Genomic DNA, 72,089 nt, shown 5'->3' with positions numbered 1-72,089 from the left:
AACTCAAGTTATGATCAAAATACCATAACTGGTCACTTTGCCTCTAAGCTATCCAGAATTGACAATTCCTAGTCAATAAAATTTGACCAGTTATTTGATTATTTTATGGTCATTTTTAGATTTAGGTTCCTTCATACGATTTGTTCCTCTATGTCTTAGGGACTCCCAGGTATAATTTCATAATTTTTCAAGCTTGGTATAGTGAGTTATGGTCAATGTATTGACCTGGACTCTTAATCCTATAAAGGCAATTGGGCAGTATGTTTGACCCTCTTTTTAGGGTCTTTACACTTAGAATTTAGGAAAGATGTCTAAATCAATGTTGTAGCCCTAAGTATCATGTTTTCATATCATAATTGCACATTTCAAATGGAATTTGCTAATGGGAGTTATAGCCAAATGAACACACGGGTATCAAATGGCATTTTGGGTTCAACTTAACATTTTTCAAATTTCAATTCCTAAATTTGGCTAATATTTTCCCTATGATGCAATGGCTTTTGGAGCTTGGTCAAAATATAAAAATTGTTGAGCTATATCTTATAAAGCTTTTGGCACTAGTTTCACTTCATTTGCAACTTTGGAGACTAAGTTATGGCATTTTTACCAAAACTGGTCAAGCATACCAAAGGAACAGTATTTTGGTCAATTTATAGGTTGGCAGTTTTAGTGACCCAATTTATGTTAACAATTTGACTTGGTTAAAGGAAAAACTGAGTCAAGTGGTCTTCATGAAAAGTATAGCCCTATGTCTAAGCTTTCCATTAATGTAAATTTTAGGTCATTTGGACCAATATAGAGAGAGTTATGACCAAATGAACATGTACTGTTTATTTGGTCATTTTCTGAGTTACAGTGTTTGGTCATCCGGGTTTGGGCAGAGAATTAGTTATGATTTTGATAGAATTTGGGCAGGGTTTCTTCTTGAAAAATGAAGGTTTTGATGTCATAAAACACCTCTAATTGGCCTCATACCAATTGGGACAACACAAAGAGAGATATGGCAATAAAAAAATTACTGGATTCAACAGCAACACAACTTGCAAGCAAAAGCACTCCCAATTTCAATCTCCTCTTTCTTTAAAACTCCAAATAAGTATATATGGCACTTCTATAAACATCATTCACAACTCAATTAGGTCAATTTCAAAAATGTCACAAAATCCCCAAGCATTTACACAAACTCTAGTTTTCAAAGTTTCAAATTTACACAAACCCTACACAATCAAACTCTCAAACATTTTAACTCATCACATATTCTCATGGAACTATTTTTCATCACTTAAAAGCAACAAACCTTAAGTTCCATGGCTGCCAAAAATTAAGAGTTCTTTCCTTCAAATTTTCTTTTTAATTTCATGCAAATTTTCACTTGATATAGCATGATATTCATGCTTAAAGAAGAGATTAAGAGTTTAAAGCACTAACCTTTGTGGTGACCCAACTTCAAGCTTCCTAAACTTCAACTTTTCTCCTCTTTATGGGTATCTATAGCTTCCTTAGGATGTAGGCTAAATTTTTAATGAAGGGGACTATGGGTTTTGGTGTGTGGAGAATGGGAGATTCAAGCTTGAAGCTTGAATAAAATTGGTGGAGAGGGGGCACAAGGGTGGATGGTACAAGGAGAAAGAGAAGAAGAAGAAGAAGAAGTGAGTTGGTGGGGTTTTGTCTCTTATGCTATATGTATTTATATATTTATGTGTACTTAATTTGTTTTAGTTTTTATAAACCTTTTTCTTTTCTTTTCCTTTCTTTTCTTTTCTTTTCTTTTCTTTTCTTTTCTTTTCTTTTCTTCTCATTTCCGTAATTCAAATTCATAATTTTTAATTTGTGCTAATTATTTTATTCTCTAAATTTTTATTTTCACATTTAGGTCAAAATTCACCTTTGGGGGTGAAATGACCAAAATGCCATTCATAATGCATATCGGGTCATTTTTATTATTTTTTTGTACCAATTAATAAATTCTCTAAATTTTTCTTATATTTTCTTTATATTTATTTCTTCAATTTATGCCTCTTCACTATAGTTTAAGTGTAGTTCTAGACATTCTGGCTGTCCGAACAGACATTAGTCATCGGAGCAGTAGAATGTATGGACTACCTACGGTGAGGGCGTTATATGATTTAAATAAAATTTTTTTGAATATAATTAACTTTAATTATCTAAAGTAAAATGATAAAATATATTATTTTTATTTTTACTTATAATTAAGTAAAATTAAAAAATTATAATTTTAATTATAATTAAAGTAAATTAAAAATATAAAAACTATTATTTTTATATTCTCTTATAATAATTAAAATCAAAAAGTAAAAATATAAAAAAATAATTTTAAGTTAATTTTTATTAAGAACAAAATAAGTTTAATTCCAATTCTGTAGTTTATATATGCAAATCATGCACTTTGAAAAGGAATCTGACTCCGATTTCACAGTGAATCAAATATAAATGAAAATTTACTATTCCATTTCTGATACCACTTGATTCTAATTCCAAAACTAATTTTGATTCCAATATGTGAACCAAACATACCCTTATTGAATAATTAAAAGGATAAAAATTGTGTATTCTTTGGTTAATTTGGAAGGACAGGAACCTATTGGTGGTTCAGTAATTTATTTATTGTGTATATTTTCTAAAACTTACTTGAATAATTATCATAACACTGAAACTTAATTATTGTTAAGGCCAGTCAAAGTCTTTATTCCAAGTAGAAGAAGTGCTGAATTGGCAGACTTCAAATGCTAAAGTTCAAAATAATTTTATTGAGAAGATTGACTCAAAGATTAACTTGGTGGTTAGTCAAACTCAATAAAGTGGTGAATTTTGTACAATTTTCATTAATTTTTGTACAGTTATCGTTTGTACACTTATTTTTTCAGCATTTTTTATAGGAGAAAAATGTATCTAGACACTTGTGAAATAAAATCTTTCAGATAATTGACAATTTCAAGAAATTGTTAGATTAATTTATACATTTTTTTCTCTGGCATTTATTTGATTGTGGGTATGTGATTGATAATTTGAGGAATTTAATTGCAAAACCTGAGCGACAAGATATTACAGAATAGCAAAAAGGAAATACAAAAAATATACATAATGCATGGCAATCACAAGTCTTCCAGTCAAGAATTATTGATGGCTCTACCAACAAATTGCTTTTTTTTTTTTTTTTTTTCATTTATTGATAGCTCTGTTAACTTTTGCCTTCTTTCTTTAGAAAAAAAGAAAAAAAAAAATCTTTAGAATCATTGCCCAATAATATCATAAAGGATTAAAGTTAGGCCGTTAGTTGGACGTGATAAGGATTATAGTGGGATGTGGTTTGTTTGGATATCATTTCTATCGTTGAGGTTTTGGGTGGAGGTTCCCTTGTATACTGTGCTTATTTTGATCAATGAGAAAATAACAAACCAACTACTGAGGAAAAGAGAAAAGATGTATTCTCTCACTTAAAGGGGAGACAAAGCTTCCACTTGTTCATTGCGTTTCCACTCGATGAAATCACTTTATAATTTCTTGTGCTTATAATCTTTCGTGTGAGAAGGCTTCAAAGGGCTAATTGGGCTATTGTTTTAGAATTTTAATTTTTAATTGAGAATAAATTGAATGTAAATATATTTTTAATAAATTTTCATATTTTATTATTTAAAAAAAATTTAATAAAAATTCTAAATATTAAAATTTTTATCATTCAATTAAATAAGTTTAAATTTTGGAAATTTAATTTTTTATTCATTCAATTAAATAAAAAAATTAGTAGCTTATATCTTTTTAATTGTCTTTTTAAATAGTAAAAATTAAATTTTTTTAAAAACTTAAATTATAAATAAAACTAAAGGTGAGCACATAACGATTTTAACTAAAAAATCAAACTATGCCCATTTAATTCAACTTTTTAGTTAAATTATTTAGTAATTAAGTTCAATTTTGATTTTGATTTGTGCCTCAACTTGAATGTTGATTTATTTGAAATAATTAATTGTGATTTTGAGTTAGAATATATTAGCAAATTGAATTTTGATTGTGATTGTATTGTTGCGATAAGAAATGGGCAAGAAATTTTCTTTTACTTTTGATTTAGAGAAATGGACAATATATTTTTTAATCATTAATTAAATAAAATATTTCTAGACATATTACATCAATGTTAAAAAGTAGAGTGATATTATTACACTGCCTAGGCAGTAGTTAAAGTATATTACCTAGATAGTAGTTAAAGTATCATACTATATTATTTTTAAATAATAAAATAGCAAGATCAATGTTAAAAAGTACACTGATATTGTTACACTGCCTAGGCAGTAGTTAAAGTATCATATTATATTATTTAATGATTAATTTTGCTCATATTGAATCGATCTACTAGGGAATAAAATACTCTTAATGGACATCTTTTGGTAAATAACAAGATAATGTTGTAATCTTATATTATCAAAGTTCCCTTGTTCTTTTTTAACGTCTTACAGGTTGGGTTAATAGAAGGAAATAAAAATAGAATGGCTACGCTGGTGGAAAGCACAAGTCAAAGTCATGAATTATTGAGGGCTTTGAACAACTGCTCTTTTTTTCTTTTTCCCTGATAAGACAAAAGAAAAAAAAATCTCTTGAATCATTGCCCCATATATATATATATATATATATATATATATATATATATATTAGTGGGTAGTTTGATGATTTCTCTATCATAAGAGTGTGATTAATTTATGAAGAATTGAGGTTACTCTGTCGTTGGGTGTGACAGAAGTTATGATTCAATGTAATATTATCTAGATACTTAAATTTCAATTCAATCCTATTTTTATTGATAATGTTTAATTTAGAAATTTTTAATTTTTTATTTAAATTGGTTTAAAAATTAAAATTTAAACTCAGTCAAGAAATTTTATTTTTATCAATAATATTTAATTTTTGAATTAAATTGAATTTAAATTAAAATTTTTGTTTTAAATTAATAAAAAATTAAAAATAATTAAATTTAACTTTTCCAATAATGGGCCTTTAAGAAAAAAACCAATTGAACGTTGCCAGTTTCCAAATAATTTGGTCACTGATTATTGATTTAGCAAATGTTTTAAAAAATAATCATTATTAAAGAAATTTTTTTTTTTTTAAATGAAATCTGAATTTGACGGATGTCAAGTTGAAGAAAAATAGATCATCAGCCTCTTGTTATCCAAATTCTCTGCGTCACATGGGGACCTCAGACAGAAAATATTGAGTGCTAGGCCCCGTTTGTTTGTAAATAAATAAAAGTAGCAACAATTCACCTGACCCAAATTAAAGCTGATTTTGTGTGAGACCTACCAAGTATTAGCTGCTTCTATCACAGTATCCAAACGCTGCTTCTATTTAAACGCTCTCTTTGCTCCTGAAACCATCAACCAAATGAGACTGACTCTATCAGTCTCCATATCCAAACACTTACTCAAATTAAGCATTTCTCCTAGCTTTAATTGCTCATGATTTTCCTTCACTTCCTTTAGTTATCCATATGATTAATGTTTTTATATATATATATTTTCTCTGCAAATCCATTTAATCTTTGTTGTCAGCTTCCCATTCCTTCTATTCTTTTTTGGCCGGAAAAAGTTCTACTTCTGCCCAGACTATTTCAACTTCCAACCTTTTTTTGAATTGTGAGTTAAACAAAAACCATGTCAGAGAGAACCAGTGATGTCAACATAGACATTTCAGATCAATCGAATGGATCTTCAGGATCCAACGATGATGCCTACAAATTGAAAACGTTGATCTTTATTGAATCAACTGTATTTGTGTGCATTATGGGGCTGTTAATCACTACCTTGACGGCGGATAGATTGCAGAATTCCACGATTTGGGATTTTGAGATGTGGAAATGGTGTATCTTAATACTGGCTGTTCTCTGCGGTAGACTGATTGGTTACCTGTTAACACTGGCTCTGGTTAAGTTGATTTGGAAGAACTGTTCACGGAGGCAGTGGAATGAGAGAGAACTTTACTTCGCATATGGAGTAAAGAAGAACATCATTGTTTTTATATGGCTGGCTTTGGTTTTCCTAGCTTGGGCTCTGCTGTTTAACAATGGGGTTAAGCGAAGCAAAAATGTGAAAAAGATTGTAAATGATGTTACTAGAGGTCTTGCTGGTTGTCTCATTGGAGTTGCTATATGGGCAGTCAAAACTTGTTAGTTAAGCTTCTAGCTTCTTTCCATGTGCAGACTTTGTTTCACAGGGTTAAGGAAGCAAACTACAATCGTAAGATCCTTGAAGCTTTTTCGAAAAAGAAAAAGGTCCAGCAAGACACAAGGAAAGAGTCGTTGAATGCGTTCTGGGATAAAAAGCTGCCTTCTCTCTTCCGTGATTGCGACGTGAGTAAAGAGATCAACGTAGAAGACGAGGAGGGAGCAAAAAAAGCCGCTGATGAGATTTTCAAGAAACTCGCGACGAGTTCTGCTGATGAAAAGTAAGTAATTAATTAGAACAGATTTACGATATATTTAATTTTATATGCTAGTTTGTTTGAATCGGAACGGGAAAGCAACATTTTAAAATATATAGAAAATGAAAACATGAAAAAATACGTAAATATAAAAAATATAGAAATATATTTATAAATATATATATATATATATATATCTAAATTAATTAATATAAAATAATAAATTACTCTTAAATCTATTTTAATATAAAATAATTAATAATGTTGAAATTAATTATTTGATTAATTAATTAAATTATTTATATATTTATAATTATAAATAATTAAAATAATAAATATACAGAACAATTAATTAGATATATAGAATAAATTAAATTGATTTTTTTATTATTTTTCTAATATCAAACGGCTAAAGCAAAGCATATTTTGAAAAAGATGTAGTGTAAAATTAAATAAATAAAATTAATAATTTTTTTTAATTTAATAACTGTTTAAGTAGCATGGGTATCGGCATGGATATCACAACTGGATTGTTGGTATAGCATACAGAGCGCATGTGGAACAGAGGAAGGGAGGCAAGGCATGGTGGTGGAAGGGAGGCAGAGCATTGGCAACATACCTGACCTAAGCCCCCAGTCTTCGCTACCAGTCACCTCCAGTCTCCATCGCGAGTCGTCTCTGCCAACCACCTCCAGTTGCCGCCTCGCCAGCACCCGGTACTCCTCCTCTTGCTCTTCCTCTTCTTCTTCTTCTTCTGCTTGCGTATTTTAGAATTTTTTTTTTTAAGAAGCGCGTGTCTGATAAAGGAAACGCGTTTTCGATTTCTAGAAATTACGGAAACGGCCCAGAGACTTTTCCTATCCATGTACTCACGTTTCCGACAAGGAAACGTTTTTGAAACGGGAAACGCAGCCCCCATCCCGTTTCCGTGCATCCTTTTCTAGATATATATAAATAAAAGATCATCGCTCTCACCTCACTTTTTTCTCTTTGTGCAGAGGTAAGTACATGCCCTTGAAAGACCTACTGGACTGCATAGAAAAAGAAGCGTGTCCCGATTGTCAACTGGTAAAGAAAAAAATGTGCATCCATTGCCAAGTGATAAAGGAAACGCGTAAACATTTCCGGGAGTTGGCAGAAGATATATCCTTCAAGGATTGGGTTGAACAAATTTTAAAATATCATCGCGGTGTTGTAGCAGATGATAAAGTTGCAGAGGAAGATAAAAAACGGATAAAGAAATCTGTCTTCAGAAATTGGGTGGTTAGCTCTCTATCAAATTTGCTTTTCCTTATAAGCTCTATATATTTGACTTAACTTTCATAGTTTGGCCTTCCATGTTGTAGTTTGATTATGACTCTTGTAATGTGTTGTTGTTTACAGGTTAAAGTTTACAAGGACTATGAATCGGTGAATCGCGCCTTGAAGTATAGAAAAACAGCAGTTGACGAGTTGAACAAGCTTGCTTCTGTGGCGGTGCTTTTTGTAATCATTATTGTGTGGTTACTTTTCATGGAATATTTAAGCATCAAAATAGTTGTCTTCATCACTTCTCAACTTTTACTTTTGGCTTTCATGTTTGGTAACACTGCCAAGACTGTATTTGAAGCCATCATATTTGTGTTTGTGATGCACCCATTTGAAGTTGGCGATCGTTGTCTAATTGATGACAAACAGGCAAGCTCCAAATCCTTGAATATATACTTGTGTCTTCGTTTGTACAAAAACTTTAGATTTTTATTATTTTGATGCCTTGTTATCGATCTCGCAGATGATTGTTGATGATATGGAAATATTAACTACAGCCTTCTTGGGATCTGATAATGCAAGAATATGCTATCCGAATTCAGTTTTAGCTACCAAACCTATCAGCAACTTCTACAGAAACCCGCCGCCAATGTTAGATTCACTGACATTTGCTATTCCTCGTGACACGGAAATCGAACTGATTAAAAAGCTGCAATTTGTAATAAAAAAGTAATTAATGTCAACTCAAATCTTCATTTGCCTCCTATTTGATAATTAAAAAAAAAATAATAATGAGGATGGGTTCATTTTAAAACTGCAGGTACTTGGAGAGCAATCCTAGACGCTGGCGACCTGACCACAGCTTGCAATTCAAGGAGATTAAGGATGATAAAATGAAAGTGATTCTCTATTTCAATCACACCTTAAACTTCCATGATGCTTCAAAAAGAGACAAAAGAAGATCTGATCTGGTGTTAGATATGAACACAATTTTCGAAGTTCTTGGGATTAAAGATAAGGATCTTTCGCCTCTGCAGTTTGACCTTAACTCTATTGGGTCAATGGCCTCAGCATTTCCACCTCCTTTCATGCCCTCAGAATTTCCACCTCCCTTCATGGCCTCAGAATTTCCACCCCCTTTCATGCCCTCAGCATTTCCACCTCCTTTCATGAGGACTGCCTTCTTTTGAATTACCCTTCTGTCTCCTATGGCGTTAGAAGCCTTCAGTTACTCGTCGATTACTACCTTTTTTCTTTTTTTTTTAATTTTCCCTGTCGCTTTAAATGACTATGTTATGCCATAATGGTTTGGAATATTATGTTTTTTTTTTTTGAGAACAGGAATATTATGTTTATCTATAGAAAATTGCTAAAAATTTGAGTGTAAAGTTGAGCATGGAGTGAACTGGCAGCATTTTTGTCAAAGTTTTCACTACAATTAAGAGCTTCTTAATTGGTTCATCTTGTGGAAGTAATTGATAGTGAATTTGTTGACCAATACTGTCTTTGCATATTAAACAAACAGAGAAGTAGTTGATCCACACAGAAAAATTAAACACCCTTTTGCAAGTTGTAATTAATAATAAAATCATTGGTATGGAAACTGAAAGACAAATTTAGCCTTTCACACAATTATTCTTTTCTTAAAAGAAAGTGATATTATTATTATTATTATTATTATTATTATTATTATTATTATTATTATTGTTATTATATAAACAAATTTGATAAAAATAAATATTAAATCATTCATCCGCATGTGACACGCGGTATATTATTATTATTATTATTAAAAAACTTGCCTAAGGTAAAAATTTATTATTTCAAAATTTTAAAAATTAGTTCTTTTTCAAAACGTGCATTACACGATTTGTGTATCCGTTATATGTGCCCGTAAATTTAATATTTTTATATAAATTTTTATTATTTTATATGCAAGTACAATATTATTATGATACATTGATTATTATTATGATAATATAATACTTTTTTTATGTCATATATATTATATGTGTGTTTATAATTTTTAAATTAAATTAATAAAAACGAAAATATATTAATAAAAATAAAAAATTATAGATGTGAAATATACTAGGAAAAATTTATTACTATAATATAATTAATTTTTTATAAATATATAAATTTAACTATTTGTTTCATATATTTTTGTATTAAATTTTTTTAATAATAAAATATTTAGTTTATTAAGATTAATTAACTTTTAATATTCTCTAAATTTTATAAAACATACATAATTAGCTTGAAAAATTTAAACTTTTTCAATCTTATTTAAGAATTTATATATAATACTAAAATAAATTTAATTTAACATAATTTCATATAATATTGACATTTTTTATTTTTAATTATTTTTTTATTTAATTTTTAATTTTATTTATAAAAATTAGTTGTGAACACCCAAACCAATGGTCTCTCGCCTCTACAGTTTCACCTTAACTCTAATGGGTCAATGGCCTCAGCATTTCCACCTCCTTTCATGGCCTCAGAATTTCTACCTCCTTTTATGGCCTCGGCATTTCCACCTCCTTTCATGAGGACTGCCTTCTTTTAAATTACCCTTCTCTCTCTTCTGGTGTTAGAAGCCTTCAGCTCCTCTTTGATTACTATTTTTTTTTCTGTCGCTTTAAATGACTATGTCATGCCATGATGGTTTGGAATATTTGTTATAATAGAACATACAACTATTATGTGCTATTTTGAATAAATATTAATTTACTAAGCTGTTGATCCAAATTCATGTTTTGTAGTGTAAAATTTTAATTTTTTTTAAATATTTATTGTCAAGATATTGTTAAGTTAATTTACACGCACTAAGATTAAGCCTCCATTTTGGATGAACTTCAAAGCACATTTCTTTACATCAGACTGGTATATTTATAATTTTTGGATAATTTTAGAGAGTATTTTACGATGGAGTTGAATCCTAGTTAACGAAGAAGAGAACTCTCATCCTTACAATTGGACTAACTATAACACCCATCTCCCCTTTACAAATTTCTCTACAGAAAATTGCTAAAAATTTGAGTGTAAACGCATGGCTTAAGTGTATGAGTTGAGTGGAATGAACTGGCAGCATTTTTGTCAAAGTTTTTCACTACAATTAACAACTTCTTAATTGGTTCGTCTTGTGGAATTAGTTAATTAATAGCAAATTTGTTGACCAATAATGTCTTTGCACATTCGACAAACAGAGAAGTCGTTAATCCACACGGAATAATTAAACACGCTTTTCATGATGAAAATAATAATAAAATCATTGGTATCTAGGAAACTGGAAGAGAACATGCAAATCATGCGTTATTAATTAATTATTAACTATCTTTCGGATAAGTGTCTGCTAATATTAAATGGGAACGTTATCGACTAGTAGAGAAGTCACAAATGCAAAGTCAAATACTTAACTGAGAAACCACATGCACTATCACTTAACAATATTTCTTATAAGCTTCCCTGCGTTCATCTCATCACTCTGTAAATCCCTACTCCAAAAAAAAAATTCTACTGGAAACAAAAGAATGGCAGAGGGAAACGACGATTTCAGTATCCAAATCTCGGATGCTGCCGGAAATGCAGTTATCTTACTGAATTCCCAAATAGGATCTTCACTTCCTCAATCTACAGAGCCTGAGAATCTTGGAGACAGAGATCCATTGTTCTCAACTTCCAGTAAGCCCCCAGTGAATTCCCTGATTCTAAGGAAGTCACAAATCAGCTCTCCATCTTCAAAGCCCCTTAGAGCTACGCCGCCAGTGGATGATTCGGAGCCAACTTCCAAGAAAAGGGAGTTGCTTGTGTCACCAGGACCCAACAAGGAGGAGGAAACCCAAAAAAAAGGTATGAATTCATGGAAAAAGCTCATCATTTCTATGGAGACAACTGCATTCGTGTGCGTTATGGGTTTTTACATTGCCAGCATGACGACGGATAGAATGAAGAATTCTATGATTTGGGGTTTGGAAATATGGAAATGGTGTTTGCTAATATTGGCTATTCTCTGTGGTAGATTGACTGCTTACCTGATCACAAATGTTCTGATGTCCTTGATCTGGAAGTTATGGCTTGATGAGAGAGTTCTTTACTTTGTTCATGGAGTGAAGAAGAGTGTTCTATTCTTTATTTGGCTAGCATTGGTTACTCTAGCTTGGGGTTTGCTGTTTAATCATAGGGATAAGAGAAGGGTTACTAGAGGTCTTGCAGGTTGCCTCATTGGAGCTACATTATGGCTACTGAAAACTTTGTTAGTTAAGTTAATAGGTTCTGTCCATGCCACGAAATTGTTTTCCAAGATTAAAGAAGCAATACGTTATCGGAAGGTTTTAAGGGCTCTTTCAGAAATGGAGATGAAGAACACGAATTCTGAGATACAAAAACAAGAGAAGGTTTCTGCCAAGACCATGAGAGAATTAATGGATGCGATTCGGGGAAAGAGGCTTTTTCCTCTTTCCTATATCCGCTTTGATATTGGTAAGGGTGAACATATGGTTAAAAATATCACTGATGAGGCGGGAGCAAAGATAGCTTCCGATGACATTTTCACTAAACTTGCAGGCACAGATGGGTTAGTAAGGAGAAATTTAATCTGTGAGAAAGTATTGTTTTAGATCATCTCATATTTTTTTCATCCTTTTTAATGAACTAGCAGGTTCATGGACTTCAAAAAGCTATTGAAATTTGTGGATGATGAGAAAGTGATTCAGCATTTCGAAGGGGTAACAGAAGATAAACAGAACACCCCAGGAGTTGAACAGAACAATACAGAACAAGACAAACAGATCAAGAAATCGGTTTTCAGGAACTGGGTGGTTAGATTTTAATTAATTTGTTTTTCCTGTAGATTTTTATACTCAAGTAATATCTTTTGCTTTAGCTCTGTATATACAATTGACAATTACTACATTTTTATCAATTTCTTGTATACAGATTGACATTTACAACGACCACGACTCACTGAATAACACCTTACAACATAGCAAAACAGCTATTGACGAGTTGAACACGATTGCTTCTGTGATCGTACTGATGGTAGTTGCAGTTGTGTGGTTGCTTTTCATGGAAGTTCTATCCACAAAATTACTCCTCTTCATGTCTTCTCAACTGTTGCTAGTGGCTTTTATGTTCGGTAACACTGTCAAGAATGTTTTTGAAGCTGTAATATTTGTGTTTGTGGTTCATGCCTTCGATGTTGGTGATCGTTGTGTCATTGATGGCGTACAGGCAAGACCTTAACCTTAATTAGAATAGAGCAGCACTTAATACTACTAATTGGGAAATAAATTTCATGCATAATACTTTGATGCAAGTTGCAGATGGTCGTTGATGAGATGAAGATATTGACTACAACGTTTTTGAGATATGATGGCGAGAAGATATACTATCCAAATTCAATTTTAGCTTTGAAGCCCATCAGCAATCTCTACAGGAGCCCACCAATGAGTGAATGTGTAGAGTTTGCTATTAGTCTTCGTACCTCAATGGAGATTATCAACGATCTGCAAGATAATATAAAAAGGTAAAGTCATCAACAACCTAATAAATTATGTTTATATGAACTTAATTTGGTTTTGACAAAGAGATGTTAAAAAAATCTTGCAGGTATTTGGAGAGTAATCCAAGGAGGTGGCGTGCTGAACACTGTGTACAGTTCAAGGAGATTGAGGATGTGAATAAGATGAAGGTAGCTCTCTTTGTTAATCACACCATAAACTTTCATTATTTTGCAAAGAGGGCCAAGCGGAGATCAGAGCTAGTGCTACAGATGAAGCAAATTTTAGAAGAGCTTAAGATTGAATATAATCTTCTGCCCCAACAAGTTAACCTGAGCTATACTGGCTCTGCACCATCACCACCTCCAATTCCTGTGCGGCGATCTTAAGATTGGAGATCAAAATATTCACGTTACAGTGCTGAAAATGATTTCAATATCATTGAATTGCAGCTTCATATATATTTTGTTCTCTTGTTGCAGCACAATTATATATTGTCCTTCAGTTTTCAATGATTTTTGTCATCTGGCAGTTGGCTGTGCTTTACTATCATTTTTTTTTGTCAAATACTAGCATTTATTTGATTGACAGAGATAGCAAGAAGGTAATAAATAGAAAATGAATATTGGTACCGCAAGGCACCTTCTTCCAGCCAACAAGGTAATAAATAGATAATGAATATTGTCCTTCAGTTTTTTAACTTGAATTATTGATGGCTGGTCTGCAAAACAATTTGTTTTGTATATATATATATATATTGATGGCTGATCTCAGCATTTGCTTTTTTTCGTGATCCTCGTGCTTTTTTTCCCTTATCCTCTTATGAGAGATGGGATGGAATTTGAATCATTGCCAAACAGAGATAATTACAGGTACTCATACGAATTGTTATACTGGAACTTTAATTTAATCACATGAGTCGCATATCATGCATAAATAATTTATATAAATTAGTAAATTTTGATAAAATTATCATAATTTTATTAAAAATATATTTTATTTCTCAATCATTTATGTATTTATATACTTTTAGATAAAAAAAACTTTAATTTAATTAATATTTTTAATATTTAAATTTATTTTAAATTTAATTAATATTCTCAATAATTAAAATAATTTCAAATTAAATTATTAAATACTTCAATTTATTTAATTTTATATATTTTAATTAATAATTTACATAAAAAATTTTATTAAAAATTTATATTTTAAAATTTGATAATTTTATAAAATATTTAAATTTTATTTATTTAAAATATTATATATAAGAATTTATAAATATTATTATAAGAAATATATATTTTAGAAAAAGAGTTTGGGTAATGGATATGCAAGATCTTAACTCGTCATATATATTGCTTCTCAAATATAAACTCATTCTAAATTTGATTATATATTATCTAAACACATCCTATTAAGATTTGACAAGATTGTGTATTCACCATGTTGCCATCCTAAATTTAAGAATTAAAATGGAAATCAAACTCTTAATTCAATAATTTTTATGAGTCAAACTTTGATTTCAATTTCGATTTGATTTCAAGTAATTTGGTATAACCCTAATACGGTCTAGGTTTTAATTTTGATTTCAATTTTAGTTTTAATTTTAGTTTGAATCTCAATTTTTATGCATAAAATTACAGCATTTTTGTGTTTATTTTTAAAAAATAGTTTTAAATTTTCAATATCAGAAAAAAAAATAAAAGTACAAATATTAAAAAATAATATTAATACAATATATATATATATATAGCATTATTTTTTATATATTTTTTAATTATATAGTCTTTCACTAGAAAATACATATATAATTAAGAATTAAAAAATATATTACATTACTAACATATGATTTAGTTATATGATTAAGGATGATAAAATAATTTAATGTATTTATGATAAATTATTTAACAAAAATTAAAAATAAAAATAATATTAAATTATATATACTTATAATTAAAGATAAATTAAGTCATATATTATAATCTTAATTATAAATAAATATTTAAAATTTTATTAAAATTACAAAATATATCTAAAATATATAAAATATATATGCATAGAATCTGTATTTTGATTGGCTTTAGCTCGGTATGATTCGTGATGGTTTATGTGTGGTTTTGCTTCGGTTTTTATAAAGAATTAAAATCAAATTAAGATATAGTAAAAATAATTAGGTAAATTATAATTTAGTATTTAAAATTTAATAAAATTTGTAATTTAATTTTTATATTTTTAAAATAAGTAATTTAGTTCCTGAAATTTGATATAATTTAGTCCATACTATTAAAATTTCATTAAGTTATCTTTAATTTAATAAAAATAATCAAAATGTCCTTATCTTTTTTCTTAATATAAAAATAATTTAATCTCAAAATTTTTATTTTCTTAATAATATTTAGTCCATGAGATTTTGATTTATTAATAATTTAGTCTCTTTTTTTTTTAAATTATGTGTCCAATTAAATTAAAAAAATTTAAATTTAAATTATTAAAATATAGATAAATTACTTTAAGGTCCTTAAAAATTTTAGTTAATTAGAAAATCATCTATATATTTTACAAATTAATCCTTAAATATTATAACTATTAATAAGTAAGCCCTTATAATTTGTATATATAAATATATATATATATATATATATATATATATATATATATATATATAGTATTTTCATATATTATATTATATTATTACATATAAAAAATATAAATATAATGGAAATTATTATTAAAATAAAACTTTAAGAATTAAATTGTTTCTAAATTGAAAATAGAGTTAAAAGTATTTATAATTTTACTAAATTTAATAGGAAATTAACCATAATTCTAACGATATAGACTAACTTATAAGTTTATTAAAATGTTAAGGATTAAATTACTTGATTATAAAATTACAGGAATTAATTCATAGATTTAAATTTTATGGACTAAATTACTAATAAAATAAAATCTTAAAAACCAAATTGTTTTTATATTGAAAATAAAGTTAAGGATATTTTAATTATTTTTACTAAAATTAATGATAATTTAACTAAAATTTTAACTGTAATAATTAAGTTGTAGGTTTTATTAAATTTCAGGTACTAAATTACTTGATTTTAAAAATATAAAAATTAAATTACAAATTTTGTTAAATTTTATGGATTAAATTATAGTTTATCCCATATAATTTCAATTCAATTTTTACACCAATTTCTTTTTTTAATTCTCATATAATATAATATAACTAATCGTTTTGTTTGTATATTGCGTAAATTATTTTTTATTTTATTTTAATAATATAATTTAATATTTATTTTTATATTTTTAAAATCATACTAAAATTTTGTTAACATTTTGCATCAATATCATTAGCCCCGCTGCTGGGTGGCAATAACGTGAATGGAAATGGGCATTTCAATGGACAATTGTACTTTTATTACCTTATTTTTTGGATAAATGTATTTTTTTAATCTAATACCAATAATTATTAAAATAAAATTATTAAGTTAAATATTATTTAATATTAATAATTAAATTTATAATTAAAAAAGATGAGTTAAAAATGATACTTTAAACTAAATTAGGTCTTATCTAATAAAATTAATTTTACTTTTAAAATAAAATTTTAAATATGTCATGACCCGAATTCGGGCTGAATTGACACTAATACTTGAGTCAGCTTAAGGCTCCCAAAATCCATAGTAAGTCTAATTATTTTTAATCCATTCATAAAGCCCATTTAGGTAGCCTAATTTCAAGAAAATAAACGGACAGAGTTTGGCCATAAACTAGACTATTTAACGGAGAGCATTAACTCACCCAACCTGTAAATAAATTATAATCAATAATATGGGGAGCTCAACTCACTATCACAATCCTCCATAACAAATAAATCAACATTTGAGAGCTCAGCTTCCTCCATAAATAATAATAAACATTACATACATCTATGCAATCTTACATAATCAATCTTACAACTCCATAATTTAATTTATCACAAACCCAAATAGAAAAATACAACTATTGGTCTATGCGGAGTTCTAGAATTAAACAATAGACAATAAAAGTAAATTTAAAATTTTGCTAGCTAAACCTACAGGAAAAGAAAGTAGGTTAATCTCAATAAATCCACCTGTCATCTGAGGAAAAATAGTTGAACAGGGGTGAGCGTTTATAACACTCCTCACCCGTCTACAGTGCAGCCGAGCAAGGTGTGCTACATTCGGTGCCGGAGCACCCTAACTTATCTTACTTTATTTCTTTAAAAATTTTGATTTCGTTTAATTTAATATTAATTATTTTTCGACAGAGAAACTAACGAAGTACTAACGAAATTTCTCCTATTTTATTATCGTTTGACGTGTTTTACTATTCACATATTTGAAATTTCAACAATATTTTCAAATAAAAATCTCATCATTTCATGCATCATCTATATATTTCAATTCCGTATTCAAATCCATACAATTTCATTCATATCCATTTCCATACATTCCCATTCATACTCAACTCATATATGAAAATTTTCAATCTTCATTAATTTACATGATATACAATTTAATCACATATGAACTAGCCGATTTATTAATTTACATCACATACCTATTAATTACATTTTCATAATTTACATTACAATACTATAACTAAGCATTTTATACAACATATAAATTATGACCTATATGGGCTCTATCTACATGCATTGCTGAGGAGGTGACAACCTTGAACACTCTGCAGATCAGAACTCAAAAATCTCTGTTTAGTATTCGTTGGGCTTTACTGTCAATACCTGCGTGAGGAAATAAATCCATCGCGTTGAGCATTGCTGTTTAGTTGTGTAATAATATAACAAAGAAAATAATATATATAAAATAAAGAAGGAAATAAAACCTAATTTGCGTAATCAAGAATTATTTTCATTTCATATGGAATTCCTAATATTAATTATCTTTTGTCATATTATATTGTTCTTTGGAATCTCTTATTTCCTAAATTTACTGTAGTGATATACAAAATACGAAATATATTAGTATATTACATTTCTATTCATGTTATTTCAGAAGATGCAGTTGTAATTATTTATTTAAATGATATCTATTTTGCTAATCTTTTTATCCTTTCACTCAACATTTTCTAGGTGTTTGGATCATTTTATAGTAAATAAAATTTTAAAACTAATTCTAGTTTCTTTCTTATTCATTCATTTTATTCACATTATTCTTAACAAATTTAACTGCCCAAGTAACTTATTACAGGCTGACTAAATTGGATAATGGGTCGTTGGCACTGGACACCGTGCTGCCTCGGGCCGTCATAACATGGGACGCGGAACGTCAATCACGTATGCAGTCAGTATGGCTAAAAAGTCATGATAACATATAATCGGGCATAAAAGCCATAAGTGCAGGCATAAAGCCTTATGCAGTACTGCTAAAACAATACCCTATTAGTATGCCAATCTATCCAATCTGATACACGTGTCTAGGCTATACATGGGCACATAGTACCATTAAGTGTTCATAAGTTTCATTATTTCATTATAGGTTCTAATTATAATTTCTAGCATTTTAATCTTTTTCATAATAGAAAAATAAATCTCTAAGTCTAATATTTACATGACTTATGCATTCATCATAATTTATATATTCATTATGTTATCCATAATGATCACAATTCAAAACAATGGTTCTCATGCATCATTGTACTCAAAATATTTTTTCTTGTCCTTTCTCCAATAATGGGAACTGAAGTCTTATTTATACATTCATTTATTCATTGCCCTATTTATATAAATTATTATTCATATTTCAAGTAGTCAATGAATATTTTATAGATTTTAAATTTAGCTAAATTTTCCTTCAATCCTAGTGTCACTCAAATTCAAAAATTTAAATAAACTATTTACATTATCTATATCTTAACCATTACAATAACTTTCTAATTTATTATATCCTTTCCTATATCATTGGGGTCACTCAACTTCACCATTCACAATTTACCTACCACATCCTATATTAACAACTTGTAACACCCTAGGCAAATCCCACATCGACAAAACACGGGAGAGATGCTGGGTTTATAAGTTGATGGTTCGTAACTCCTAGTGACGCGTTTTAAAACCGTGAGGGCTTTACCGAGCGGACAATATCACTAGTGGGCCGCCATTACATTTGTGGTATCGAGCCGTGTTTCGATCACGTAACACTTAGGCAAATCCACATCGACAAAACACGAGAGATGCTGGGTTTATAAGTTGGTGGTTCGTAACCCCATTGGCGTTTCAAAACCGTGAGGGCTTTCAGGAGCGGACAATATCACTAGTGGTAGGGCCATTACATTTGTGGTATCAGAGCGCTCGCGTGCACCTTGAAAGATGGTGGGGCAAACCTCGAGACGCCGAGTCCATAAGGGGTGGATTATAACACCTAGGCAAATCCACATCGACAAAACACGGAGAGATCTTTGGGTTTATAAGTTCGTAACCCCTATTGACGCGTTTCAAAACGTGAGGCTTGGCCGTAGCGGACAATATCACTAGTGGGCTGGGCCATTACATTTGAGACCATCGTTCAAGGTTGCACGCGGAGCTGCTCTGATACCACAAATGTAATGGCCCGGCCCACTAGTGATATTGTCCGCTCTGGGCCGAAGCCCTCACGGTTTTAAAACGCGTCAATAGGGGTTACGAACCACCAACTCATAAACCCAGCATCTCTCCCGTGTTTTGTCGATATGGGATTTGCCTAGGGTGTTACAATCCACCCCCCTTATGGGACTCAGCGTCCTCGCTGAGGTTTGCCCCACCATCGTTCAAGTTTGCACGCGAGCGCTCGATACCACAAATGTAATGGCCCAACCCACTAGTGATATTGTCCGTCAAGCCCTCACGGTTTTAAAACGCGTCACTAGGAGTTACGAACCACCAACTTATAAACCCAGCATCTCTCCCGTGTTTTGTCAATGTGGGATTTGCCTAGGGTGTTACAATCCACCCCCCTTATGGGACTCTGCGTCCTTGCTGAGGTTTGCCCCACCATCGTTCAAGGTTGCACGCGAGCTCACGATACCACAAATGTAATGGCCCGGCCCACTAGTGATATTGTCCGCTCTGGGCCGAAGCCCTCACTGTTTTAAAACGCGTCAATAGGGGTTACGAACCACCAACTTATAAACCCAGCATCTCTCCCGTGTTTTGTCGATATGGGATTTGCCTAGGGTGTTACACAACTACAATGGTTCTTATAGTTTATTTTTCTACTTCACATAATTTAGTGGTTACTATTCATTTGACCATTTCCATTCAAAGGTTGACTTTTTTATTCATAATAGATTTGTTAAGCCTAAGTTTACCAATATACCACAGTTTACATTTTATTTTTGTTGGCATTGACTTCCAATACCATTTCAAAGCTTATTTTATGTTATTCAAAATTTTCAGATTTCATACCTTAAGTTTACTGTTCCATTGGTCTAAGCTACAGTGAGAATTTGGCAAACTTTTCTTCATCAAAGTTGTTCATTTATGTGTGTTCTTTAATTTTCTTTTTGAATCACTCCATTTGGAGTTTTCTAACTCAAGTTATGGCCATTTTACCATAACTGGCTGGATTGATCAGTACCCAGAATTTCTGGGCAATTTGGTTCTGCCAGATTTGATGTCCTAATTTGGACTAGCAATTTGAATTGGTTAGGTTCAGAATTTGAGTTTGTGTTCTTCATGAAAGTTGTTCTAAATTGTCTAAGATTTCTATTGATATAAAATTTAAGTCATTTGGACATTTGTACACTGAGTTATGGCCAAATGAACAAAGTCACTTTTACCATGTCCATAATTGGTTACCCGGATTTGGCCAATTTTTAAGTCATCCTAAGTTTGTTTTCTGGACAAGGTTTCTTCATCAAAGTTGTGCCATTATGTGTCTACTTTCATGTCCAATTGGCCTTGCACCAATTGAACCTACACAACTCAAGTTACAGCTGCCCAAACTTGCTGGACTCACATCTAGCCCTGCAGGTCACCTAAGGTAGCATACCTAACCTCAAATCCAAAGCCATAATTCACTTCAATTCCTCATTAAACATAGCCAAATGGTCACTAATTGACCATTAGGACTTCCATTTACCAACAAATGAGCAAAACCCAAATTTTTGCCCTAAACCCTAACTCCAAAATTCCAATTCATACAACATACATCAATTAACATACTAATTCATTATCAATTTACACATACACTTCAAACACCATCTCTAATTCACTTTAATCCATCAAAATAATCAAAACTACTTCCCCCCCAATAAGGCTACCGAAATTCAACATATCCTCCAACATAAGTACTTTGTTAAATTTTATAATAATTTCTCATTCAATTTACCTTACTAACAAAAATTAAAGAGGGAGGAAGGTGAATTTATGCACTAACCTCTTTGGAGCCAAGCTTGGTCTTATAAAACCTCAAGAATTTCTTTACTTCTTGGCTGCCACAGCTTCTTCAAGGTGTAGAGATAATTTTTAGTGAAGAGATCCTAGGGTTATGTGGTAAGATTGGCTAGGGAATCAAGCTCATTTGGAGCTTTAATGGTGGTCTTCCTCTCTCTCTATGGGTTTCGGCTGGTCACTCAAGGAAGAAGGCATATTTTGTTTTCATTTTTTTTCCCATTTTATCTCTTTTTAATTGGCTTGTTGAGTTGTGATTGGTGGAGACCTAACTAATGACATCATGTGATGTTATATTTTCAATTTTCTTTTATTTTCTTTTCTTTTCTTTACTACTCATTTTTAATTAAATTTTTAGCAATATTTATTCATATTTTATGTCCTATAATTTATTTACTTAAATAGACAAGTTGGTCAAAAATCGTCTCTGAAAATGCCCTCCATTTTGCTTAAGGAGCCAAAACTGTCTGTACCGATTGATAAAACTCCAGAAGCATTTTCTTGGCATTCTAATGCCATCGAAACCTCAATGACTATTCTCTGGAGTTTCAAAAATTATTTCATAAATTTTCTCCCCAGTTTAGGGCTCCTAGCTGCGAAGACCGCAACTTTCCACTAGGTTACCCATCGCTAGGGCACTGGCTCATTTAACTTGGTTGTTTTTTATTTCTAAAATTTTTTCTAAATTTTTCCTTACCATTATTTGAGTTATTTATGACTCTTGACTCTAATCTAAATATTTTTTTCAAATGTTCTAGCTGTCCGAACCGACACTGGTCACCGAAACAGTAAAATGTACGAAATTGCTACAGTGAGAGTGTTACAGCGTTTGATTCAGAGAGTAAGATATTGATTTTAAATATAATTTCTATAACTATCTAAAATCTAGTGCATCCCTATATATGAAATGTAACAAGTTCACATAATTCAAATAATTTAACCAATATTTGCACAAAATATAATTTGGAGCATGCAAACATCCGTGTATAACATCAATACATATATGGGAACTGATCTCCTATACAGCTCTCTTAATCCAATACCTGCTAGCGAGGTAAACTCAAGCTGATTTTCTCTTAATAATCCAAGTGTGGGGGTCAGCAAGATTAACTCAAAGCCGTACTCACCCCGACTTATCTATATATATAAGGATCGGGCCCCAGCAAATCAAGCTTCAGCCACGATTGCCCATCCTACCATATCCATATCCACACCATAATTACGCCAACACACACACAGCTCCAGATTACCTTAAGGCAATATCCATAAATAAGTTTATTAACATGTGCAACACAGAAACGTGCCTAATATTCAACTATTTATATACATATTTGATGCGTACTCCATAAGTATACGGGTCGCTCAAGTAGTAAAGAAAAAATATCATCCCACAAAGATTTGTTGTTTGAGTACCAAACTATAAAAGTCACGATTATTTAGGCTATCGATAATGTGTACTAAAAAATAGAGCAAGAGATGCAGCAAATTAAATTGAGAAAATAAGGAAATTATACTAAAATAAGTAATTAAATTTCTAAGCGCTATACTAATTTACCAAAATTTCAGTAGGTAACCTAAGATTTAATTAATTAATGACAAAATTGATTCCAGAGTTGAGGTTCATGAAGTAAATTTCATTAGGATTTGGATAAGCAAAACCAAGATCAAGGGAAATACAAGTTTGAAGGAAGTTGATTCTAAATTTCTTTAATTTCTCTTTCAAGCAAACTAAAGAGTGTTTTAAAGGAAACTAAACCCCATTCTCATGCGATGTCTAATTACCCAAAACCCTTTAAGCACTTTAATCAACTTGAAATTCCTCTTAACCCACTAGTTTATTTCTAACACTAAGTGATTAAGTTCATTATCTTGATTATCTATCATAGATTTTTACCTCTCAGTCCTTCAATCTAAGATTAAGAACAAAATCCAAAGGGTACCAATGGGTATGTAAATAAGCATACAAGATAAGAATCAAAATTTAAATATACTAAAATCTGGTTAAAACCAGTCCAAATCCATAAATAAAACTTAAATCATTACACCCAACTCTTAAATCTTAAGTATCTACTCACTCATGCTTGTATTTACAAGTACAAAATATGAAATAGAGTAAGCAAACATGAAAATAAGACTAAAAATAAAAGAACCTAGAAGAAGAGAATCTAAATCTCTGAAAATGGAAGCTGGAAACATCATTCTACAGGTGTCCTTCCTCCAGAAAATGGCATGGACTTCTTTTCTTCTTCTTTTGATTTTTCTCTCGCTTTCTCCTTATAGTAAAAATGAGAATATGATGCTTATATATCCCCTCAAGCTTTGCCCTAAAAATGGTCTCTAAAGGGATAAAGACAAAAGGTGTAAAAGGTGTGAGAAGAAAAAATTTTTCCATGTCAGCAAATCTGCCAGCGTCATCCCACATGCCTCATGTTGATTTAAGTTATTTTCAACATGCCTCATGTTGATTTAATCATGTTGATTCGAAGAAGAAACCTTTAGATTCTGCACGACCATCTACATGGGGCATGTTGAACTCCCTAAAATTTTCGGCATGTTTTGTTCCAAAATCTCTGTTTAAACGACCCAATGTTGAATCTACATGTCTCATGTAGATTCCTGCTGGCTAACTCTTATCTTCACATGACCTGGGGCATGTTGAAGCCTTTGAAAATCTTGGCTGGTCTTCTTCCTTAGGTAATTTTTCTTCATTTTTCACACTACTTTAAGCCTCCAAATCACTTTGAATTTCTTCTATATGGACCTTTTTGCCTTTAAACCTTATTAAAACCTATCAAAAACATTAAAATTTCAAAAATCAAATATAATGAAACTAAAATTAACAAATTAACTAAAATAAGCATTAAAAGCGTAAAATTACTAAACTAAAAAGGGCAAAATGGATGCAAAACTACCCTAAAATACCTATATAAAATCAGTTTATCAATATTTATAAGTGAATACATGAGCATGCCTTGAATATAAATTAATAAAATTGAAATTACAAATAAAATTAATATCAACTCACTGATTATCCAAGGATCACTGGGGTAGCTGAGAAGATGAGGAAGGTTGACTCTGATCACCAAAACAATTGTATTCATAAATTTGTCAAAAACAAATCAAAACAAGAACTAAAGAACCAGAGACATTCTAAATTTATACCAAAAATCCGGTAGAGTTTTCCCTGTACTTAGGACCTACTCAATATATAAAATAACTCAAACAACACTGCCTAATCCAAAGGCCTCAGGCCTACAATATAACAACATCACAATGCCCCTTCTGGGCCTGCTAAACCAGCTAAGTTTCAGATACTTATATAATCCAGCTATTAAGCCTAAAACTAACATTTTACAAAAATTATCCAAATTAACTCAAAAAATTCTATAATTATTCCTTGCAATCCTTAACAATGCCATAATACCATTGCAAAAGGAATTATAATTTTCTAACTACCCATGAATATTTTATGAATTTTTATTCCAAACTTAACATTAGGTAAAAAGGAGAGTTTGGAGTTTAAGTTTACCTATACCAATTTTGACACTTGAAATGCATCTAGGGCGTCTGAAAATGGTGAGAAGCATTGTAGTATTGACCCACTTTAGAAGTGGGTTCGACAGCTTACGTGTCTGCTCTGAAATTTCAGTCTTAGCTGCTGGCGAAATTTCTTTGAATCGAAAATACTTATGCGAAGCTCACAATACCAGGAGTTATAGTATAATTTTTATTCAATTAAAAAACTCATTAAAGACCCAAAAAAGCAATGGCAAGCTCATGGGATCCATCAGATTTTTGGTGTAAAAAAAAATTCCAAATTGGTGTCGTTACAAAGCTCTTGACGTATAGGACACGCTCGTAGTTTCGGATTTTTGGTAGGATTTACGGTTTGGGAGAGATTTAGCCCAGAAGTGAAAATGGGCTAAAACTTTTAAAGCTTAATTTGTATAAACCAGGAAATGATACCACATAAACTTGGTATCTACACGATGCCTGTAACACCCCTAGTTGTATAGCCTGGTATATTTCACTATTCTGGTGATCGGTATTAGTCCGGACAATTAAGGGGATTAGAACCACACTTAAGACAACTATATAAGTCTTGAACACAAATAATTAGTAATCGTCAGTTAGTTAAGTATAAATAAGAAAAACAGAACATAAGAAGTTAAATGAGCCGAGAGTCACAGCGATGGGTGACCTTCTCGGGAAGGACTGCGAAGTCGATTTAAACTCAAATTTCGAATCGTAAAATGTGACGCTGCGGTCCTTAGGACTATTACGAACACAGTGGAAAAGAGAAAATCATGAAAAAGAATTGTTAAGCCAGTCAAATAATTAGGTCAGGAAGCTAGAAGAAATATTGAATTATTTACAAACCGGGTTAAATCGGCGAGGGGCAATTTGGTCAATTGACCTCGAGAGCTGACTCCTGACCTAACTGTCAAATAAAATCGGAGAAAAGAAAATTTCAGAGTCGGGAATTAAATTCAAGAACTAATGAAAAAATAAATAAATAAAAGGAAAAGGAAAAAGTGAAAAAGTGATGACATCATCATGCATGACATAATGCATGACATAATAAATCCAATTTTAAATTTTGAAAAATAAGATAATTATCTACTTAAGTGACCAAATTAAAAAAAAAGAAGAAGAAATTAAATTAAAACAAAAATCATTTTTGTTGTCTTCATCCTCATTGTTGTCGTCCACCTCTCCTCTCTCATCTCTCTCATTTTCTTAACCTCTTCCATTAAAGCTCACTAAAAAGCTTCTTAAACCTAAGATTTGAGCCATAAAATTTATAAATTTCTTAGTTAAAACTTGTAGTTGAGTCTTGTTAAGAAGATTGAAAAGAGAAAAATTAAAGAAAGCTTGAAGAATCAAGAAGTTAGAAAGCTCCATTTGAGGTAAGCTCTCTTCCTTAATGTTGATTGAATTATAAGTATAAAAGTAAGATGAAAGTGGTTAGAAATACATGAAAACAAGTAAAATCATGCCTATCTAGAACCCTAGGAATTCGGCCAGCAGCAAACTAATGTTGAAATGGGTGATTTTGATGCAAATAATGAAGTGGTTAAGTATAAGTGAGGGTATGAGTACTAAATATGCATTTAGAATTCAACAAATGAGTTAGATATGAAAGTTAGGGTTTGGACCTAGGATTTGGGAGGCAAAAAAGTGAGAATTGGTCAAATGTTGTATTTGACCTTTTTTGAGATGAAAAATGGTCATTTGTGACCAATTGAGATGTGTTGGAAGTGTTAGAAGTGAGTTTAAATTCGGACAGAAAATGGCCATGTTGCAGGCAGCAGGACCAAGGTCCCTTTAAGGGACCAAAACTGAAAATTTATAAGTCCAATTGGTATGATATCAATTGGGAATGAAAATAGACACAAAATGGAATATTTTTCATTTAGGAATCATGCCCAAAAAGTGACCAAAACCTAGTGAACAAATTGACCAAATCCGGATTTATGCAGTCTGACCTGTATAAAAATGACCAAATGAACAGTGTAGCCATAACTTGGGCTAGGTAGGTCTAAATGACCTGAAATTTTACCAGTGGACAGCTGAGATATAGACCTAAAACTTTTATGAAGAATACAAACCCAAATTATGCCCTTAACCAGGTCATTTGGCCACCCAAAGTTGGTGACCTAAAACTGCCAGAACCAGTTTGGTGCCCAGAAATCTGGGTTAAGTCCAATCCGGCAGCCTTGATTCAAATGGCTATAACTTGAGCTACAAAACCCCAATTTGAGTGATTCAAAAAGGAAAATAAATTTAAGACAATAGGAAACATTTTCTATGAAGAAAGTTTTGCCAAATTCTAACAGAAAATTGACCAATGGAACAGTGCAACATAAGACACCAAAACTAAAAAATTGCAAATTTGCCTAAAAGACTTAAATTTTGAGTAAACAACCAAAACCAACAAATTTAGTAACCATAATGTGGTATGTGAGTGAAGTTGGAATTCCATACCTATTAAGCCTTAGAAAGTTAACAAATTGACTTGAATAGTATCGTGAATAGCAACCCCGAAACACAAATTTTAAAGAACGTCAAGTTTAGTACATTATAGCTAGGTAAAAGTGAAATTAAATTTATTTTTTGATTTATGCTAAGTTGTAATATTGAAACATTGTGAAACTGTGTGTTTCAGTGGAAAAGAATACCGGGAAGGAACCTGAGGTGTCGAGTCAAGGCCAAAAGGTGACTCATATAAGGTTTGTGTACAACGTAGAATTTTTGTAAAATTTCTTCTGCATATTGTTTTGAATAATTTGAAATATTAAATTGTGATACCATTGTGATGAAATATTTATTATACTTTTGATGTAAATTGTTGAAAGTTATTTGTGTATATTTGAGATGGCATAAATGTTTAGTAAATTATTAAGATAAGTTTTGAAACCACAGTGTCATGACCATATATTTGAACACCTCACTAGCATGACTAGTAAGGGTAATCAGTTTCGAATTTTGATTCCTTATCTGGCTGAAGTATTGAGGTGTGTGCCAGTAGAAGAAGAAAAAGAATATGTTTCCATATATTTGAGCTAGCTAGCCTTGTGATGTGACTTCTCCTTAGCCTCTGGCTATTGAGATTATATTTGTTTCGAATGGCATGATATAACTGTGGGTTTTATGAAATTGGTTTTGATACTTTGAAATGAAATTGTTTGGATTAAAATCTCATAATTCATGTTTTGTATTTAATTCTCATGTTCAGTCTAATTTTTGAATAAATATGATTTAAATTCTGCATAAAGATTATTTTAGTATGTTGTGCACCACTGAGTCCTAGTACTTAGTAATGGCTGTTATTACTGTCGCAGATTTAGAGACTAGAGGAGCAGCAGATTGAGCTGCTGAGGATTGAGAAGCTACCTACTTTGAAGTTATCGGGTATATTTTATACCCTGACTGTAAAAATTTATTTTGATGTATGTAATGTATGTAAAGGTATGGACATGTAAAACTGGTCTTGAGTAGTTTGTATAAAGTTTGTAATAAATTTTAGTTTGAATTTCTCTTAGTGTAAATTTTTGTAATGATGTATATAAATTGTTTTATCTTTAATGAAATATGAATGGAAGTATTTTGCTTAAAATTGAATGAAATTGATTAATGGTATTTTGATGATTGTTGAATATTGGAAATTGTGGATTTGAATTTTTGAAAATTGGTAAATGATGTTGAAATTGATTAGGATAGTTGTGAATTTGAAGAAGTTGTTGAGACAAATTATTGAAAGTATTTTTTTTTTTCAGGTATTTGAAGAACTGTTTTCTCAAAATACAGACGGCACTCTGTTGAAATTTCTATAAAATTTGTGGAAAAATAAAATGGGCAAAAAATTTTAACTAGTTTTCAACTTTAATTAAATGTTTTAATACCTATTAGAAAATGCTCACCACTTATAAAAGAAAGAAAATTATTTTAAAATCTCTTGTAGGGTACTTAATGAGTTATCGGTAGGTGAAGTTCGGTAGTTCACTAGGTATTCTACGGGATCATGTTATGCCTTACAGAGGGGTAAGATGTGACAATGCCCATGAAGAGATGAGCATTTTGATACTAAGAACGCTAGAAATGGTGACCGAAGAAGGAAGTTATGGCCAGAAAAAGGGAAAAAAAAAAGAATGAAAGAAAGAAAGAAAGAGAGAGAGAGAGAGAGAGAGAGAGAGAGAGAGAGTGGTGGGGGGGAGGGGGTCTACTGGACGTTCCTTTTTTACTTTCTCTTTTTTTTTTTTCCTTTTTTTTATATTTAAATCCTTAAACTTTTTATTTTCTTCTTTCAATAAGGTCCAAAATTCTTTTCAATATAGTCTAAAATACTATACCACAATTAAATTAAGTTTAACAATAACAACAACAGCAACAACAATAATAATAATAATACACATAATATATTAAACAACAATTTAAAATATATTTAATATATAAATAGTAAAACTTTAATTAAAATAAATTTCATATAGTTAAGATACTATTTATTTTTAGAGTTCAATAATATATTTATCATTTTTGTTATTAGTATAAAATAATATAATAAAATTCTAAGTTAAGTACATTTTAAATTAAAATTCAAAACTTGACTTTAGAGCTTCAAAATAATTTCATAAGAGCATTTTTAAATAATAAAATAAATCTCAAATAATGCAATTAATTAATTGTTTTTTTTTTTTTAGGGCATTACAATCTTCCCTTCTTAAAAAAAATTCGTCCCTGAATTTTAAACAAACTAGGGATAAAGAAAATAAAATTATTAGAACAAGTATGAGCACTTATAACTCGAGCTCTACATAAATGTTTGAAAACGTTTTACATCTATCTACCCCTAGTACACTAGCTACCGTCCTCCATCTGAAATTAAACCATCACATTTGACTGCTTGTTTACCTTTTTTTGACTTTTATAGTACCCACAATGCTTCCACTGCACCCTGTTGTAGTATCTTGCAATTCTAGCTTTTGTTTCTTTTTATTACCAATCTCTGCGACGCAAATATTTGACTCATACAACCTGTTTTACAAAGTCTTGTAAAGTGCCCTTCTGAAATAGCTACTTTTACATGCATCTTACCTGAGATCCCTGCTGATCTTGTTGGTCATTAAATCTTTAGCAAATCTTTCTCTGAGCTTAAGGCACTTATACTTCTTAATTCCATGATAGTATGAGCTTCTAACCTACTTTTTACCATGAGGTCCTTGTACTACCTCCTGCCTATCATATGTAATAAGTCATGTAGAACTCCATCCAAGTGCTGAACATCCATATACTATCTATCAATATTGAAATTGAACTAGGTCTCTTCTCTGACCTGACAACAGTCTATGTATTCCAAAGCAACCTAGTTAGCACGACTTTATCATTTTTCATTCCTCTAGAATGAGACTTGTTTGACTTTAACCTGAAATTTTCTTATTATTTGATGTACTTTCTAGCACATTGGCACTTAGATCGAGGCTCCACTACTCTCTTAACCTATCATTTTTCATAACTTTTCCTTTTTCACCTTTGTGCCTCTTCCTTCGAAGATGTCCATCCCATTATCAATTATGGCCCTTTTTTTTTTTAGTCTAACGTGATTGCTAGCTTCACTACTTATAGAATCTTAACGTTGCAATTTTTTCCTACCAACACATCCTTCATGTTATATAACACTATAATGTCGACCTACTATTCATTCTCTACAACACATGCAATTCACCATGGAAGGTTCCTACTGTTCCTCCTTCTCCAACTTGACCATTAGAACATTATTACTCCCTACTACCCTTTGTAGAAAATTACTCATTATTGTTAGTTGGGGGCTCTAACATAGCAGTGGGAAATATGTGTTGTGTCACAATCCCAGATAAGATATTTCATGTGTTCATTCTCCTTGATATAGCTACATCTACTACTCAAGCTTTTCAAATTTCAACCTCAAATTTACCCATCAGTAAAGTTACATCCATTGAATCTTATCTACAGGTAGCACTCCATCTAACTTATAGTTTAGAAGGGTTACAAGCCTTAGTAACTAACTTGATCTAACTTCTGTCACTAGCCAACCCTAATTGTCCTTTCATCCTTGACCTTAAGTATACACTTATCGTCATTCTCTTCTCAGGAGATTGTGTACGAACTGGTGCCTACCAAATTCTCAATTAAATGGATTACCTTGACGTAATCTCCCTCTCTTATATAGCCTTCTAGAGCTAAAAATATGAGCTAAACTTAAAGAGAAGGAGAAATCGCCTCCTACAGCTAACAATAAATGATTGTCTGTATAATAATATTTAACCTGTGTCTCTTGGTCTTCCTCTTCAAATTTCATCATCTCTTTATAATTATTTTTGCTCTATCTATAAGATATCAGCCTCACCAACCCTCTGTTGTACCACTGTCCAATCTTGACATACTATCTTTATCTTGTCCCTTGCCTTTTACTGTATTTTGGAAGATACATTTTATTAATAGATTCTTCCAGAGCTAACTTCAATCATACCTACTGTCATTACTCTGATCCTCATGCTTATCAGTGACTTATGGCCACCTATACCTGTCTCTTCCCATTTTACCCTACTACTATTTTGTTATTATTGTTTTACTGCAAAGTGATTCTGTTGGTCATGCTAAAGACATTTGCTTTACATTCATAACAAACCTTTAACTACCTTCTTATTATCTCAATAGTCTAACCTAAAGCCTATGTGTCATTTCCTATCCTTCTATTATCTCATCATGCCTATATGATCCATTACACTGACCTTAATCAACTTACTATTTACTAGTTTCATTCCTCAGCCTAACAAAATAGTTCAAGAAACCATTGTATACTATCTAGTCGCAACTTGCTTAAGTGGCATTCCTTGCCTAACTCTTCTCGTACTATTAATAGGTTAAAGGAATCTTGTCCCATTACTACCTACCTTACCTTAGAAACAGGGAAGAGACAGAGTATGATCCAATCCTACAACTCTAAGCTCTACATTCTGGCCTCTGGCACTACCCCAACTATATCATGCTATGAGTATCACACTACTAGGTTCCATACCTCCATCACTATTCTCTCTAATTCTCCATCCTTGTCATTTACCTTACCAAGAACAACAACTACCCTACTCTATATCTTAAATTCGTTCTTTTTATTATGCGTCCTTCAGGTTGCCCTTTCATTTATTTCTTTCATCTTACCCAGAATAGAACTCTGACTATTCTACTCCTAGCTCCATTCTTCTTCCTGACCTTAGAGCTATACTAGCTAACTATATCTTTTAGACTTTTTGCTAGGTTATCACACCTCTGTACTACTCAGACTATATCTTCTGACCACTCTGCCTAGCACTTCGACTAGCAGTCAAGTTATGCTACATCTATAACCACTTGTCCTAAATTTCATTTCTACACTTCCTCTATCTACTGGTATTCTGTGATTTATCTCTGCTAACTTACTGCCCTTAATATTATTCTGTTTAGAGCATACTCTTATTTTGGGCAGTAAGAAGCTGAGAAGGAACTCAAGAAACAGTAGTCGCACATATATTGCATGATCTCTATTCTTGTTTGCTAGACTACAAACTACCCTTTACAACCTCAAAGAGGGGAATCCGTAGGGTTCCCTTCTTCCATTGCTACTTATTCAGTTGAACTTAAGGTACTGAGTACCTAATTCCATCACTAAGTTTAAAAGAACTACATCTGTCTTGATTTGATCACTTATGATTCCTATAATAGAGCTTGTACCCTCCTTAGGGTACTTGAGCCAACAACCCTCTATCACACTATAATCCCATCTAGGATGCCATTCAGTAGGTTACCAAAATTGGTAGTACTCTTTTGTCTCTCCTAAAAAGACATTACCATACTCTGTAGCACAATTGACTGTAAGAGAGAGGTACCACATCTACCACATTGTCACAACTAAGTAAGGCTATCGGCTCTCTTATCATATTACAAATGTTTCCTAAACGTCATTTCATAGGCTATAAACATTATTCATAACCTCCAGTCTCCTTTAGGAAGTAAAGTAATACTCTGTATCTCATTGCCACATAAAGGAAATACTATTCTTACTAAACTTTAGGCAAAATATTCATTGTAATGCCAAAACTGTCCAAAATCTCATACCAAAAACCAAATGATCTAACTTCACAGCTGCCATTCTTACACTGCAACTATACTAAACCTCTAATCCCATAATAACTCATGCTATAACTCTGTGCTCAAGTTAGGATAATCGAATCATCGATTCTAGTTTTTGCCCAAAAGTAACATTTGATACTCTATCCCAAGGGTTCTAAACCATAACTAGGAGTTCTTAACTCTTCTGCAAGAATAAAATTATGTTATGGTGCAACTGTACCAAAATAAAGAATGTCTACAAAACCTCATCATGGAACACCATGGGGATACACACAGCTCTACACAATAATCTCAGGTTTGTATTATAATATGTAACTTACAACACAAACAACGAGAGCATTGCATAGGTTACTGTAGTATGTCCCAACAGACAATCATCTCTAGCCCCTTGCGCCTCCATAAAAACCATATGGAAAACTATCTTGATAGAATACTCAATTAATCCCATAAACTTACCCTAACTAGGCAGTTCACAACGGTACCCCCTAACTAGAGAGAGAGAGAGAAAATTTGGGGGGGGGGGGGTGGGGGGGAGGGGTATTGCTAAACGTTCCTTTTTTACTTTTTTTTTTATTTAAATTCTTAAACTTTTTTATTTTCTTTCAACAAGGTGTAAAAATCTTTTCAATGTAATCCAAAATAGTATACCACAATTAGATTAAGTTTAATAATAATAATAATAATAATAATAATAATAATACACACAATATATTAAATAACAATTTAAAATATATTTAATATATTAATAGTAAAAGTTTAATTAAAATCAATTTTATGTAGTTAAGAAACTATTTATTTTTGGAGTACATTAATATATTTATCATTTTTGCTATTAGTATAAAATAATATTATAATAAAATTCTAAGTAAAATACATTTTAAATTAAAATTCAAAACTTGACTTTAGAGCTTCAAAATAATTTCATAAGAGCATTTTTAAATAATAAAATAAATCTCAAATAATACAATTAATTAATTGTTTATTTCTGTCACACCTTACCCCTCTGTAAGGCATAACATGATCCCGTAGTATACCTAATGAATTATCGAACTTCACCTACCGATAACTCATTAAATACACTATAAGGGATTTTAAAACAATTTTCTTACTTTTTGAAGGTGGTGAGCAATTCTATTAGGTATTAAAAACATTTAAAAGCTATGTAAAGTTTTTGACAAATTCTATTTTTCAGCAAATTTTGTAAAAATTTCGGCAGAGAGGCTGTATTTAAGAAAACAAAAAAAATTTCACTGTAGAAAATACTTTCAAATATTTCACTTCATCAAAATCAACCACCATCATAACTCAAATCAACATAATTTTCTCCAAACTCCACAATTCAAAGCAATTCTCAATTCAAATATCTTCAAAAATAATGCTAAATAATTTCATTCATCATTATAAATTTACAGCAGAAAATCCAAAAATAATATTATTACAATTTCTGTACAAACTGCTCAAGACCAGTTTACAATGTACATACAATCATTTATATCAAAATAAATACATACAATAAGGGTATAATGTAATACCCGAAGGTAGTACTATGATCCTCAGCAGCTCACTCGGCTGTTTTACTAGTTTCTCTACCTGCGACAGTAATAAAAAGCCATCGCTGAGTACAATGACTCAGTAGTGCACAACATACTAAAAATACTCCTTTATGCATAATTAAATCACAAATATCCAATTATAATGATGAAGTCAGTAAATAGATACAAAACACAATTTTAAATTTTCATCAAAGCATTTCCGTTTTAGAAGTCACAAAACAAACTTTATAGAAACACACAGTCATATCATACCATTAATATAGTGTTCATCTCAATAGCCAGAGGCTTATGAGGCATACCAAGGCTAGCTAGCTCAAACTATGGGTATCCATTCAAATTTTTTCCTCTACTGGCACACATCTCAACACTTCAGCCAGAGAGGGAATTCAAAACTATTTCTTCCCACTAGTCATGCTAGTGAGGCATTCAGATGTATGGTCATGACACTGTGGTTTTAAAACTATCATAATAATTTTCTAAATATTTATTTTCAATTCATCACATACCATTAAAATTTTCAACAATTTAGGTCAAAAGCATATTGTTCCATTAAATCACAATTTCTAATATAAATAAGTCACAATTTATTCATTCAAAACAATTTGCCAAAGAAAATTTACAGAAAAATTCTATGTTATGAAAAAACCTCATGCGAGTCGCATCTAGGCCTTGATTCGATGTTTCCTTTCCTTTCTTCGTATTCTTCTCAACTGAAACACACAATTTGCAGTGTTTCAGTATCACAACTTTTAAATAATCCAATAAATAAATTCATGTCTACTTAATTCTTATCTTAATATGCTTAAAATCATATTCTTAAAAATTTGCATTTCGGAGTTACTATTTATAGTACTATTCAAGTCAAAATATTGACTTTCTCATGCTTAATAGGTATGTGAATTCCAATTAAACCCACATACCACATTTTGGGTGCCTAATTTGTTGGTCTTGATTGCCATTTCAATTTTTAGGTCTCCTAATGACAATTTCAAATTTTTAGTTTTTGTGCCCTGTTTTGCACTATTTCATTGGTCTGGTTACTATGAGAATTTAGCTAAATATCCTTCATCAAAGTTGTTCCGTATTATATTATCTTTAATTCCCTTTTTGAATCACTCCATTTGGAGTTTTTTAGGCTAAGATATGGTCATTTGAATAAGGCTGGCCGAATTGGTGTTACCCAGAATTTTTGGGCACCTAATTGGTTCTGGCAGTTTTGGACAACTAACTTTGGGTGGCAAAATGACTTGGTTGTGGGTAGAATTTGGGTTGGTATTCTTCATGAAAGTTGTAGTTCTATGTCATATCTTTCCAATGCCACAAAAATCAGGTCATTTGGACCTGTCTAGCTCAAGTTATGGCCAAATGAATAAACACTATTTATTTGGTCATTTTGGTACAGTGGCAATGCACAATATCTGGATTTGACCTAATTGTTTAGTATGTTAATGTCATTTTCTGGGCATGGTCTCCACATGAAAAATGTGTCATTATGTGTCTATTTTCATTCCCAATTGGCCTCACAATAATTGGGTTGGTAAAATTTCAATTTTGGTCCCTGAAAGAGACATAGGTCAAACTACAAGATTAGGGCCCCTAACCAATCCGAATTGCTTTTCAATTCTACCAATTCTAGCACATCACAAATGGTCCCAATTGACCATTTCTAACCTCAATTAAGGTCATTTGCATCAATTGACTATTTCCTCCAATTTTTCCCTCAAACTTCAAAGTTCAATAACCCTAATTTATTAATTTCATTCACTTAATGAAATCAAAGTGTATATCCTTAATCTACATACTTATTTACACTTCTACATCACTTAAACTTCATCAAACTCAAACAATTTCAGTCCCCCTATAAGCTGGCTGAATTCTACATGTAACCCACACACTTGACTTGTTTCATTTCATTCATCAATTCTAAGTTTATTTCACATACATAAAAATAAAGTTAAAGAGGAATTGAAGAGTTAGAACACTAACCTTGACTTTAAATTTCAATCTTCCAATTCTCTCCACTTTCTTTCAAATTTTCTTTATCAATCTTCTTTACAAGTAGAAATAGCAAGGTTTATGGGGATTTTTGGGGAATTTAGGGTTGACTTGTGGAATTAAAAGCTTGAGACCAAGCTTTCATGGAGGTTGCAAATGGAGGTGGAGAAGGAGTATGGGTCTCGGCCAAAAGTGAAGAAGAAGAAGAAATGAAATTTCTTTTCATTTTTTTTATGTTTTTATGTGTAATTAAAGTTAATTTTGAATTGGTCAATTATTGGGGAAATTATAATTACATTTTGACATCATTTATGATGTCCTTCAAGTGAGGTAATAAATCAAATTTTCATTCTTTTTCTTTTTCCTTAATTTTTCCTTGTTTCTTTAATTTAATTCTCGATTCTAAAATTTTCGTTTCTCCGATTTTATTGGACAGTTAGGTCAAAAGTTACCTCTAGGGGTGAATTGACCAATTTGCCCCTCGCCGGTCTGATCCGGTTTGTAAATAATTCGATATTTCTTCTGGATCACTGACCTACTTATCAGCTCTTTTTTGTGAGTTTCTCTTTTTCACTAGGTTCGCAATAGTCCTTAGGACTGCGGCATCACATTTTTCAGTTTAAAAGTAGGGTTAAGACTGACCTCACAGTCATTTTCTGGGAAGGTCAGCCATCACTGTGACCCCCGGCTCATTTAACTTTTTATACTTTATTTTTCTTATTTATACTTAACTATTAGGTAATCACTATTTATTTTCATTCAAGGTTTTTTTAAGTGTCTTAAATGTGGTTCTAATCCCCTTAATTGTCCGGACCGACACCGATCATCGGAACAGTGAAATATACCAGGCTATGTATATAGGGGTGTCACAATTCACAGCCCCCCCCCCCCCCCCCCTTAAAATAAATTTCGTCTTGAAATTTTTACCTGGCATCAGTCTCTGAACAGCTGTGGGTGCTGTCTCCTCATGTCCTCTTCACGCTCCCAAGTAGCCTCCTGGCCTGAATGATGGTTCCATAACACTTTAACCAACGGTATCTGCTTGTTCCGTAGCTGTTTCACCTCATATGCCAGAATTTCTATGGGTCCTTTCTCATATGTGAGGTCTGCATTTACCTCAATCTCTTCTACTGGTAGTACATGAGATGGGTCGGATCTATATCTTCTCAACATGGACACATGGAAGACATTATGTATCTTTTCTAACTCTGGAGGTAGTGCCAAACGATAAGCCAAAGGACCCACTCTTTCTAGAACCTCATATGGTCTGGTAAAATGAGGACTCAGTTTCCCCTTTTTACCAAATCTCATAATTTTCTTCCAAGGGGAAAACTTAAGGAATAATTTCTCACCCACTGCATACTCAATGTCTCGCCTCTTCAGATCAATATAGGACTTCTGACGATCTGATGCAGCCTTAAGTCGATCTCTGATCAATCTGATTTCTTCTCTGTTTGCTGAATAATTTATGGCCCAATCATCTTTCTTTCACCTACGTCATCCCAGCACGGGGGAGTTCTGCACTTTCTGCCATACAAAGCTTCATATGGAGGCATTCCAATGCTTGATTGGTAGCTATTGTTATAAGCAAACTCAATCAGAGGCAAGTGTGTATCCTAGCTTCCCTCAAACTCAATCACACAAGCTCGTAGCATATCCTCCAATATCTATATTACCCTCTTAGACTGGCCATCTGTCTGTGGGTGAAATGCCGTGCTGAAGTTCAATCTAGTTCCTAGGGCTCTCTGAAGACTGCCCTAGAATCTAGAAGTGAACCTAGGATCTTTGTCTGACACAATTGATACTGGAACTCCATGCAGTCTCACTATCTCATCAATGTACAGTTTAGCATATCTCTCTAGACTGTAGTCCATTCGAACTGGCAGAAAATGAGCAGACTTGGTCAATCTGTCCACTATAACCCATACTGCATCATAGCTCTTCTGTGTCCTCGGAAGTCCCATTACAAAATTCATTGTTATCCGTTCCCATTTCCACTCAGGTACTGGTAATGGATGTAATAAACCAGCTGGGACTTGATGTTCTGCCTTGACTTGTTGACAAGTTAGGCATTTGGAGACAAAATCAGCTACATCCCTTTTCATACCCATCCACCAGTAATGCTCCTTTAATACTCTGTACATTTTAGTGCCACTAGGGTGCATAGCAAAAAGAGACTCATGTGCTTCCCTCATAATGATCTGTCTCAAGTCAACGTCATTAGGAACGCACATTTTGCCCTGGTGTAACAGTAAGCCATCACTCTCATAAAAAATTCAGGTTTCTTACCCTGCTGAACTTCTTTCAGTAGCTTCAGATATTTTTTATCATTTTGAGCAGCCATTCTGATCTGATCAATCAACACTGGATGTACATGTCATGCAACTACTGTTTATCCCTCATCATTAACCTCTAAGCTAGCATGCAATGCTCTCAACTCATGTACCATAGGCAAAGGAGAAACTCTTAGACTTGCCATAGTCTTGCGACTTAAGGTGTCAGCTACTACATTAGCTTTCCCTGGCTGATAGTCTATCAGACAATCATAGTCTTTAATCAGTTCTAACCATCTCCTCTGTCTCAAGTTCAACTCCTTCTAAGTACCCAAATACTTTAAACTCTTATGATCTATGTAGATATAGCACTTTTCCCCATATAAGTAGTGTCTCCAGATCTTAAGAGCAAATACAATAGTTGCTAGCTCCAAGTCATGTGTTGGATAGTTCCTCTCATGCGGTTTTAACTAGCGTGAAGCATATGCAATGACATTTCGATCTTGCATAAGTACACAGCCTAACCCATTGTGAGAAGCATCACTATAAACTGTGTATTCTTTACCTAGGATAGGTAAAGTCAGGACTGGAGCTTCAGTCAAACATCTCTTCAGTTCATCAAAGCTCTGCTGACATTTGTCCATCCACTGAAATTTCACATCTTTCCGAAGCAGCTTAGTTAGTGGAAAAGCTAACATAGAGAACCCCTTTATGAATCAGTGGTAGTATCCAGCTAAACCCAGAAAATTGTGAGTTTCTATGATATTCCTAGGTAGCCCCAATTAAGGATAGCTTCTATCTTACTGGGATCTACCTTAATGCCTTCTGCTGATACTATGTGCCTCAAGAAAGATATTTCCTTCAGCCAAAATTCACATTTCGACAATTTGGCGTATAGCTGTTACTCCCTTAAAGTCTGTAGTACAATCCGTAGATGTCTATCATGCTCCTCTGCACTCTTCAAATAGACCAATATATCATTAATAAATACCACCACAAACTGGTCGAGGTATGATCTGAAGATAGTGTTCATCAGATCCATAAATGCAACTGAAGCATTGGTTAACCCGAATGGTATGACTAGGAACTCATAATGGTCATATCGAGTTCTAAAGGCAGTTTTAGGGATACTCTGCTCTTGCACCTTCAGCTGATAATAACCCGATCTCAGGTCAATTTTAGAGAACACAGCTGCACCCTTTAACTGATCAAACAGGTCATCAATGCAGGGCAATGGATATCTATTCTTTATTGTTACCTTATTTAACTGCTGGTAGTCAATACATAAGCGGAAGGTGTCATCTTTCTTCTTAACAAACAACACTGGCGCTCCCTAAGGTGACACACTAGGGCAAATAAAGCCCTTATCAAGCAACTCTTGCAACTGTATCTTCAACTCTTTCAATTCTGCTGGTGCCATTCTATATGGTGTTATGGAGATTGGGTCCACACCATGCATGACATCAATCTCAAACTTCACCTCTCTTTCTGGAGGTAATCCTGGTAACTTATCAGGGAACACATCCGGAAAGTCACATCCTGTAGGGATGTCCCTTAATGCTGGACTCCCCACTTGGGTGTCTATCACACGTGCCAAGTATGCTTCACACCCTTTTCTAATCATCTTCCTAGCTAGTGCAGTTGAAATAATGTTGGATGGCAATAACTGCCTCTCCCTGTGTATTACCACATCACCATACTGAGGGAGATCAAAAGTGACTGTCTTCAGTCTACAGTCAATCATGGCGTGATGCCTGGCTAACCAATCCATGCCCAAGATGATATCATAATCTCTAAAGGGCATTTTAATCAGATCTGACAGAAAAACAAGTCCTTAGATCACCAAAGGACAATCTTTATACATTCTATTGACCCTGACCTCTTGTCCTAATGGACTAGTTACTAACACCTCAAAACCCATTTTGGCACACGAAACAGCAAGGGAACTAACGATGCTAGCACTAACATATGAGTGGGAAGAACTCGGGTTAAACAACACAAATACTTCTTGTTCAGAGATAGAGAATGTATTGGCCACAATATCAGAAGTTTCAGCTTCTTCCTGCTATCTCATAGTGTAGACTCTAGCCGGAGCACTACCTTGTTCTGACTGGTTTACTGTATCTTGACTACTTGAAGTGCTGCCCCGACCTCTGCCTCTACCTCTACTAACTGGTTGTGAACCTCTGGTAGCAGAACTCTGAATAGATCCTTCTGCAGTAGTAGGAGATAGCCCAAATCTACGAGCACTGGTACAGTCTTTAGCTAGATGCCCCGTACCCTAGCAGTTAAAACAAGCTCATGTAGCCCAGTAACATATCCCACCATGGGTCTTGCCACATGTCTCACAAGGGCGGGGAGGGTGAGAACTCTTGGTCGTCTGCTGACCAGACTAAAGGGGTTTCTGCCCAGAAAATCTACCCCTACCAGACCTTCCACCTCTGCTTGATCCCCCAAATTTCTTTCTTTTTCCATTATTACCACTGGAACTTTGATCCGCTGACTTTCCACTTTTCTCTTTTTCTGATTTCTCTGTCTTCTCTGTTTTCTCTTTCACTGGTGCCCCTTCTGACTCAATTCTTTCTAACTCAAGTGCTAGAGAAATAAGTTTAGAGAAGTTATTATGTCTGAATCCAACCACTTGCATCCTCAGACTGGGCTTCAAACCATTTTCAAACCTCTTACATCTTTCTCTACTGGTAGAAAGCAAACTCCCCGCATAGTGGCTCAAGCGAGAGAACTCCCTTTCATATTCTGCCACTGATCTGCTTCCTTGTTTCAGGCTTAAGAACTCCTATAGCTTCTGGTCCACATAATCATCTGGGACATTTTTTTTTTTTTAACTCTCTGAGGAAGTCATCCCAGGTCAGCACTAGAGGTTCCATCAAACTATGAGGGATAGTTTTTCACCAATCATACGCATCCCCATGCAACAGTGACAGTGAATACTCGAATTTCAATTCATCTGTGCAGTGCAGTTTCTTGAATACTTTGTCCATTCTCTCCAACCACTGCTCTGCCTCTAAAGGGTCTACTGTACCCTTAAACTCTGTAGCCCCATACTTCAATAGTTTATCATACTGTCTGGCTGAAGCCTAAGGTTGCACCACCGGTGTCTGAAGTGGAACTTGAATAGGTATGCTTCCAGCTATCTGTTGGAACATCGCAGCCATCTGCTGAGCAAATTGTGCAGGAAACTGCGGTATTTGTGGGGCTGGTACCACTGAACCACTGACATTTTGAAGGGCTGGGGCTTCCCCTGGTGCCTCAGCCTCTACAAATTGCTTAACTGAGCAGTCCCCTTATTCCATTTCAATTCGAGAGTATTATACCTCATGAACAAATAACACAAGGAGATTTTCCTCTGTTAGTTCATATTTATAATGTAATACACTGTATGTATCAAATAAGGATATTGAGCAGTTGTACTTATCAAAGAAAATATACAAATTCACAAGTCAAAACATACTTTAAAAATTTGCTCTAATACCACTAAAATATGTCACACCTTACTCCTCTGTAAGGTATAACATGATCCCATAGTATACCTAATAAATTATCGAACTTTACCTACCGATAACTCATTAAATACACTACAAGGGATTTTAAAACAATTTTATTACTTTTTGAAGGTGGTGAGCATTTCTATTAGGTATTAAAAACATTTAATTAAAGTTTAAAAGCTATGTAAAGTTTTTGACAAATTCTATTTTTCAGCAAATTTTGTAAAAATTTCAACAGAGTACAGGCTGTATTTGAGAAAATCAAAAATTTTTTACCTGTAAAAAATACTTCCAAATATTTCACTTCATCAAAATCAACCACCATCATAACTCAAATCAACACAATTTTCCCCAAACTCCATAATTCAAAGCAATTCTCAATTCAAATATCTTAAAAAATAATGCTAAATAATTTCATTCATCAATATAAATTTACAGCAGAAAATTCAAAAATAATATTATTACAATTTCTACAAACTGCTCAAGACCAGTTTACAATGTACATACAGTCATTTATATCAAAATAAATATATACAATAAGGGTATAATGTAATACCCGACAAAAGATCCAAATGTAGTACTATGATCCTCAGCAGCTCACTCGGCTGTTTTACTAGTCTCTCTACCTGCGACAGCAATAAAAAGCCATCGCTGAGTATAATGACTCAGTGGTGCACAACATACTAAAAATACTCCTTTATGCATAATTAAATCACAAATATCCAATTATAATGATGAAGTCAGTAAATAGATACAAAACAAAATTTTAAATTTTCATCAAAGCATTTCCATTTTAGAAGTCACAAAACAAACTTTATAGAAACACACAGTCATATCATACCATCAATATAGTGTTCATCTCAATAGCCAAAGGCTTATGAGGCATACCAAGGCTAGCTAGCTCAAACTATGGGTACCTATTCAAATTTCTTTCTCTACTGACACACACCTCAACACTTCAACCAGAGAGGGAATTCAAAACTATTTCCTCCCACTAGTCATACTAGTGAGGCATTCAGATATATGGTCATGGCACTGTGGTTTCAAAACTATCTTAACAATTTTCTAAACATTTATTTGCAATTCATCACATACCATTAAATTTTCCTATAATTTAGGTGAAAAGCATATTGTTCCATTAAATCACAATTTCCAATACAAATAAGTCACAATTTATTCATTCAAAACAATTTGCCAAAGAAAATTTACAAAAAAATTCTAAGTTGTGCACAAATCTCGTGTGAGTCGCCTCTAGGCCTTGACTCGATATTTCATTTCCTTTCTCAGTATTCTTTTCAACTAAAACACATAATTTGCAGTGTTTCAATATCACAACTTATAATAAATCCAATAAATAAATTCAAATAAATTCATGTCTACTTAATTTTAATCTTAATATACTTAAAATCATGTTCTTAAAAATTTGCATTTCGGGGTTACTATTTATGGCACTATTCAAGTTAAAATATTGACTTTCTCATACTTAATAGGTATGTGATTCTAATTACACTCACATACAACATTTTGGATGCCTAATTTGTTGGTCTTGGTTGCTATTTCAATTTTTAGGTCTCCTAATGACAATTTCAAATTTTTAGTTTTTGTGCTCTGTTTTGCACTGTTCCATTAGTCTGGTTACTGTGAGAATTTAGCTAAGTGTCCTTCATCAAAGTTGTTTCTTATTGTCTTATTTTTAATTCCCTTTTTGAATCACTCCATTTGGAGTTTTTTAGGCCAAGATATGGCCATTTGAATAAGGCTGGCCAGATTGGTGTTACCCATAATTTCTGGCCACCTAATTGGTTCTGGCAGTTTTGGATAACTAATTTTTGGGTGGCAAAATAACTTGGTTATGGGAAGAATTTGGGTTGGTGTTCTTCATGAAAGTTGTATTGCTATGTCATACCTTTTCAATGTCACAAAAATCAGGTCATTTGGACTTGTCTAGTCCAAGTTATGGCCAAATAAACAAACACTATTTATTTAGTCATTTTGGTACAGTGGCAGTGCACAATATTCGGGTTTGACCTAATTGTTTATTATCTAAATGTCATTTTCTGGGTATAGTTTCTAAATGAAAAATATGTCATTATGTGTCTATTTTCATTCCCAATTGACCTCACACCAATTAGATTGGTAAAATTTCAGTTTTGGTCCCTCAAAGGGACCTAGATCAAACTGCCAGATTGGGACTCCTAAGCAATCTGAATTGCTTTTCAATTCTACCAATTCCAACACATCACAAATGGTCCCAATTGACCATTTCTAGCCTCAATTAAGGTCATTTGCATCAATTGACCATTTCCTCCAATTTTTCTCTCAAACTTCAAAGTTCAATAACCCTAATTTATTAATTTCATTCACTTAATGAAATCAAAGTGTATATCCTTAATCTACATACTTAATTACACTTCTACATCACTTAAACTTCATCAAACTCAAACAATTTCAGTTCCCCTATAAGCTGGCCGAATTCCACATGTAACCCACACACTTGACTTGTTTCATTTCTTTCATCAATTCTAAGTTTATTTCACATACATAAACATAAAGTTAAAGAGGAATTGAAGAGTTAGAACACTAACCTTGACTTTGATTTTCAATCTTCCAATTCTCTCCACTTTCTTTCAAATTTTCTTTATCAATCTTCTTTACAAGTAGAAATAGCAAGATTTATGGGGGATTTTTGAGAAATTTAGGGTTGACTTGTGGAATTAAAAGCTTGAGACCAAGCTTTCATGGAGGTTGCAAATGGAGGTAGAGGAGGAGTATGGGTCTCGGCCAAAAGTGAAGAAGAAGAAGAAATGAAATTTCTTTTCATTTTTTTATGTTTTTATGTGTAATTAAAGTTAATTTTGACTTGGTCAATTATTGGAGAAATTATAATTACATTTTGACATCATATATGATGTCCTTCAAGTGAGGTAATAAATCAAATTTTCATTCTTTTTCCTTTTCCTTAATTTTTCCTTGTTTCTTTAATTTAATTCTCGATTCTGAAATTTTTGTTTCTCCGATTTTATTGGACAGTTAGGTCAGGAGTCACCTCTAGGGGTGAATTGACCAATTTGCCCCTCGCTAGTCTGATCCAGTTTGCAAATAATTCGATATTTCTTTCGGATCCTTGGCCTAATTATTTGACCTACTTATCAGCTCTTTTCTGTGAGTTTCTCTTTTCCACTAGGTTCGCAATAGTCCTTAGGACCGCAGCGTCACATTCTCTGGTTCAAAAGTAGGGTTAGGACTGACCTCGCAATTATTTCCCAGGAAGGTCACCCATCGCTATGACCCCGCCTCATTTAACTTTTTATGCTTTATTTTTCTTATTTGTACTTAACTATCTGGTAATCACTATTTATTTTCATTCAGAATTTTTCTAAGTGTCTTAAATGTGGTTCTAATCCCCTTAATTATCCGGACCGACACCAGTCACCGGAATAGTGAAATATACCAAGCTATACATATGGGGGTGTTACAATTTCTTTTTTTAGGGCATTACAAAATATTTTATATTTTAAAATTTAAAGTATTTTATATTTTCGAATAAAATTTATTTTTTTTAATTATGTCAATTGTTAATTAATGGTGGAAACGCTTGTCAAAATTTGATTTTGAATCCTTAGCTTTCAAATATATTTGTTTATAATAAAAAAAATATAAGTTAAAATTAAATTTTAAACTTAATTCGACATTATCAAATAATAATTTTATATTTTTAAATAAAATTTTTTTTTATCATATCAACTTAATGGTTGAAATAATTATCATTTAGATTCATTTGCACATGAACCAATATATCACTTTATTTGAATGAATGCAAGACAAAATGAGAATGCTATTGCAGAAAAAAAATGAAATCAACTATATCTCACTATAATTTAGAATACATGTCTCACCATAATCTTTCTATAAAGAAAAATCAATCAAAAAATGGTTCATATTTTAAAGAGTCTATTGTGATTAACCCAAATAAGTTAAATTTTAGGGTATAAAAAATCTTCAATATAATAACAAAGACACATATATGTTCTAGAGTTTAATAATAATAATAATAATAATAATAATAATAATAAAGATGGGGAGAAAAACAATGGAACACCTGAATTTTAAAGGATTAATGTAACTATTTCAAAAAAAAAAGACAATAAGGCAGGTGCAGACCAAATGTCACCCCTATCTTGTCCAAATTCAAAATTCTATTAACCTATTGAATATTTTCAATTATAAGCTTTCTATCCATTGCTTTAGACAACTCTGCTTGACTTGAAATTCCTCTTAGTAGCCCGTGTGAACTGAAAATGTTTGTATTTGATTCCATTTATAAATTAGAAGAGCTTTCTACACGTTTTACAAATCTGTTAGATGCATTTGAAAATGATTTAGAATTTCAAGCACTTCACTGATTAATTGAAGTAGTAACAAGAGCTTATTTCCTCTAAACACACACTGATAATTGCTAGAAAAATAAATGATAAATTAAATAGTTATATATAATCTTTTTATGATATTAGTTAAAATAAAAGGATAAGTTAAAATAAATTTTAAATTTAGTTTGTTTTATTTATTATTTTAAATTTGAATATTTTATATAACTATAATTAATAGAAAATATTTTAAATTATCTTTTTATTTTAGCTAGTCCCATTAAAAAATTTTATATAAACTAAAGTTTAAATTAACTAATATCTAATAGTGAAAGGAAAACATTTGACAAATTATCAAGTTATGTCTCATATAATAAGATACATAGCAATTTTTTAAACCTATTACAAAGTCAAATGACTTAATTCTGTAAGCTACTTTTGAGCTTCAACTTTAATATATATATTCATGGATTCAGCTTGAAATCCAAAAAAACATGCACAGCTCTACCAATAACATCAATATGCTGAAAAACTATCATAATTGATTTATTTTTAGATGGACGTACCCTGCACTAAGCAAATTTATATATTACAGGCTCGTGGCCTAGTGAAGAAAGTGATGTTTGCCGGGAGACCATACAACACATTCCTGGGGATGAAATGAAGAAATTATATATGACTATTTTATGTAAGATTAATATATAAAACAATAAATTAATAAAAGTAATCATTAAATAAAAAATATTTAATTTAACTTTATTCTGTTATTTATAAGTGTTAAATTCACATATTTATTCTTTTAATTCTCTAAAAAAATAAAAAATAAAAATAATATAAAAATAACCTTTTTTAATATATAAATAAAATTAAATTATTATATATTACTATTTTATATAAGATTACTATATAAAATAATAAATTAATAAAGTAATAATTAAATAAAAAATATTTAATTTAACTTTATTCGGTTATTTATAAGCTTCAAATTCAAATATTTACTATTTCAATTTTCTAAAAAAATAAATATAATATAAAAATAACTATTTTTAATATATAAATAAAATTAATTTTGACTAAATTTATTATTATTATTATTATTATTATTATTATTATTATTTCAACTAATGACAAATTAAATCATGGCTACCCTTTATAGTTTTTTATTTATAATTTTTCATGCAGGACATGCAATCATGGGCTTAAAATTGAGAGTTTGAAATATTAAGAATTTTTTATTATACAATTAAATTAAAAAAAATTAATGAACTTGTATTTTAAAATTTAAAGAATTTTTTATTAATTAATTAAATTAAAAATTAGCATTTATAGTAATTTTATTTTATTTTTAATAAGAAAAACAAAATATCTTGCTTTCGTCTTACTCCCTTACGTCAGTCGCTGACGCATGCAATTAATGATATGACATCATAGGACGTAAAATTAAGTAAATGAGTAAAGTACACACTATATAAGACAAACATTATAATAGTTAAATGGATTTGCTGTCATTTATATTTTTACTTGTTTCTTCCGTTAATAAATAATATATGTGATAGTTTTTTTTTAACTGCTATTTAAATGTGATAAATTCAAATAATTTGAAATTTAGTAAAATTATTATTTAATTTATATATTTTAATGAAAATAATTATATTATCTTTATATTTTATTTATATTAAATTATTTAGTCCTTTATTAAATTTTTTAATATTTATATTATTTAAATTACTATTTAACGTCTTTATTTTAAGAAAATTAATTAATTAATTAATTTTTATATTTTAAAAAATATTAATATTTAGTCTATCTACTTTAGTGAAACTAATTAGTTGGTCTATGTATTTTAAAAATTATAATATTTTAAAAAATATATTCTTAAATAAAAATAAAAATTTTGGTATATGGAGATTAAATTTGAATTTATTTTTTTTTTGAATTTCAGTTCTTTAGATATCATTTTTTATATTTTTTCTATTGAAAAATAATTTTTCTTGATTATTTAAAAATTTAAAGAAATTGAATAACTCTTTATGTAAACAGCTTGTACTATTTTTATCAACAGATAAAAATAAGAAGAGAATGAGGGGAGAATTGGGTATGCATATAGAGGAGAAGAAACATGAAAAGAGAGAAATAAGCGGGGATAAGAGAAAAATAAAGGAAGATGATTAAAATAGTTTAGGTAAAAAATTAAGTTTAGATTACTTGCATATCATTTAAAATTAATTTATAAAATGACCACCTACTTGAAAAGTTTGGAAACCTTTTTTTTTTCTATAAGGTTTCATGATCCAATGCATTAAAACAAATTTTGGAACTCAATTTTGAAAATTAGAAGTTTGGGGACCAATAAGAAAAATATTATATCAAAATTAAAAAGTAGTGATAATTCTACCGTTTAAATAATAGTTAAAATATCATATTATTTTTGAAAGGTGAAGAAAAATTATAAATTCAACACATAAATATAAATACATAAATCTTAACTCATTTTTATGCGACTATAAAATTTTTAACATATTTATTTCATTAATCCACCATAATTTATTTATAAAAAAAAAATTATTTTATAAATTTTTTAAAATGAGAGTCTCTAAAAATTAAATTGTAACACATAATTACATATTCATTTATCTTTTTATTACTTCTTATAAAAAATTTATAAGACTCTTATATATACTATTTAAAATATGCTAACGTTTTGATCAAAATATATATTCCTTCGTGTATATATATTTTTGTACGATTACATATTTTAATCAATATAGATAACTTTTTGATTTTGCTAATTTTTAATAACATACATTTCTAAATTTTAAATCTAATAAATTTAACTCAGACTTAATAATATTTTCAATAAAAAAATGATAGGATAACTTTTTTATTATGTAATTAATAATAAAAATAATAAAATAAATTTAATATAATTTAATTCAATAATTTAAAATATATCACTCATCAATCCCACAACCACACTAAAGGAAAGAAAGATAATTCTGGGACGTAATAGCTTTCACGATTATTTAAAAAATAATAATGGCTTCTCATTCTCTTTAGTGTCTAACAGCTTGGGTTGGTTGACGGAAATAAATAAAGAATGACTAAGCTGGTGTTGACCAGCTCTGCCCGTCATGAATTATTGATGGCTCCACCTACAAACTGTGTTTTTCATTCAATTATTGATGGCTTTGGGTCAACAATTGCTCTTTTTTTTTTTTTTTTTCTGATTAAGACAAAAGAAAAAATCTTTTGAGTCATTGCCCTGTATATTGGGGGTAGTTTGAACATTTCTCTATCTTAGGAGCAGATAAGATGTGATTAATTTATGAAGAATTCAAATTAGACTGCCAGTTGGGGGTGACAAAAGACTGATATGCCTCAGAATTTTCTCCCCTTGTTTGCTGATATAGCCGAGACTGTCATCCTACATTGTAGTTGTGTCTTTTCCTTTCTTCCTATCTTAAAAGAAAAAAATCTAAAATGTTTAGTCCTATTCAATAATATTAATTATTTTAATAATTAATAATTATTTTATTAATTATTAATTAATGATTAAAAATCAATTATTTTTAGTTAATTATTCATAAAATAATTTTTGAATAAAAATAATTATTAAATTAACTATTTTAACCTCTAAAAGTTGATAGAAATAATTTTTTATAAATGTCTTCAATAATATTTAAACACTATATTATCAAACACTATAAAAAAAAAGTTATGTTTTGGCTAAGTTTAATACATTAAAAACTATTTTAAAAATGATTACATATTAGAGTCTTAACCAATTTATTTTCCATGAATTTATTAATGATTATAGATTTAGCAAATGTTTTTAAAAATAATCATTATTAAAGATTTTTTTAATAAAATCTAAATTAATCAAGTTTATAAAAAATATTTAATAAATTATTAATAATTTGATTTTTTTTTTCATTTTAGAATATAAAAAGTAAGAAATTGTTGAATTATAATCTCTTCCTTTTTCAATTCTTAAATTATTAATAATTACCTCCCATTAATTATTGCTCACCATGTTTTGCCTCCAATAACCTCTTGTTATCCAAATTATACAATTGCATTACCTCTGTCAATTGCGAGTGCTTGGTCCTGGTTGTTTTGATACAAGTAAAGGCAGCAACAATTCATATGGCCAAAAATGAAGCTGATTTGATGTGAGACCTAACCACGTTTTGGCTGCTTCTGTCACAGTATCCACGCTCTGCTTCTATTTAGGTGCCCTACTTTCCCCTGAAGCCACCACCAAATGAGTATCAAGTGTCAACTCTGTCTCCTTTCTCCATATCCAAGCACTTACTCAAATTAAGCATTTCTTCTAGCTTTCTCGCGATTTTCCTGTATTTCCTTTTATTACCCACATAATTTTTGTTTATATATATATATATATTTTCTCTGCAAATCCAGTTAATTTTTATCGTTAGCTTCTCATTCCTTCCGTTCTTTTTTGGCTGGAAAAAGTTATACTTTTACCCAGACAATTTCAATGAATTGTGAGTTCTTTCCTTTCGGTAAAAAGAAAGGCATGTCAGAGGGAACCGGTGATGTTTTTTTAAACATCCAAGATCATGGATCTTCAGGATCTAAGGGTAATGAAGAGCACAAAATGATGAAATGGACGTTGATCTTTATTGAATCAACTGCATTTTTGTGCATTATGGGGCTCTTAATCACTACCTTGACGGTGGATAGATTCCAGAATTCCAGGATTTGGGATTTTGAGATGTGGAAATGGTGTTTCTTAATACTGGCTGTTCTCTGTGGTAGACTGATTGGTTACCTATTAACACAGGCTCCGGTTAAGTTGATTTGGAAGTTTTGTTCACGGAGGCACTGGATTGAGAGAGCACTTTACTTCGCATATGGAGTAAAGAAGAGCATCATCGTTTTTATATGGGTGGCTTTGGTTTTACTAGCCTGGGCTTTGCTGTTTGACAGAGGGGTTAAGCGAAGCGAGGAAGTAAGAAAGACTCTAAATGATGTTACTAGAGGTCTTGTTGGTTCTCTCATTGGAGTTGCTATATGGTCAGTGAAAACTTTATTAGTAAAGCTTGTAGCTTCTTTCCATGTGAAGACTTTGTTTCAGAGGATTAAGGAAGCAAACTACAATCGCAAGATCCTTGAAGCTGTTTCAAAGAAGGAAGAGGTCGAGCAAGACACAAGGAGAGAGTTGCTGAATGCTATTCGGGGTGAAAAGCTTCCTACTCTCGGCTTCTTCGTTGATGGCAAGTATAAAGAGATCAACATAGAAGATGATCATGTGGAAGAAGCAAAAGAAGTTGCTAATGAGATTTTCAAGAAACTCGTGGGTCCTAATTACAATGGGGAAAAGTAAGTAATCAATTAGAACAGATTTAGGATATGTTTCTTCACCTTAATTTCGTATGCTAGTTTGTTCTCGGATCATCCATCTCACCTCACTTTGCTCTCTCCTTGTGCAGATACGTGGACTTGAGAATCCTATTGAATTGCGTGAAAGATAAAGAGCAGTGTCCTGATTGTCAACTGGTAAAGAAAAAGAAGTGTCACCAATGCGAAGTGATAAAGGAAACGCGTGAATATTTCGAAGCGGTAGCAGAAGATAAATGTACGGGCAGAGAACAGAACAATCAATCTGAATTCAGGAAATGGGTTAACGAATTGGTAAACGGTGAACCTGCAGAAGCTGCAGCAGATAAAGCCGCACATGGAGATAAACAGATAAAGAAATCCGTCTTCAGAAATTGGGTGGTTAGCTCTCTGTCAAATATAAATTTTTATCCTCAACTTAGATTTGCCTTCCATGTTATAGTTTGATGGCTCTTACAATGTGTTGTTTGCAGGTGAAAGTTTTCAAGGGCTATGTGTCGGTGAATAGCGCCTTGAAATACAGAAAAACAGCAGTTGACGAGTTGAACAAGCTTGCTTCCGTGGTGGTGCTTTTTGTAATCATTATTGTGTGGCTACTTTTCATGGAAATTTTGACCACCAAAATAGTTGTCTTCATGACTTCTCAACTTCTACTTGTGGTTTTCATGTTTGGTAACGCTGCCAAGACTGTATTTGAAGCCATCATATTTGTGTTTGTGATGCACCCATTTGATGTTGGCGATCGTTGTCTTGTTGATGGCATACAGGCAAGCTCCAAATCCTAGAATATTTATTTGTATCTTGATTTATTAAAAAACTTGAATTTTCATTGTTTTGATACGTTGATATATCACAGATGGTGGTTGATGAGATGGAAATATTAACTACAACCTTTTTGAGATTTGATAACGCAAGAATATTCTATCCGAATTCAATTTTATCGACCAAATATATCTGCAACTTCTATAGAAGCCCGCCAATGATGGATACAGTGGAATTTGCTATTGATCTTCAAACGCCAGATGATGTTATTACAAAGCTGCAAAATATAATAAAAAGGTAAATTAATATCAACAAAAATCTTTATTTTTGCATCCTATTGGATATTTTTCTTTAAAAAATAATAGGATGGATTCATTTGAAATTTCAGGTACTTGAAAAGCAATCCTAGACGCTGGCGACCAGACCACAGCTTGCAATTCAAGGAGATAGAGAATATGAATAAGATGAAAGTGATTCTCTATTTTAATCACACCATCAACTTTCAAGATATTATAAAGAAAGGCAAACGAAGATCTGAACTAGTGTTGCATATGAGGATAATTTTCGATGTTCTTGGGATTAAATATAAACTCTTGCCTCAGCAGGTTGACCTTAACTATAATGGGTCTATGGCCACAGCAATTCCACCTCCTTCACGATAATTAGTTAATGGACTGTCCTCTTTCAAAATAAATTCACTTTCTCTTCTCTCCCTACTGTTGTTAGAAGCCTTTAGGCTACGTTTGGTAGTAATGTAATATGTACAATGTGATCAATCTTGTGATAAAATGAACAATGTGATATCACGTAATATAATTATCATTTTACTCTCATGTTTGATTGTAAATATTGTAAAATAATAATATTTTTTATTTTAATATTTAATTTATTTATGGTATTAGTAATAACAAGGGAATGGCAACAGTTGCTGTGGTTGGGCGACAATAGACTTGATAATGGTTCAGTTTGTACCTAGAATCGACATAGTCTAACAGAAGACTAGCCCAAACCAAAGCTCCACATATCCGAATCGAAACCAAGCTATTTCTGTCTCCCCATAAACTGGACCAAAACATAACCAATTTGGTACAATTCAAATGGAAATTTATTGTTAAAAAAGAAGGGAAAAAATTCAATTGTTGAATTAGCTTAAACCAAACTAAATTGGAACTGAAAAGACATTGAGTGGTGATTGTGACAATGATTGAATTGGCTTAAATCAAATTAAATTGAAACTAAAAAGACATTAAGTGGTGATTGTGATAATGATAGTCTTGAATTGTAACATCTTAAGTCCAATTAGGTCCAATAACTTCTGAGACCAAACCCCTTGGCCCTAAAATGAGTAACTTAAGTTATTTTTGATAGTTGGGCTTGAGTTATTTAAACCCAATTAATTTTTCCTTTCTTACTTGGTGTGGGAATTTTATAATCTCACCTTCTTAAATTTGCAATGTACTCATCGCTGATGTACTACATTTTTACACTAATTACGAGCTTAATTTGTTGATGTTTTATAGTGTTCCAGGGTGTTTTTAATTATGTTTTAGTGTTAATTCGAGTTTCAATTGTGTTTTTCCTATTTTAATTGAATTCTAGGGTTTATTTGTTATTAGACAGTCAAGGGCACTTAAGTTTGAAATTAAAATGAAAAAGAAGCATCTTGGCACAAATTTAAGCATTTCAGTCAATGTATCTCATGCCCCAACCATAAGAATTAAGAACTCACAATTAGGCCATTATATTATCTGCCTTGGCAGAAAAATGAGGAGTTGTGCCATGCAGAAGAACTCACCCCCAAGCCTTTAGAAATGAAGGAGGCGCAGAGTCTGGTCGTGAGTTATGCGGGGCAAAGTCGAGACTTCCTGTTATGCGAGGTTTCTAAGCCAAAATCAAATTGGGAAGTGCTAGAGCATCGTCATAAAGAACCCTTTTTGGGCGCCATGAAAAATCTTCTTCAATTGTTGGAAAAACTAAAGTGAATACAATTTTGGCTAGTGCATGTGGATCAATATTCAAGGGAGATTTGAAGATTCAACCTTAGGTGTGCATTATATAATCGGAGCTTTTAATTCTCAATTATGTCTTATTTTTTTTTTTATCTTTTTTTATTTATTTACAATGATTCTAGGTCTAGAATTAAAAACAATTGTGTTGAATCTTGATACTATGAGGAACTAACTTTCTAGCTAGAATTCTGTGTTAATTTTTTTTTATTAATGTAATAGCTTATTTTTGTGTTTAATACTTTTGAGTATTGTTGTTCATACTTGATTGATTTTGATTTATAATTGTTAGCAAGAAGGATGGTTACAAATCTGATTTTAGGAATAAGTTTCATAGAAATAATAATAAGAGTGGGATTTGAAAAATAATCATTATTCTTAAAAAATTGATTGAAATCTATTTTACTATTAGGAGATGGCCTGCAGGTTTTAATTATGGGTAAATTACTATAAGGATTTTGTAATTTGTTAAAATTAATTATTTTTTTAAAATCTAATTAAAATATCTCTATATTTTGTAAAATCAAACTCTTTAGTCATTCTGTCAAAGAAAATGTTAGTTAACTTATTTTAACCTTAAATATTTATATACTTTTTAGTCATTATAATTTTAACTATCCATACTGTTTAATCCTTATAATTTTAATTACATATGCTATTTAGTCTTTTTGATAAATGTTAAAATAAGTTCATTGGCTTTTTCTTTGATAAAATCTAACAGAGAAAGGACATTTTAAATGGATTTTGAAAAAACAGAAACTAAATAGTTAATTGTAAAAAATATAGGGACCTAATAGTAATTTATCCTTAAATTAGATGTCGAGGCAATCAAGAAAAAAATCAATTTAAATCTCAAAACATTTAATATTAAATTTTATATATTATTTTCATCTATTTTTATTTATCAGATAAAATTATTACATATAAAAAAATTAAATCACTTAAATTATAATTAAATTCTCTTTAATTTGATTAAATTATTTTTTTATCTCATTTAATTAAAAAATTTAATTAAAAGAGAGAAAAAAGAATGTAGTAAAATAAATTATAAAAAAATTATAAAAGTAATTACTGTACTTAATAAAGATGAGTAAATTAAAAAAAAAAATTGATTAGTGAATAATTTTAAAAAAATAACTTTTAAAAAGTGATAAATAGAATGTCAAAGGAGTAAATTTTGAAAAAAAAAATTAATACACTAAATTTTGAAAAAAAAAAATTAATGAAGTTGAGAGGACCCAAAAATCATGAGAAGTACAAATGGATGCCACGTAGTAAAAAGCTTTAATACCTCAAAATAGAAAACGCTCTCAACTCTCTCTAAAAACAAGGTTTGTTTAGTGGCATTTCTGGGCAGGTCCAACCATCCTAGTCGTCTCCAGCTTTTCTAGTTTCCCTCTTTGGATGGGGATTTAGTTTGTGTTATGCGGAGTTGTTCTTATTGTTGAAGGTGTCTACCCTGCTATTTGTGATGAAGCTGCTCAAAGCATATTATCGGTTAGCAATTCAGATGTTTGGTGCCGATGTGTTCATTTCTGTCAGGGCTTCTCAAGCATGCAAGGTCCTACCACGCTTCTCTCGATAGTCCAGCATGGTCTTGGCCCTTAGTCTCATTCGATGTTGCTGCAAATCTACCCTGTTCCTATGAGTTTAAAAGTGTTTGTGCAAGGGAGATATTTGGTTTTCATGGGTTGCTTATGCACTCCTTTTGCTGTTAATGTTTGGTCTCCTTTGCATGGTTGTGTTGTCAAGGCTCTCTCCTCTTTGAAAGCCAGTGGAGTTGCTAATGAAGGAGGTCAAGGTGGTTGTTGCACAGGAGTAGAATGGGTCATACCCATTTTAGTTTAGGGCTCCATGTTTATGTAAAAGTTTGGGCCTTTTTCTCTGAACTTGAGCAGAGTTATGTGGTATTTTACTTTTAATGGGCTTAGACCTTGTATCTTATTTCATCCAATGAAATATGCTTTTCTGTTAAAACAAAAAAAAAAAAGAAAGACAATTGTCTAGCTCAATCACAACAAAGTACTAATCATACAAACCAAATGCTGCACTATTCATCATGTTAGCAAGGAAAAAATGTCCCTATAATCCATGAAATTCAAGTAAGTATGTATATATATATATATATATATATATGAAATTTCCTTATTTCCTTCTCCTTGCACTTTCCCTTTCTTTAATCCCTAAATCAAATTTATTTTTGCACAAAGTTATCACTAGGTGAGTTTCATTTTTTTATTTTAAACTATCCTTCTCCATCTACCTCTGAATTTTCTTTCACCTTTTAATAAAACATAACTGAGTTTTTATTTTTTTATTTTTTTAACTCTTTAAACTATCTCAAAATTTAATAGAACCACATTTGTCAACTCCGATGAAGATTCGAATTAAGCACCCAGCATGCTTTCTTTTCATTTTCTCCTTTCCTTCTCGTCTATTAGAATTGTCTTGCCTTGAGTAGAACTGAAGCATTTCAGTTTTAACGTAAAATTGTTAGGAAGGATATGGGAGTTTGCTTGCAAATGGAAGCTGAAATTTTGGTGTTGAGGGTATGTAACCAATATGTCTTTGTTATTTCAAATCTTCACACATTGAATATTTGCCTTGGCTTTTGGCAGAATTCTTTTTAGTGTAGGCTGATTTTTATCATTAATACAGGGTATCATATATCTAAAATTTGCTTTTCTTTTTCATTTTGGTAATTGAAGAATTTGAATAATTTAAATGATTAGTCATTAAAAATGAATTCTTTTAAAGCAAATTGATTGACCTTATAGATTGAATATCAATAATGATTAGTCATTAAAAATGAACTATTTTAAAGCAAATTGATTGACTTTATAGATTGAATATCAATTTCTTTAAGTTCTCTTTCCAACTTTAGAAAAATGCTCCATATTACCAACAATTCACCAATAGCTGCAGAGATAGAGTAGCATCAACATACGACCAAGATCCCGTAGGTTCTGCACCCAGCTTCAAATTACTGATTGGTCACCTGGCAGATCAAGAGACTGGTAGAGGAGACCACAAGAACAACAGTAAAGATTCAATTACCTGCATGAGCAAGGAAAGAGGAAAAAACATAGCAGTAGAGGCTAGAGAACAAAGAATAACAGAAAGATACAATTTCCTATATAAGCAAGCTCCATTCTCTTTAAATTTACAGTAATGCTTCTTCATTCTCGCACTCAACAAAAGCAACTATACATTCTTGGTACAAAATCTTGGTCGTTTCGAATGCCACAAGCCATTATAAATGCAAATAGTCTAACGATCAAAGAGGTATGAATTTTTTTTTTTTTTAAGCAGCATCATTTATTAATTTAAAATCTGTGGAAGCAAGCAATCCGCAAAGAGGTATGAAAAGTTGAAAGACTAGATTACTTAGTTGTTGTTGAAGTTTTAGGGGACTTGGAAGCTTTAGGAGCAAATGACAGATGCAAAAAAGAAATGCTTATTACAAAGTTAAGGTATTTATGCGGAGGAACACGAGTAGTCATTCTACATAAGTGGTGGAATAATTATTTGCGTCATGCGGCATGATTGGCCCGTCCTTGAATTTAGACTCGTATTTCACTTTCATCTTTTTAACTTTAATTTGTTAGTAAAAAAATCATTAAATTTTAATTTTATTTCCCAAAAATTCTCTAACCTATCATCGCAGGTTTTTCAAGTTAAAAAAAATAAATAAATTACCTTTTTACCTCATTTCCTCTTTGTTAGAATTATGACTCAAAATCCTAGTGCGATTTGGAGAGAGACCTTTTCTTATATAAATGGAACTCTTATTTTAGTGTTATTCCTAAGTTGAGTGGGACTTCTAATCAGATTGTGATTGAAAGAATTAACACTATAAATAGGAGAATAGTGAAAAAGTTATTCGATTTTCAACTCATGAAATGAGGCTATCGCCCATTGTAAAGAGGAGCTTTATCAATTGCTGCGGATTTGACTCTTAATAAAGGGCTTTTGTCTATTACAGTGGAGAGAGGCTTCAACCTAAAATGGAGAAAGTACATAAAATTCAAGAAGAATTGATTCTTGTCTATTGGTAAGAGGGCTATTGACCATATAGTTGAAGGCACCCTTTGTAGTGTAGTATTGCAATAGTAAATATATTGGGTTATGTCTAGAGAAGACTGAGAAGAACTAACTAATATATTTACTATAAGTAGTTTGATATAGTATGAGTTTTCTTGGATGTAATTGGGATGATGGGTAGTATAGCTTGAGTTTGTAATGATGATTTATTATTTGAAGATAGTGAAAGATGGCATGCCCATGAATATAGGCTTATATTGAGAGGGCGAATCACGTAAATATTGTTGTTTTGTATATTTGCGTTATTTTTTTACAGTTTACATGTGATGTCCCAAAATATGTCCAAGAGGGGGGTGAATTGGACTTTAAAAACAATTTTCGGTTCTTGCTCAAAACCTTTGAAATTGCAGCTAGGTTCAACTCAATTGACTAATGTAAAATATGAACAATACAACTCTATTAACAAGTTGATTCTAATTTAGGCTATATGCAATCAGTATACTGATCTAACAAATTATATCAGCATTTAGCAGAGTTATCAGTAATCTGAACACGTTTTTAACACAGCAACCAGAGTAGTATACCAAATATTCTAACTGACAACAAATCAAATAACAAGCAGATTATATCAGATGTCAGCAGATTTAGTAGTAAACTGATTTTCTCAGATAGCAGCAAGATTAACAGCAAATGGCCTCAACTTTCATATCAGCAAAAGCATATCAATCATAAAGATAAAATGCATAAATGTAAAGAGCAAGGGTTGAGAAAATGAACACTGAAATTTTTATAGTGGTTCGGCTTCAACTAGCCTACATCCACTCTCTCAAAGATCCCACTTTGAGTCTTCACTTCACTATTCTTCTCTTTTAAAGGCAAGAGACAAAAGCCCTTTACAAATCTTCTCACCAAAGCTTTTACAAGTAGCTTCACACTTCTACCAAGTGTTATCCCAAACACTTTTCACAACCAAGCTTCAATAGGTGCTTGAATGACCTCTCATAAATGATAATAATGTGTTTAAAACTCACTCTCACTCAATACAACAGAATCTATAAAGAAGAGTTGAGTAAATAAGCCAATGATGAGCAATAAAACACTTTGAGCACTTTGAATGAAAGCACTTTGAATGAAAGCTTTAATGATTTTGAATAGTAGAGGGACTTTCATTAAGTGCAAAATGGCCAAAGGAAGGTGTATTTATAGCTTTGGAATGTTTTTTACCGTTGCAGAATTTGATACGGTGTGTCCGCAAGTGCACGGGTCACAGTAGTATAGTTTTAAAAATGATATCGATCCCACAGGGAATTGTGCTTAAATTGGAAATAAAAGGATAAGCTAATTAGAATGACAAAATTTAAAAATATTAAAAATGAAATTTAGAATTAAAATTGGTATTTGAGAAATTAAAACTAAATCAAACAATTAATTAAAATTAATTAAACTAGATTACCAAAAATTAATTTGAAATTTCTATTTATGAAATTAAGAAGAATTAAATCTAAATTCAATAAAAATAAAATAAAGTAATTCTAGAGATTGGATTTAAATTGGATTTAAATTGAAATTGCTATTTATGAGATTCGGAGGATTTAAATCTAAATTCAATGAAAATTAAATTGATTCTAGAGATTGGATTTTCAATATTGTTTGCATGTGGTTTATCATTAATTTAGCCAAACACATGAGAATTGCAATTTTGAGGGAAATCAATTCTTAAATTTTTGAAACCTTTTTCAAGCATCTCAAAATTGGTTTTCATTAAATCAAATCAAACCCTTTTTCACGGTATTTCAAATCTAACAAAACCCAACTACTGCATAAAATTGATTTTTGGAAAATTCCCCTTAATCTTCTTAGCTTATTTCTAACACCAAGAAAATAAAGTTTATTGCAAGATTATCCATCCCCAATATTCACTTTTCAGTCCATCTATTAAGGATTGAAACTTAACTTAATGAGGGCCCATTCATCAAGCAAGGCAATAAGCACACAAGCAATAAATCAAAATATAACAAATCCCATTTAAATGGCTAAATCAGTTCAAAACCACAATACAAATCAATATTTACAAACCCATCTCTAGAATCTCAATCAACTACTCACAAATCATTGTTTAAAGACAAACCCAAATGGAGAAATGAAGAAATAATGGAAATGTAAGCTAAAAGGGGTAGAAAAAACCCAGCAAATTGCAGAAGGATCTCTGCAGAAAAGTGCGTAAACGTGATCCTTGTCTGGCCGGAAGAAAATGCAGAAGGTGCTCCTCCTTCTCTCTTTCTAACTTTTCCGAAAATGACTCCCTTACTCTCTCTCTATGGAAAGAAAGTGATAAAGGGCACTTTATATAGGCGAGGGGACTGTTCTAGAATGGGTAAAAGGGGGAAGGATCCAGAGAAAGTGAGGTAAAAAGCTGGAGTAACGGAAATGCCACGTCAATTATTTTCCAGTAAAAACGACATAAACCGAGTCAGTTGTGTCGCGGTTGTGTCGCTCTGCGTGAATATTCGACGATCGACACAACTGCGACATAAGCTAATTCGGTTGTCTTTGCAGTTGTGTCGCTCTCGGCCATTTTTTACTCAACTTCAAAATTTTTGCAATTCGATTTTAATCTCCTCCAAATGGCTACTCTGATCAAAATACATCAAATTTCTCCAAATTTATCCTACAAAACAAATGAATTCCAAAAATTAAACTAAGAAAAGTGAAAATTGCAAAATTGACTAAATATATACTAATATCTAAAATAATAGCTATGAATAAGGGTAAATTATGTGCAAAAATTACTCCTAAATGATGATCTAAAATGCATGCATCAAATTCCCCCATACTCAAACTCTTGCTTGTCCTCAAGCAAAATTTCATTAAAACTCATTTGGAAGGGAATAGAATCAGTCTTTGAAAACACAAAATTCACTAATCCAAACTACCAACTTACCTCTAGCCACCAACATTCCAAATTCCCACCAGCAAAAGCACAAAGAATGAAGCAAGCACTCTCAACTATTACAGAATAGCTAAGAATTAACCAATCAACCCAAGCAACAAATACCAACCAGCTACAAGAGTCAATTGTGCCAAAACAAACCTAAATGAAATAGATAGCCAATGTGTCTCAAATAGATGGTGAGTAATGTATGGAAGATTTTATTGCCAAACCCATATGCAAGCATAAAAGATCTAACTCTACTAATGTAACAAGCATTTTTCAAAGAATCATTAGGTCTTTTTAAGGGTTGTAATGGGGTCTAATAGGGTAAGATTGTGGTTAACAAAGAAAGGGAACAAAATATGAGAATAATATTAATCATGAAACTCAAAGTGCATCCTTTTTTTTTTTTTTTTTCAAGTCAAGAGGAAAGAAATTCACAATGAATCTCAAGTGCTATCACAATGATTATACAAAGGGACTACTTTTTATGCTTATTTATTTTATTTTATTTTGATTTTGTATGTGTCCCTATTTCATGTCACACCCAAAATTACCTTTGGGATATTTTGGTGACCTTTTCAACTTTTCACAATTACTCTAGCACTTTTCAAGATGTTTCAATCCTCCGAGATTTTTTTTTTTTTTTTTTGGATTTAAATTGCTAAAATATTATTCTCATAGATAGGTGGTAGTGTTTAGGTTTTATGGCTAGGTAAATGATTTGGGTTCCAAAGAAATTAGGGAATTAAGGTTCAAGGGGGTTTGCAAGGGTTAAAATGAAATTAAGGTAGGTTAAGGCTAAATGTGAGGTTTAAAATATGAAGAAATGCCTAAATCATATTCTTATCAAATGCAAGTTAAAAATTTCGCTTTGAAAGATCTAAAATGCTTGTTCTAGGAATGGTGAGACGACAATAACCATTTTCTTCCTTAAAGGCTTATCCAGACACTCAAAACTCAAAATAACTAATCAGAATCTGCATACCTAGATGAATGTATTAATTTTCAGCTATTAAGTAAGAGAAAGAATAATGCTTAAGACTTTGTACCCAGCTGGAACTTTCATTCCACTAACCATCTAAAAGCAAGTTGGATTGCTTGAATAAGTGGCTTATGGAATTCAAAGACTGGTTTAAAAATTCAAAAATTTTAAATGAATGAAAAAATGCATGAGTGTATAAATGTATAGTGAATCTATATGCAACTAAGTATGCATAACTAAGTGTATGAAGCTATATGCAAGTGTATGTATGTGAATATGTACAAGTATGAGTGTGTCGCTAAATGAAAAAGGAAAAAGTAATTTTTGCAAAAAATTTACCCTCTCCCCCATACTTAGAATGAACATTGTCCTCAATGTTAAAAATGTGCAGAAAATGGGTAGCTGATATGTGCATAAAGAATTATTACCATGTTGCATAAGCGAGAGCACAACTTGTGTTGACAGTGACACAAGCTGAGATGAGAATTGTTACCTCATTGAAGTGCAGCCAATTTAATTAGATAAAATTTGGACAGCTGCTGCACTCATTGCAAAAGAAACAGTGCAATGGAATCCATTAATTAAATCGATTAATCTCAAAAATTTGGAATAGGGAAGTTAAGCGCAGAAAATATAAGTATCAAGTGTAAATTCTGAAGGAGCATATTAAAGCAAGTGAGTAATGTACGAAAGACATAAAAGAAAAAATGTATTTTATGAGGAACTAAAAAAAACTGAATAAGTAAAGGGTTGAAGTAAAACAACACAAGCAAAATAAGTTCAAAATACTAAGTAATTAAAGACATGAAATGTAAATGGAGAATAAAAGCTGGTCAGTCGGGTACGAGAAGTCCTTTGCCCTTGCCATCTTGTGGAGGCGGTGCTTGTGGTGGTCAGCTGTGGAGAGATGATGCTCAAAATCGCACTGGTTTGTTTCCATCTTCTCCAGCTTAGCTCGCATGACTTTCAATTCATCTTGCATTTCAGCACTTCGATCCAAATATATGTCAGCTAAGTCTCGCAGTGTCTGAAAATTAACATCCGTCATTTGCCGAAAAGAATAGATCTCATCACTGAGATTCTCCATGAATGTCAAAAGAGTTGCTATGGATGGTCCGAAGGTGTTGAGCTACCGTGGAGCTCGTCTTGGAGGTTGTGTAGAAGGTCGCACAAATGGTCGCCGTAGTCCGAGGATGAACTAATGGCGTGGGAGAACCAGTGGTTTGTCTGTTAGTGGAGGAATTTCATACTTCTTTGGTGCTTCATTTTTTGATACAAAATTTTTGGTTGGCCAGATGAGGTCGATCCATAAATAACAAACCAGTTGGTAGAGCAGGACACTTGTGCATTTGAGGATTAAACCCAAAATAATGTGCAATAGGTGTGACTAAGCCTCCAAAGACAATACTACCAGTACCCTAGTGGTCCGCGAATCACATGGCGGCGAAATAATAACTGGGGAAGCCTTTTTGCCGCTTTTGCACACCACAAAAAGAATAGATCATATCGTGACATTGTGCCAACATGGATCCTCTGCCTAAAATTGTATTTGCAATTAGGCGTCAAGCAATCTCAAGGCATGATTTTCAATTTTGGAGGCCTTATCGTGTCCGGTTTGAAGTTACTGAAGGGGCAATGCGCTCCAAAATTCACATGCATTATAGTCCCATTGGTTAGTAGGTATTTTGAGCAGACCATCGGTGGAAAGCCAAATATATGGTGAAAATTATCCATAGACAAAGACTCCTATCTTGACCAAGGCATCTAAAATGGATCGTCAAGTCATTGTCCAAAGCAATTTTATGCTCATTAGTGGACAGGAGGCCGTAAATTCCTGCACTAAAATGGGGTAGACCAGTTCTGTTTATGTGCAAATCGCACCCAACCTAAAGCATCTAATGTAGATGCATTTCATCATAAATCTTCAAGGTTTTAAGTGTAGCCACATCCAAATACCGAGTTTGAACCATTTGTCGGGCTGCAACTCTTGCCTTATTTTTCTTCATTTCGGCAGTAGGTAATATCCAATGTATAGCAGTAGGTGAAGAGGAAGGGAATGCAAGGTTACCTTTAGACGTACCGGGCGCTTAATCACGATTTCGAATGCCACGTTGGTCAAGAAAGGTCCGGCATTGGAGGCGGATTGGGGTTGTTTGTGGCCGCTCGTTGTTTCCGCTGACGCCGCCGTCGATTTGTGAGGTTTGATACTTTTCGCCTTTTTCTTCTTGAAGGTGGTGATCGGAGCGTCACCAGAATGGGCCGGCGATGGGTCGGCTTGCATTGGTGGCGTGGTTTGGGGTTGTGGCGGCTGTGAGGAATGGGGAGGTGAGTTTTCAAGGATAATGGGAGTCGGACATGGTGAAATGGAGGGCGTGATCGGAAAAGGAGAAATATGGGAAGAATGGCGGCGGTGAAGGCGACGGAAAATGAAGGTTACTGGGAGGGTTGTGTCGGGCGATGTCGAGAGGAAGATGAAGGTAATGGGCTATCGGGTTAGGGTCTTTAGGTTTGGGTTGTGGGCTTGGGTATAGGCTTTTGGGTTTTGTTTGGATTTTAGGTTTAATTTCGGGCTGGCTTGGGGTAGTGCAGTTTTAGGGTTTTGGGTTTGTCGCCCATTCCGGTGAAGGGAGTTTTATCCCAAAAGGGTGCCCATAACACAAGCGACAAAAGCAAAACCCGGTTATGTAATCACGCCCAATTTGACCAAATTTCATAGCACCTAAAAAAATTGAAACAAATTAGATTTCAAATAATTAAACCTTCATAACATGAATTCTAATTGTCCAACTTGTTGTGTTCATCAAATACTCGAACAAAATAATTTTTTTCAAAGCACCAATTCACACACCCATATTCAAATAATTTTCTTGTTAAACCAAGATGTTAAAATTTGGAAAAATTTTCTCTTAAAATTAACCAAAAGGGCAATGAATCCAGCAATGTGAACCAGCAAATATTCAACAAAAGAGAGATGAAAATTATAAGTGAACAAATTAAAAACCTAAAATTTAAAGCTAAAAGAAATAAAATTTTTATTGCTCATTTGCTTGCAACGCATTGCATCCCATCTGCACAAGGAAATTAGAACAATGTTAGATTCTGAGTAAGGAGTATAGAAAAGCTTAAAACAAATATATAAAAGAAATAAAGAATTAATGGAAAATTATGAGTTATGTACAAAAATGCTAAGTTTAGGTCTTTAGCTTGACCATACTCACTCAAAATTTCATGGAGAATGAGAAAGATAGCAAGTTGCTATTTTCTCAATTGGCTCACCAGCTAAATAATGCCTCAACCTTTGTCCATTTACCTTGAAATTACCAGATTTTTCACCAAAAATTTCCACAGCACCATGAGGTAAAACTTTCACAATTTTGAATGGACCTGACCACCTTGATTTTAATTTTCCTGGAAAAAATTTCAACCTTGAATTGAATAAGAGAACCAAATCTCCTTCTTTAAAGTCCTTTTTCTTGATATGCTTATCATGCCATTTTTTAGTTCTTTCTTTATAGATCCTAGCATTTTCATAAGCATCAAGTCTCAATTCTTCTAACTCATCAAGTTGCAAAAGTCTTTTGTGTCCAAAGACTTGTATATCAATATTGATTTCTCTTATGGCCCAATAAGCTTTATGTTCTAACTCTACGGGCAAATGGCATGATTTCCCAAAAACTAACCTATAAGGTGTAGTTCCTATGGGGGTTTTAAACGCTGTTCTATATGCCCAAAGAGTGTCATCTAATTTAAGGGACCAATCTTTTCTGGACTTATTGACAGTTTTCTCCAAGATTTGCTTGATTTCTCTATTTGTGATTTCTACTTGGCCATTTGTTTGAGCATATGGTGTGGCAATCCTATGCTTTACCCCATATTTTCTCATCAATTTTTCAAATTGGTGGTTGCAAAAATGGCTACCACCATCACTGATTATGGCACGTGGGGCACCAAACCTGGTCAAAACAAATTTTTTCAGAAATTTCACCACAACTTTTGCATCATTGGTAGGTGTAGCAATAGCTTCTACCCATTTAGATACATAGTCTACCCCTACCAAGATATATTTATTCCCATAAGAAGATGGAAATGGCCCCATGAAATCAATTCCCCACACATCAAATAGTTCAACTTCTAATATGGACTGTTGGGGCATCTCATCTCTCTTGGAAATGTTGCCTACTCTTTGACACCTATCACACCTGCTTACAAAGTCTCTCACATGTTTAAACATTTTAGGCCAATAGAAACCTGATGTCAAGACTTTTTCAACAGTTTTTGAGACACTAAAATGACCACCATATTCAGAGGAATGACAATGGTAAATAACATCATTTATTTCTTCCTCTGGTATACATCTTCTAATTATTCCATCATTGCATCTCCTAAACAAAAGAGGTTCTTCCCAAGAATAAAATTTAACATCATGCAAGAATCTTTTCTTTTGCTGCCAAGATAAATCAGGTGGCAAGACACCACAAGACAAGAAATTTACAATATCAGCAAACCATGGAAGTGCAGAATTCAACACATACAACTGCTCATTCATGAAAAACTCATCAATTGGCACAATTTCATCATCTTTATTTTCAGTTTTTATCCTAGAAAGGTGATCAGCCACCACATTCTCAATACCCTTTTTATCTCTTATTTCCAAATCAAATTCTTGAAGTAACAAAATCCATCTAATCAACCTAGATTTAGCTTCTTTCTTGCTCATTAAATACTTTATTGCTGCATGATCAGTGAAAACTATTACCTTTGAGTTGACCAAATAAGAACGAAATTTATTGAGTGCAAATACTACCGCAAGGAACTCCTTTTCAGTTGTGGCATAATTAACTTGAGCTTCATCAAGGGTTCGGCTTGCATAGTAAATGGCATAAGGTTTTCTATCTTTTCACTGGCCAAGGACAGCTCCAACAGCAAACTCGCTTGCATCACACATTGTCGCAATGGATTTTGCGGTCGCCTGGACGATCACTCACCGAAGTGGGAAAGAGTGAGGAGTCTCCACCTTAGTTTTGAGGGAAACTAAAGAAAACCATTTGAGAAGTTAAATTAAAAATGAAACCACTTCAAAACAGAGATTCTAAGTTCGGGGTCCGTAAACGGGTGGGGAAGGTGTTAGGCACCCCACCTCGTCCCTTAATAAGGGTAAGTAGATTTAATTCTGCGTCCTTTATAAATTAATTAGGAAGGCTTAGACGGCAATGTTAATCCTTTTGGTAGAAGGAATATTTGATTTTTCACTAAATTTGGATCACCCAGATACATAAGTAAATGAGACAAGCTTAGTGAACGGGTGTGAGAATCGGATAAGAACTCTCCTCCGATCTCTTTTAAGTTGTTTATTAAAATTTTGAGGGGAGACCGGATAAGAACCCTCCTCCGATCTCTTTTTACGTTTATTAAAATTTTGGGGGGAGACCGGATAAGAACCCTCCTCCGATCTCTTTTAAGTTATTTATTAAAATTTTGAGGGGAGACCGGATAAGAACCCTCCTCCGATCTCCTTTAGAGTTATTTATTAATGTTTTGAGTTGAGACCGGATAAGAACTCTCCTCCGATCCCTATTTAATGTTTATTAAAATTTTGAAGGGAGACCGGATAAGAACTCTCCTCCGATCTCTTTTTACGTTTATTAAAATTTTGGATTGAGACCGGACAAGAACTCTCTTCCGATCTCTTTCAGATTAACAGGAGCCTGGAAGGGATTTCTCCGATCTCCCGGATTTTTAATTTCAACTACATGACATAAGAACCTAAAGCTAAGGATTCTGGCGTTCTAAGATGCTGGGGATAAGGCTTCTCGATATCTTTTGACTAGATAGGGAAAACTAGACTTGATTTACCGACCTTCCATGCGTTCATTTTACCAATATCTATTAATGACCGATCTACTCTGTTTCGTTTACTTTGGTCTTATTCCACTTTATGACATCTTTGTCGAATTACTGTTTACGTCGGCCTAATAGTTTGGCTATCTTCCTGACGTGTTATTCATGTTCTCTCTTTTAAAAGAGACCCCTAAGTTGCAGTTACCTATGTTTACCCAACCACTTACATACTACTAGGAGTTAGAAAACTTGCTTTCAAAAATGACGAAGATTAATAAAATGAACTGATCACTAAATAGATGGTTTGGGAGTGTCATTCTTTGGGGATCGTTTGTGCAAAAATAGTCTTGAAGAAAGTTGCAGATGTAAGAAGAACACAGGAAAATGCGAAAAGTAAATGCAGACACTTGATAAAACAGTGATATGAGCTCTTACAGTAACATTCTTTGGGGATCGTTTGTGCAAAAGTAGAAAGTCACAGATGTGAGAAGAACAAAGAAAATGCAGAAAGTAAACGTAAGCACTTAATAAAACAGTAGTATGAGCTCTTACCTGTAAGGAGCCAAATCTACTAAAATAACTATGGGGTGTCAAATAGTGACAAGGCAACGGAGTGATTGGCCTGAGGGGTGGTATTCCTCGTGAACGGGAGGGTGCTTAGCTAAAATGCGATCAGATCAAGATGAAAAGAACCGAGTGGAATGAAGTTGAGTTTGGGCAATAAAAACAGAGATGATAAAAGGCAGAAAGTGAGAGTGTGACCAGATAATGAACAAACTGGAAATGTAGAGTTCCAGTATTCAGAATCTTTTCAAGAAAAACACTTCGGAAAACTAGTTTCAAAAGTCTTTTGATTGACACTTCTAAGTAGCAGAGTAGCAAACTAAATGAAATTTCAGAGTTCCTCTGCTATAATAACAGCCTCTTGTCTATTTTTTTTTTGCCCCCCTTGAACAGTTTTTATGCAGGTATTTATAGGAATCGGGTGCTCTTCGTGAAGGGTCAGGATTTATTTTGAGGGAGATGGAGGGTCAAGATTTCGAAGGACATAATCGGAGGTTCAGGAATTAAAGAGAATCAAAATGAATGGTTGAGATCACTTTTCATAATATTTGTCCTTTTCTTCTTTCCATCTGACGGTCCCAAATTTCCTTGTCCGGAACGATCCGAGGGTTAAGAGCGAAAGACGCTGGTATTGTCGTCTTCTCTCTTGATCTAAGGGTTCCGGGTTTGTCCTTACAAGTGGGATCAACGGTGGAGATTGGGATGTACAGGACTGTCATGACATACCCTGGCACCTGTCAGCATTGCGGGCGATTCTTAGGCGTGCGGTGAGATCTCGTCTGCAACGCCTTAACTACCTCGGCTCTGATTCTGACGACGGTTATTGGAATTTGTCTTATTCTTTTTGCCTACCGATCCCTCCTCTTTCTGATCTCTTTCACATGTTCTTTCCGACCTTTCATGCTGGTCTCCCACCTTCCGATCTACTATTCCGATCTTTTCCCTTCTTCAGGTCCGGTCTGGTCAAAGTATTAATTGTCCCTCGATTCCCGAAGCGTTCGCTTCGTTTTCTGCTCAGCAATAAATGCTCATTTTCCCCTATATATACTCCTGTCGACAGAGACATTTCTTTCATCTGATTTTCCTCTCTTCCTTTCTTACTTTCCCTGTTCTAGCTGCTCCGGTGGAAGTTCTGGCTATAACTGTGGCTTTGATCTTTTTCCGATGGACTTCTTTACTCACCGACTGAAAATTTACGATCCCGGTGATCGAATGACCTTAACTGACGATGGTGAGAGGACTGGATTTGACCGATCTGTATTGCGGACCTTGGTTGTACCGATCTCGAGTCGCTCAACTGAGTTCATTCGGTTTCTCATCACATTGAGTGTTCCGACAGCGGTTTTCCTCCACATTGGGTGTTCCGACAGCGGGTCGGTTTCGGGTGGTAACATCGGTGACGATGTCTCTCATCTTCATGGGAGTCATAATCACCCCATCTAAGCTGCACATCTATCCGATGTCAACAGCCGGTCTCCTGGTCAAACACGTCTTTTGATTCAGCCACGAGACTAGGCTTTGACATAAGCCTTTTAGATAGGATGTTCCACCGGTCTCTAGAGATCGCCCAAATGATGTAATCCTAAAATGTAATCAGATCTCTAGAGATCGTCCAAATGATGTAGTTAGACCTTTATTGTAGTCCGTTCCCTAGAGATCACAGAAATGATGTGATCCAATTTTAGTGTAATCCGATCCCTAGAGATCGCCCAAATGATGTAATCCGATCTTTTGAAAATAAAGACTTTATTTTGTCGGTTATCATCTTATTTTTGCATTGATTATTTTCCGATCTCTAATGTGGTTATCCGATCTGGTTCTTTACCTGAATGACACTTAACTGATCCTTTATTCAAAATATTTAACTTATTATGCCGATCTCCAATTAACCGATCTCTGAACATTCGGATATTTGAGAGAAGTGTCAGAACAGCTGTCGAGTCCCACCAATCGATGCGCTGCCTAGAACCTCGCGAGCATTAAATGCTCGGACTAGTATAAATAGGGGTGGGAGGGTTAGCCAGTTGTTCTCTCATTCCATTTTCAATCCCCTGCTCACAACTTCGAAGTTCTCTCGCTTTCTCAAGTTCTTCCGACGCCGATCAGACTCCGGTAAGGGCTTTGATCCTTTTTTAGTTTAAATTCTTTGTTTCTTTTGAAAATGAGCGGTGCCGAAGGTCAGAGAGCGGCGAGCCCTCCTTCCATTCAGTTCTCGTGGTCATCGTCTGATGAAGAAGAGCGATCGCCAAGCGTTCAACAAGGACCTCCCAGGGTCTCCGCTCCAACTCGGGGGCGGGTCATACCATCAAGGCTCGCACCTTCTTCAGGGAGAGAGACTCTCCCTATAGATGAGCTACCGTCGGTTCTTCGAGAATCCGATCTGCAATCGTTTAGCCAAGAATATAACATTCGACCTGATTCGTACGAGCTAATCAAGTGCCACGGCGATCTTCGTGTTGATCACTCCTTTGAAGAGAATGACATGGTTATGGTGTACGAGGAACAGTTAAAGGCCGGTCTGAGATTCCCTCTAGACGATTTCTATAAGGAGGTCCTAAAACTTCACCGAGCGTGCATTGCTCAAATTCACCCTAACTCGTGGCGGATCTTGGTAGCCTTCAGAGGTCTATGCCGATCTAAGGGAATCAGACCTACGGCTAAAGTGTTCG

The 72,089-nt window shown here is 32.6% G+C and overlaps 3 protein-coding genes across 3 annotated transcripts; all 3 read left to right on the top strand.

Annotated features, from left to right (window-relative positions):
• The first annotated feature begins 5,355 nt into the window (after positions 1-5,355).
• Positions 5,356-9,136, top strand: LOC110651463 (mechanosensitive ion channel protein 9). The gene is given in 7 exon segments (XM_021806821.2): positions 5,356-6,171; positions 6,174-6,453; positions 6,972-7,145; positions 7,428-7,692; positions 7,813-8,106; positions 8,201-8,406; positions 8,498-9,136. Coding segments are annotated over 7 exon segments (2,097 nt in total). The 5' UTR covers positions 5,356-5,663; the 3' UTR covers positions 8,868-9,136.
• A 1,992-nt stretch (positions 9,137-11,128) lies between these two features.
• LOC131179324 (mechanosensitive ion channel protein 10-like) lies at positions 11,129-13,733 on the top strand. The gene is made up of 5 exons (XM_058145949.1): positions 11,129-12,256; positions 12,341-12,500; positions 12,619-12,906; positions 12,999-13,207; positions 13,291-13,733. Exons 1-5 carry the CDS (start codon positions 11,214-11,216, stop codon positions 13,568-13,570), a joined length of 1,980 nt encoding a protein of 659 aa, XP_058001932.1. The 5' UTR covers positions 11,129-11,213; the 3' UTR covers positions 13,571-13,733.
• Positions 13,734-51,172: 37,439 nt separating this feature from the next.
• On the top strand, positions 51,173-53,881 carry LOC110652954 (mechanosensitive ion channel protein 10). Its single transcript, XM_021808576.2, has 5 exons — positions 51,173-52,271; positions 52,382-52,670; positions 52,763-53,056; positions 53,146-53,348; positions 53,440-53,881. The coding sequence occupies exons 1-5, from the start codon at positions 51,427-51,429 to the stop codon at positions 53,711-53,713; spliced, it is 1,905 nt and encodes a 634-aa protein (XP_021664268.2). The 5' UTR covers positions 51,173-51,426; the 3' UTR covers positions 53,714-53,881.
• The last annotated feature ends 18,208 nt before the right edge of the window (positions 53,882-72,089 follow it).

This window comes from Hevea brasiliensis, chromosome 4, assembly GCF_030052815.1.
Source record: "Hevea brasiliensis isolate MT/VB/25A 57/8 chromosome 4, ASM3005281v1, whole genome shotgun sequence".
Taxonomy (NCBI): Eukaryota; Viridiplantae; Streptophyta; class Magnoliopsida; order Malpighiales; family Euphorbiaceae; genus Hevea; species Hevea brasiliensis.
This window is presented reverse-complemented; position numbering and strand designations above follow the sequence as displayed.

Bases quoted from the DNA above. Each gene is read 5' to 3' on its own strand.
- LOC131179324 (XM_058145949.1), top strand. From the start codon at position 11,214: ATGGCAGAGGGAAACGACGATTTCAGTATCCAAATCTCGGATGCTGCC. The intron at 12,501-12,618 runs GTTAGATTTTAA...TCTTGTATACAG, and splicing joins CGGTTTTCAGGAACTGGGTG to ATTGACATTTACAACGACCA. The intron at 12,907-12,998 runs GTACAGGCAAGA...CTTTGATGCAAG, and splicing joins ATCGTTGTGTCATTGATGGC to TTGCAGATGGTCGTTGATGA.
- LOC110652954 (XM_021808576.2), top strand. From the start codon at position 51,427: ATGAATTGTGAGTTCTTTCCTTTCGGTAAAAAGAAAGGCATGTCAGAG. The intron at 52,671-52,762 runs GTTAGCTCTCTG...TGTTGTTTGCAG, and splicing joins CCGTCTTCAGAAATTGGGTG to GTGAAAGTTTTCAAGGGCTA. The intron at 53,057-53,145 runs GCAAGCTCCAAA...GATATATCACAG, and splicing joins GTCTTGTTGATGGCATACAG to ATGGTGGTTGATGAGATGGA.